Here is a 70895-nt window from a genome sequence, read left to right as displayed (position 1 = left end):
TTCAAACTATACTTCTGTCAAATCATATAGGTAACTTAATATCAGAATATCACGGTGCTCTTAATACAGTGGATCACCCAACTGTCCACAGACACTATTGAGTAAAGGTGCTTTAGACACTAACTCGCGAATGCAATTATAGTAGTAAAGATTGGCTTGCTTTCACTTTCACATTACTAAATTAAAGATGGCCTTACTGCTCTACAGATAGATAAAAAAACAGGAAAACAATTCTTTATTTTTGTGTTTCCGAACTAAACTAATTGTGGTTATCAAAAAATTTTGAATTTACTATTTTTAGTAGTTATTTTAGACATACGAGTTGTTCAGATAAATTTAATTATGGACAACAATCTGTACCTTCTAATCGTATACTCCATAGAAACATACCATATTATGTTAGTTTGATTACTCCGTTTGTATATACAAACGTCAGACGTACATGATTACGTCAATACAGTTCCTTCAATAGTTCGGTTTTATTTGGTTTCACATATTTAGAGATATATTTCCTAATTATTCATTGTGTCAAGATATGCTATAAATAGTAGCATTTATTTAACGAAACCTTTATCAAAGCCAAGAACTGAAATTAACATTATACTCGTAATATAAATAGAAACCAACTAGAGGTTGGAGAATGTATCTGATCGTTTCATTTTAAAAAGGCACTAAATCAATTAAAAAATTTTATAAAAATTAAAAACATATTTGATCTATTCTAGTTTTAACATAGAAACTCAATTTCAATTCAGCATTGAAAAACCGACATGTGTTCAATGGCAATACAAATTAAATTCATCAAAATAATATTTATTAAAATTTTATGATTTCCGATCGTTTGAACAACAAGTGATAGGTAAATTTTTATCTTGAGTAATTGTGTCTGAACCTGTAAATTGAAAAGTTCAATTTATTTAAATGACAGAGTATAAAAAACACATTTTTATTATATTTATAATCCGCGAAATCAGGAATCCGTGCTATAATTTTTTCAAGTAATTTTTATATGATTCACATTATTATATTCACATAAAAGATATATTAACTTTATCAAGATCTGATATCAAGATATCAAACCGCACTCCTAAAAAAACATTATTAATTTCTCAAAATGTAATTTAAGGATGATAACAGCTTTCATTGCAGGACAATGTGATCTAAAATATCACCTTCATAAGCTACGATTAGCTGCTAATTCGGAATGCAGATCATGCTTCGAAGATGAGGAAACTACTATGCGCATTCTTCGTGACTGTTCAGCTTTAACAACGCACAGAAGAAATATATTTCATATAGAAGTACTGTAACCAGAACAGATTAAGAACTCTTCTCTAGATCTGGTTCTGGGCCCTTTTGGTCGCAGTATCGGGTGTTGGACGATTTCACGTCGATAATTTGAATAATAATAATAATTATATTAATATGTATACAATAAAGAGAAAGATGTGATGAAGACTACATAAATTAATCAGTTCAACCAGACAGATAAAGCAAGCAGTGTTCATTTAACCATCTGTCTGTTTGTGATTGATAATCAGACAGTTCATGTTTAAAGAAAATGTAAAGCAAATTCTTGAGTTAAAAGATCTCCAAACATGATCATGAAATTGTCACTCAATCCAGTTTGTGATACGCTATGGACATATCAAAGTCTTTGTGCAAATTGATGTCACATACCATATCATATATCTAAATCTTTCACTCTCCGATTACTCAAAAGAAATCTCCGATATGCTATCAAATTGAACTTTGATTTATTTCATCGTCAAACGTCAGGCAACTTATACGAGTATGTAAATATCGAAAGCCAAGCACAAAATCGGCAATAATTTTGAAAGTTCAGGAAATAGTTTTTCAAATGTTTAATGTTAATGTATATTTTGTATATGTCTCTGGGCATCTATACATCTGTTGTCGGTCTAATACGCCACCTTTCTCAATGTGAAATACAACTTAGGACACACTCTGCCCATGTAAACCTTTTTTATTTTTCTACGAACCAAGTGAAAAATAATTTTAACCTATGTTTAACCTACTTAACCTAAGCTGTTAAAAACTACGCCTTCATTTTTTTAATTATTTATCGCACTCTATTTTATACGGGACCATTAAAAAAAATTATTTTAAATGTAGTACTAATTAATCTATGTAGACTCAAGAATCTACCGGAGTAGGAAGAGTTAACATAATGACTTTAAAATAACTTTAAAATAAGCCAATACTTTTCAGTAAATAAGAATAAAACTTTTATAGCAATATAGTTTTATATGTATTATATATATACTATTATTAATATAATAATATTAATAAGTAAATACTTGTACCCTAAGGAACAAGGAACAACTTAATTCTACGATTCGTTGAGACCACGGATAAACCGTCTGGTTTCTGTAACAAACCTTAAAAATTTGAATATTTCCTCAAGAAAGAAATATCCCTAGTAGTTAACTCTTTGTCTGAAGAAAATCGAGCAGTCACATAATATATATTCGATCGTTTTCTCAGTTAAAAAACATTAATCTTGACAAAGTCTTCTTGATAAAGGCTTCTAATCTAATAGCAAACCTATCAAACCTATCAAACAATGACCTGTAATACCTTTATAATCTCGGTATTTTATTTTTGTTGCATAAATAATCTTAATAAATATTAGAACAAAATTTATTCCTGGAGATTTGGGCATTATTGTTTCACAAAAGATCTAGCTGTTATTATTAGCTTTTAAAAATCTGCCAACAACAATCAAAGACTGTGTTCCGAAATTGCCTTAATAATTTAAGTCGTAAACAGTAATATTAGATATGGTCTACGTTCTCTAAATTCTTTATGTAGAATCTAGAGTAAAACCAAGAAAAAAATGGGGTGGTATTGTGTGACAAGGTCTCAAAAGTGACTTTCAATAACTGAATAGCAAAGCCAAAAAAGCTTAAGTTCTAAATAAGCTGTACTATAGCTATGCTAATGGTAATTTTGATATGTTTATGGAAGATTTCAGTTCGGATAATACTTTCATTTAACTATTTCTTTATTGTTATTATTCAGCTATCGTGACTTATTTTGCACTAGAACATATTCCCTGATTCTCTTATTCCCTTAGTCTTATTCACTAAGTTACTTGCTCGCAATTTAATACATAGGAACCTTCACATTCGATTATGTATTCTATCCATTGTACTTGTAGTATATATCTGAATATTAAAATTTGGACCGAAAGGTTTATATTTTTAGAAGCCGGTTATCGTAATATATTGTCATGATTTGATAAACTATTAAAAAAACAAAAACGGATCATTTTTTTTATTCTAATTTGCCTTACTATAAACTTAAGGCCCTTTGTTACTAATGCCGGTTGTGTTTTTTAAATCTTGCATTTCGTTTCACAGTAAGTCTTGCAATATACATACAGTGGCTCTCAGCTTATTTCATCCAACACCAATTTTAAAACTCTTTCCGCTATTACTGAAAAACTATGTCATCGATTGAAAATATTTAAATGCCATTTTTAAGGAAAAATATTTATTATTTAATTTCGAAACTTAAAAAATACCGAAAATATTGTTTTAATAAATATAATGAACATAAACTATGACTATAAACTATAACTATTTTAATGCCTCAGCTCATTTCATCCACAAAAAGAAATTTGATTTGGTCCCAAAGTTAATACTTCGTATATGATACCTTTTCGCTTTTATCACTTCGTCAAGCAATTTTCATCCACTCTTGTAAAATAGCCTCTTTTAAGTCTTCTTTGTTGGAAATAGTATATTACTGAATGTTTTGTTCCAATATTGGCCATAAATTGTCAATGACATTCATATCTGGACTCTGCGCCGACGGTGTTATCAGATATGGGCAGTTCCAAGATATGGGCAGTAGAAGCGAAATGTTTCAGAAATTCCAAGTTTCATGGCACTCTGAAATAAATTTTTTTTTAAACATTGAGGTACATTGTTTTGTCCATGTTACTATTAATAAACTCTAGATTCCAATGCCGGCGGCTGACATACAGGCCCAAACCATAAAACTTCCACCGCCATGCTTTACTGTAGCTTTTTAATTTTCTGTTCTGAGCTCAGTATTAAGTTTCTGCCACACATAAGTCATGTCATCTGAGCTAGAAAATTTGAATTTAGACTCGTCTGAGATTATGATGTTGTTCCAGAAGTTTAATTTTTTGTGGGCGTGCTCCTTAGCATAAGCAAAGCCGATTGCTCTGATTTTTTTTGCTTATGAAAGGTTTTTTTAAGCTACTCTACCATTAAAGTGGGAGTGTCAAAGCACTTGGCGGACAGTTTCCGCAATGTACGTCTTGTCTAGTTCTATCCGTACCTTCCTGACTATACCAAGAGCATTTAATTTTGGAGTTTACTTGATTTTTCTAACGATATAACATATCTCTCGTCAGATGAGTTGAAGACTGTATTTGCTGCAATTCTTCCATTATTTTGAGCCCTATTCTCAAGAACAAAGCGGTTAAAGATGCACTGCACAGTGGAGCGACTCAAAATGCAAAAGATAATTTGGATGAAATAAGCTGTGAACTATTATTCTGTTAAGAGATCGGGTTTTTCCCCTGTGAGTGAAAGAAAAACATGTACTTTATGTACTTTATTTCGTTTCATTTTTAAGATACAGTGTTTTAAAAATCTAAAACATTGTTTGATGAAATAAGCTGAGAGCCACTGTACCTATATGACTAAATAAAGTTATTAATTCACCAATTTGTGATTTCAATGCTTATATACTTTTTTGAAGGTTGTTTACTCTACGTATTTAAAGAAAAAAAATTAAACCAATCCTTTTAATTATGCACTTAAAAAGTGTGTAATAATTTACGTTAGCAATTATATATCAGCAGTTATTAAATAAAATGATTTATTTTATTATTTTGACTTTTATGATCGTCTCATCGGCGAAAAACCTTTTTATGAAGACGTTGGTACTGAGGTCACAGATTTTAACTAATAGTTCGAAAATAAAAACCCAAAAAGAAAGAGATTTTGGATTTTTTGTATAATGTGTCTATTTTAACTGGCAAAAAAATATTAAAAATACTTGAACAAGATCAAACATTACTGAAATACATTTCTCAGAAAATTATTGAGACTCCATTAAAAGGAGGTTTTTATAAAAGACCATTTTGGTTTCATTTAAATATTGCCTATCAAGCAATATGGTATTTTATTATTATTATTAATAATAGGGGATGTGGCACTGCGACCATCGGGTCTATTGTGCCCCTTCTGGGGTTAGAGTAAGTCTTTAAGGCCTGTTGCGTTAGTAAAAAGTAGTATAGAACCTACTTTTCAAAGTTTTAATGTCTCTTCTGTAAGGAATGAATATTCCCAAGAATCTATTTCGTGTGTGCATTAGCGCAGTCCGTATATATCCCCAGTCTACGATATTTAGGTATGGTATTATAAATCGAAAAAAACTTTCTTTTAATCATTAGCTTACATGCCTATCAATTTGAAATCTGCAACGATCAGTTTTAAAATTTCAACTAAATCGTTTTAGAGTTAATGAAAAAAATTGATTTACGGTTGTTTAGTTTATATGCCTATATATGCTCTATCGTATGTATAACTTGTAGTTAACGGGTGGTTAGACACATACCTATTTTAAAAACATTCACAAGATCTTAACAAGCGGACAAATAGCTACATAGAGCTACATCTTGCCAAGTTGTTGGAGATGAAGACTATATATACAAGTACTGCAAATGGTTTATAAAGATATTGGAAAATGTAATGTACTGAAAAGGGCATATGTGAGAATTATATAATAATAATAGTAATACTCAATATTCAATAGAACGTACTCAATATTTAATAGAACTATGTATGTTCTACACGTTATGACGCAAGTTTGCCACAGATAGCGGTAGTAGATTTATCAAAAATGCTACTGTCATACATATATCGGTCATTACTTCCGTAAAGAAAAAATACCTCTGAAAAGTTTGGAAAAATTTGCGGTGGTAATACACAACAATGTATTGTCACTAAAAGATTCAACCATGATTTAAAAATTATAAATCCCAATAACACACTTCGCTCAAAGAACCTTATCAACGTCGATATCAACAAAATAAAGGATTTATTGGATGCAAACCCATGTTACTTGATACGAGATATTGCAAAAACATTTAACATCCGTCATTCAAGCATTCACAACCATCTGAAAAAACTAGGATATGTAAGCAATCTCGGTATTTAATTTCCTAATAAACTCTAAGATCAGTGGTAAAACATGTGCAACATGCTCATTACGCCTAAAGAAAAGAATCCTTTTCAAAAGAAACTGATATACGGTGATGAATAATGTTTTGTTTGAAATTGTGTGGTTCGCAAATGAGTTTAGTTGAGACATAATGTTTAATCTTGGACGATATCGAAAACGAACTTTCATCAAATCAAAATTTTGCTCTCACGGTGGTGAATTTTTTAAGGTGTCCTGTTTTCGAACTCCTACCAGCAAACTGAACAATCAATTCGGATGTGCGCTGTCGAGAATTGATTAGTTCAAAAGAATCCATTATTCATAATTTATATTGATCTGACACCGAACTTGGTCCATTAGACTTTTAGTCTCTTGCTTGATAAAACATTCAATTCAGATGAGACTTTTTCTTATTGCCTAATTCTCTTTTTTAGCAATAAAAAGAGATTCTTCTAAAGGAATCATTGACTTAGATTTACATTCTCTTTACATATAACGAAAAATAATTGTATTTCATTATATATAGAATTTTTTATTGGAAGTAATTAAATTAGTTATTTTACTATACTAAAAAACCATTTAACAACTTGAATTATACAAATTTTCATTTAAGTTTCATTTGTAAATTGACATGATACATAAAGACATTAACTTCTTTTAACTTTTTATATAAATTTAAATTTTAATAACTATTCGAATAAGAAGTGATGCATTTACAAAATTTGGCTATAATTTTTATCCACAAATGCAAACAAATTTTTTGACATATGGAACAATAAATATATTTTTAATACCTTAATGTTACTAATATGCACCATCGTCTGGACATAAATACAATATGGAATTTATTTACATTGCACTCTGCATTAAGCTGCTCAGGAATTAGTCTTAACAATTTTTTAACAATTTCATTTTAACTTTATATATAGAAACATTAAAACTATTGAATTTAAAATTATTGTATTCGTAAACTTATTTTTTTGTAATGTTTTCTAATTTTCTGGCACTCTGGATTTGTGTTGCTCATCTTAAAACACGAGATTCTTAATTTATTTGATAATGGAAAACAGTAATTATCTGTCAGGAAATAGTTCGTCGTAACTTGGAGGTAAGTCTTTTGGTGGTTGCTCATATCGCGGATTTTGTTGCTGATCATAAGCATTTTGTGATATGGGTTCTTCAAGATTTACCACGTTTGGCGAATTATTTGTAGGTATATCCTGTAAAATTTTTATTAAATATTAAAATTTTCTTAAATTTATTTTAAACAAAAACTATGAGTATAATGTCTATGCGTAAACATTTCATATACAAACTATTATCTATGATAGCGATGGTAATATTGTAGAATCGCTTAATCTCAAGCGGTACATCCAAACTATACTCATTAGTACAGCAATGGCATGAATCATATGGAAGGTCAGAAATGTAATTTTTTTTATTTTTATCGTTTTTTAAAAGAAGCTTTATTGATACCAAGATCTAGATACGCCAAAAACTCAACAGCAAAATAAAAAATCCGCCACCTATTCGCCTGGTCTATGATGCAATCTTATGTGACAATGCTTTATTTAGGTATAATACTATACAATGGTTTTATTTTAAAAGGCATTAACGTTCGGAGTTAGAATGTATTGCTAATAGACATTCTAAAGACACGAAAAAACCTCCATTAAGAATAACAATTTTGACTTAAAGATTTATCGGGGTTCATTTTTTTTGTTTTTTGTAGTGTATTTTTTTTCGTTTCTGAAAGTAAGAAATCACCTCCTTCAGTTTTTTTCCAACTTATCTCTCAGAGGTAACCACGGGTCAACTGGCATATTGTTCTTACTCGATTGATTTATTTATCAATATAGAGGTAGTGTTAAGATAGATAATATAGATAGAGTTAAGATAGATAATACATTTTAAAGTTTAAAGATATTTAAATTAGAATATAACAAAGTCTCTAAATTGAAATTAATCAGAACAAGTTAATTTAATAAAATTTTAAAAGTATTTGATTTAAAATATGAAATATTTCTGTTGGTAATTCAGGTAAGCGCTTTCAAATAAATGAAAAATCATCAAAAGATGTGATTCATATTGAATACACACTAGTTCCATATTGTGTTCCGACGCAATAAAACCAGGAATAGTCATACAGCAGTTGATATATGGTCTACATTCATCTCAATTTATTATTGTGAAGCATTGTAAATACCGGTTAAAATGCACTTACTGACTATGATTAAAATGTTTATAATTTGAAATGAATTTCAATGAAATTTTAAAATCTTCTTAATAAAGTTTGATTCTTCAGATGTTTTGTTTTTTTGCCACACTACAAGCGTCTCAAAAGATATTTGACCCTTGACATAACTTATTGGAATCTCAGAATATACCAACTCAGCCTTTTTATTTGCCGCACTTTTTGTATATTAATGTTAGCACTCATTGTCCTTAACACCGACGTGAAATTTAGACCGAAAGAACTCGTCAAAGATTATGCAAACGTCGATAAATGGATTCATAGTAATGATTGAAATTCCTACGATCCTATATAGATTCGAAACAAAATCCCGCGGTTAACATTTTTAGAAATCACAAATCTTATATATAGTAAAACTTATTACGCATAAGTATAATATTTCGGTCTCTACTTTTGATATTTAATAGTTTTACCGAAAAATATAGTAAATATTGCTAAACGCTTATAACTTTAAAGGGTAGTTTAGCATTTTTATCCATTGATTTTTTATCAATTGAGCTGAGAACATGAATATATATATATGAAATGTTTTTATGCATTCTAAAATTCGTACATTAAACTCAATAAGTTGCAAAAAGTAAAAATAAATAAAAAGTATTTACCATTCGACGCCGCTGTGCTGCTGTTTCCCGAGCTTGTTGTTGGACTGTAATACAATTCCAATATTTCCAACAAACCCACACAAAAAAGACAACACCCAACATAGTAAATATCAGAGCTGTTAAAGCTGTGAATGCCACAGTTATTATGTCTGTTTCCTTAACAGCGACAGGTTCAATGAAACATGATACCTCATCTCGGCAGGGATACATGCAGTTAACTACATCGTCACGTTCGAAATAACGCCAAATACATGAGTCCGTTTGATTAGGGTTGCATTTGAAATCGCTCGGATGTAAACACTCTGAATGTGCTGTTAAGACCATTTGCAGTTCCAAAGGCTCAGATATCATACGATGATTATCAATGTGAATATGCACATTAACCTCACGGCTACGTTGATCCCAAAAATAACGACTACTAGATCCTTTTGGTGATATGTCGCTACATATTTTTTTACTAGGTGAGCGATTACCACCCGAAAATTGTATGTAATCTAAACAGGAGTTGTTTTTTTCTGGATCTGTACGAAATTTCAGACGTGTTATGATTGTGTAAATTCCTCTTAATGGCTTTTCATTTGTTTGTACACTAAATGTGCAGTCATATTTTAATTTGTTAGAGGTGTAAAAACCTGGTAAGGTGGTGTTCCACGTCTGTGTTATAATTGCGGCCGAGTGTCTTTCATCTGTAAGAGTTACTTTTGGATTTCCCCGAAACGGTTTTTGTAATGTAATAAAAAACTTATCCGCACAAAGATAATCCTGTAAACGAACTAAACATGAAAAAGTATTAATGAGGAAAGTGCATTGTAAATTTTAGTCATGTATTACCATATTTGTAGCCCTGACTGGTGTTCACATTACCTATAATAAATAAGCAAACACACATACAAAATCCGGAATTAAACATTTAAGGCTTTGGCAACATAAAGAAAAACTAAAAAGTACAAATAATACAAGACTTTTAATCACACTCAAATTAATAGTTTTGAATTCATAGAAATCTCTACTATTTAATATTTATGTTTTGTTTGCACAGCACTTAATCATCAGACTCTGCTGTCAATCTACGACTTGTTTATTCCACTGTTCTGACTGACTTTACGATGCTGAACTAGATGACACACTTTTTCTAATTTTTTTTAAAGTTTAAAAAACTCTATTAATCAATTAATGACGCAACGGAAAATACGTGAAAACGAAAAAAATTGTTTTAATGATAAAATCTTCCTGTATACGAAATATATGAATAATTTATAGATATACATAGTTGAATTAGAGGAATATTTTTCAGAGTTAAATTTTGTATGAAGAACTCCAGGCGTGATGTTCTTTAGTTGATCCATTGTTCTTGCATTTAATTGCGAAAATGTTTCAACAAATGTATAGAAAAAACAACACTAATAAAAACAATTGTATAATTGTTGAGCCTTATATTTACTTTTCAGTTTACAAAGGGCTTTGGGGTAGCGAATCATTGTTTAACCTGGCGAACGACCTAACTCTACAGCCAACCTCTAATCTTCAGCCTTTATTTTGAGCCCCTAAGCTCTAATGGGAGATTCAGGAATTGATGCTGATGATGATGATAATTATTTTTCGTAATCCTGATTTTTTATTTATATATATTTGAAGTCAAATTTTTGATAAACGGAACTAGTAAAACAAAAAAAAACATGAAATGCAGTATTCAGGAATGCATTTATGAAAAATGCAAACAGCAATAAAACACCATTTCATGAATTATCCTTCAGATATATGTACAGAGTTCAAACAGAACAAATATTTTTACGAACATATTCATAAAATAAAGGTATAACGAAAATTTTTACATTATTCTTTATAAATTCAATTATGTAAATTTTTACATATATAGTACTTTAAAACACATTCTTAATATTTATTCTCAAAAACTTTAAATTTTTAACAAAAACGTATATGAAAAAAATTAATGAGAGATGGAGAATGAAAATATTTATCATATTTACAATGAAAATTTTATATACAGAAAACTTTGTATGGATTTTGCTTCGCAGGCGATTAAACGATCACCGCAATCCGTAAATATTGCTTTCTTGGGCAATAGGTTTAAAATGAAATATTTTTTCATAAGAATGAAAAGAATGCAAAATATTTTTCATTCTTTTCAAAATTTTTCATTCATAATAAAGTTCTTGTGTTAACCAATTTATGCGATACAGGTTATAATAATATTTATTGTTTATTATCTTCGCTTGTATCGCTAGAAACCTACACACATAGCAAATAGTAATTTTTTTTTCTCGTGACTATTTCTCAAATTTGTTTTTATAAATGCTTTCACAAATTTCGGACGTTGACACACTATATTGTTTCATACCGAATTATTCAAAAAATTGCCACACAATTCTACAATTGTGAATTATCAGTTTAACTTTAACTGCAACTTGCATAAATTATAGTTCAATTGTGACTTTGGTTGTTTGATTATTTTATGGTATCGAACTATATATTCAATATGATTTCGTATAAAAAAGGAGTCGAAAAGGAAATTTACAACAAAATTAATATTATTGAATAAATAGTTTCTTACAGCACAAGTATTCATAAAATTAATTTCAATTTTGCTAACTTATCGCGTACGTTTTGCTGCGTTGAGATATATTCCTTAGAAAAAATTGTTTTGAACCTATTGCGAATAGCCCTTACATTATTGTGAATTATAAAAGAAGCTGAACAGCTGTCAAGATTTTGTTTACGTTGTTATTGTGAATTTGCTACATTATTAAAGTAAAAAGTCTTTCGGTAATTGTTGCAGTATATTTAATAAAAATATATTAAGATTATAAAAATAATAAAGTAGAAGTAATAAATATTGTAATGTAAATTTAAAGTAATGTAAAAAAATTGAATTAAAGTATTGAAGTAATTTTGCACTGGGTAGCCACACCTTTATCCTCCGCTTCAAAGGACCAGTTGAGTATAGTTTAAAAACTGTAACCAGAGCTATTTATACAATAGCAAAAAGATATAACTAGAATGACTGAAGCGAAAAAAAGTCGCATAACTGCGGCGTATCGAAAACACAGGTCGCTGCAATTGGAAGTACGGGACTTCGAGGAAGATAATGCAACATTCGCAGCGCACTTAGCCGATCAACTACGTCGCTTGCCAACGGACACACGTGCAAATGCCATGGTGGAGATCCTGTCAATTCTAAATCGTTTCGTGAGGGTGCAAGGTGAGAATTGAATGTTAGGAGTGAAGAAAACTAACTGAAATTATTTAATTAAATGAATATTTGTAATTGCTATCTGGAATATGCTTTAAGCTATTCCCAACTGTTCCTAAACCAAAATTGTTTTTCAATATTTGCAATTTTGTATGCACTGCGGATAAAAGTCTGTGTTTCAATACTCGTTTATATATCTTGTAATTTGTGTCGAAGGAAATGGGGTGCTCGCACTCCGTTGTCTGTAGTTCCCAACTGAGTCAATGAATCAACGATAAAAGCTAAAACGCAAGTATACGAATAAGGAATTTGTGATTTATATTTTATAATTATGTAAAAATTAAAATTAAATGTACTCCAAATCTGTTAATGTGTAAGTGCTAAACCGATTTGAAATAGTTGTAACAATTGATAATATTTAAAATGTTTAAAATTACGTTTTTTTAACTTTATTTAAAATCGATTCATAATAAAAATGTTGATAAAGTAATATTTGGCGTTGTATTTATTACGCAAAAATCTATGTTCATGTTCATGTTGAGTCCTTTTCGAATGAGTGGATCTGAATGAGTGCATTTACTCTTTGATAGCTGGGGGCTAGAGGTTTCTGCAGAGTCCCACGGACTAATTTATGTATTCCTCAAAAACTTCGTGATTATTCGATGACTGATCTAAGATCTATGTACTGCCTCGTGCGGCTAGAGATTATTCTGAGATTATATAGTGCTTAGTAGTAGTGCTTTCTAATCTTATTTGGAATATTGTCGATAAAGAAGCCACCTAATCTGAGGTCCTTTACTAAGAGTCCGTTCATTTAGGAAATTTTGTAAAGACCAAAATTATTTAAACACAATTGTGGCGTTATTTTCCAACACACAGTAATAATTCTTCATTCGATTCTGTATAATTAATTATAAATTTTAGCTATTACTATATTTTAACCATGTTAACTATATTTTAATTTTAAATGCATGTCAACATGTAGTGGATGATAGTGCCAACTCATCTCATAGGAAGACCAAGCTCACTTCGTCTGAACTGAAGTGAACTGAAGAAAATGTGGACCCATTGTGGTACTACATTTTTGATTAAAGGTGCAATGTCCTTAATTTCTATATCTGTGATATCGATCAAACTCTTGAAAGAAAACCAAAAGTGAAAAAACATTTTCTGGCAAATGCGGTGTAGTGAGATAACAAATAAGTGTTGCTTTCCTCTTCCTAAAACCTATAGGTATGTTTAGAATACGATTACTAAAGTATCATAATTGAGAACATTAATTATTGTTGTTAACGGGAGAGAAAACTTCCAAACATTGACAGAACAGACAATTGACAGTTTCCTCAACCTCTCTTCGTCTGAGCCACAGTTAAATGTGAATTTTGAAATATTGCATTTGAGTTGGTTCATTAATGTTGCTGTTGGGTGAGACACAAAAAAATCCTCAAGTGAATAAAAACTTTCTGGTGTATGCGGAGCTTCGACAAAACTGTTGACAAAGAGGTAAAGGATCCCTCTTCCTCTGAGCCACAGTTAAATGTGAATTTTGAAATATTGCACTTAAGATCGTTTGTAATGCTTATCACTTTACTGGGAACTCTAAAAACATACCAGTGTTTTTTTGAGTTTTTCTCGAGAGGTGTTAGCGGCAATAGATTCCAGGCCATTTGTATTCGGTTTCTTGCTTTTCATATTTATTTTATTCGTAATAAGTTTCACAAAAGAAATGCTAATTAGATTTCTAAACCCATAATTCCCATTAACCATTCCATAATGCCATATTTGATCTGTTACTCCTAACAACTTATTGGGAGTTTATAGCTACTTACTACACGATTTTCTGTAACTCATTTACGGGAATTAATCATTAATTAATTAGAATTAGTTTTATAAGTAAATACTTCACCTTCATGAATGCTCTTTACTTTTTGAATAGTAATTCATTTTTAATAAAGAAAAAACCTACAAAAATTTATTAATTATTTTTCGACGTGTTTATTAAAATGTTACAATATAGACGAAAGACCAAAGAGGATGACGTATCGTAATCCTGACGATGACTCTCAAGGAGTCCAAATATAAAGTATAATAAAAAATATTATTTAACAAAAAGGGATCTATAGCAGTTAAAAAATATATAAAAAACCACTAAAGAAAAGATCTTGATAGAAAACTTTTGTGCTCAATATGCTTTTTATTTATGAATCCTTATCGAAGGATATAATAAAACATTTTATTATAGTTTTGTTTCAATAAATTTTGAATTATTGTCCTGACATCGACAATTATTTCAAATCAAAAAAGTTCCGTTTAAAGCGCAATCAATTTTGATTATTAAATTTTTTTATAACGTTTAGGACTAACACTGTAATCGTAACTCTAAAAGCTTGGAGCCTGTTGTAACACACATTAAAATGAAACCATTTGCATGATTAAGCATGATGATAACTAAAGCAGCTGAAGTAATGTCTCGGGTGTTGATAAAAAATTTTTATCTAAAAGTTTTATATGTATATTTACTATTAGCAAATATCGTGTATTGTGTTATGTTATTATGTCCTGCTTTAATTTGTTTCGATATCTATTTCTAATAGCAATGAGTTCATCGAAGAAAAGCAAGACTAAAGTTGAATGTGGCGCTAGTCTAAGATAATTAGCCCAGAATCCTTTGTATAGACCATATAAACCCTCGGCGCGTGATATTTTTACAAAACAATCGAGCCATCCTCTGTAGTACAAGCCACGTCCGTGCTCATCCACGCCTTGATTATACAGACGAGTGGTAATGACATCGGGAGGCGTGATTGCAAGTGACATTATGGAACCAGCAATGAGACCTGCAGAGAAGGAGTTCAATGTTGGTTGCGTTACGAGATTGTATTCAACCAGCAGGGCTTTTGTTTTGCCAAAAGTGGCAATTTGCGCGCCCGATCCGATCGCAGCACGTGGTATAGCTGCAACCGAACCACGCCATAAGCCGAAGAACCCGCCTTTGCTGTAAATCTGCTTCAGTGCATCCATCATGCCATTGTGCGTGTGCTGATAACCCACAGCGATTTGCTTAGCAGCCTGCGACTGTAGTTGTGTTTTTATCTACAAAAAAACATTTCGTCAATAAAAACACTAATAAAAACTTAAGAAATAAATAAAAATAAAATATTTAGTTATTAAAAGCGCTTCACACTATCTGCTTTATATAAACGTTATCAATTATTTCCCTCTATAACTCTGTGATGATGATGAGATGAGGAGACGTACACATGTTTATTGTATATCTTATCATAATTCGGATGATTTTATTGGTACCTCAAATAAATTTTATGAAATGAAAATACGCGTACATCACTCGCATGTGGACTCAATGCCATGATTTTACCTGCTTTTACGCTTTTATGCTTTTATGGTTAACTTGCATCGTAACTACAAGTTTAGTCAAATAATATATAAATTTATTAAAATTGTTCGTAATTCTGATGTTATAAAATATTTATAGGTGGAGGCCAAAGGCAGAGAAGAGGAACGATAGTTGAAACGTGTCTAATATCTAACGCAAAATCTCGCTACTCACCATGAAAAACGGACTGGAAAAGTAAGACCCAATCACACCACCAGCTGCTCCCCAAAACAAGCCACGACCAAACGAAACATCACCGTTCGCTTTGTGCATCCACCCATTGTCCATAGCTGTTGTGTAAATGCTCAACCTAAGCGGAGAGATTCGAAGGAAGTTCATTCTATGGGGGAGATTCTTTGAGATATTCTACGAGTATTTCGCTTACCGAAATGAATTAATAATAAATTGAAAGTATAATGCGGGCACGAGACCTTTTTGTAGGCCCAGCAAGCCATCATTTTTCGCTACCGTGTAGAAGGCGTGCAGCACACCCTTGTATGGCACAACATAGGTTCCCCGCGCCGCCAACTCGCCTTGAAGTTGTATGCGCGTCTTGATGACCTGTAGACGTGTGTGGGCGATAATTGAAATGCAATATTAGTAAGCGTTTAAATATAGCGAGCAAGTCACTAACTAAATATACATAATTGCTTTATAACCTCAATTGGATTTGTGAAAAATGTTGCGGCCATTGAGGCGATTCCGCCCAACACGAAGTCCGAGTCCATTTCACTCAACCGCTCAATCGCTCAACCGCGTTTTCTATTTAAAACCTAACACCGCTTTCTAGTCTATTAATTATAAATATTTTATTCAATAGTTTTCCACTGCTCTACATCACTTTGCACTGTGTTTTTTTATGCACATTTCTACGTGCAAATTATTTTTGGATTTTTTTGGTATTCAAAGTTCAACGTTTCCATTAAGACTTTCCATTACGACATCTAAAATTAGATTTCCGCACTGCTCCGCTTAAACGCCGTTTGGCGATTGTTTACATTCTCGTGAAAAGCACGGATTTTATTATTTTTCACAAATGTGCTCTTGTGTAATTCGCGTTGATTTTCGCGTGCAATGCCCCGCCGATCACCGCATTATCTTTCAACGAAAACCAAAAACTATTCTTGCTTGTTTTGTTTTGCTTGTTTATTATGTTTTTTGCTCGCAGTGAACAGCTGATTTTTATTTTGATTACCACAGCTGCTGACGTTTCTCAACAATACCGCATTTCCGAGTTGAACACGAGGTGACATAGTATTAGGACATTGTTGATCTATGGTGAATTCAAAGTGTCAACAACAAGGGAAATATGTGTTGGCACAAACTCTTCCCATTATTAACAAATCAGAACGATTTGGTTTAGGTGTTCGCTTATTGTTATTTTCGTTTTCAAACGCAGGCATAGACCGACCGTATTTTTGCAAAGAAATCTGAACAAAAACAAGTCACGAAACCTGCAAAGCTTTTCATAGTCTTCGGGCGAATTTCAATGAGCTCAAGAAAGCGCAACAAAGACCGTATTATTATTATAAAAATATCGAAATTGATTAGATTTCATTCAAAACTTTCTGTAACTTTCTGATTTGAAGGACTTACAGGATTCTTATCATTTAAGCTTATTAAATTCTCATGAATTGATATTTGTTAATTTGTATTGTAGTTAGAAAGACTGTGATGCATGGAGCAACCTAAGAGTGGGCTGTAAGCTGTAGTGAATGATTAAACAAAATGTTTTGTTTTTGTGTGTTTTCAATAGATATGCATTTATGTTTTTTGAAAGAAAACAATTTATTCTTGTAAATATAACCACCTGTAGAATAGCTAGGATTATATACGAGGAAAAGTACACCAAGAATGTTATATCGTCTAGCCGAAGGAACTGTAGAACATTAGTTGTTGTGTTGACAGGTCACTGTCTGGTCGCATCACATGCCCGCAAACTAAACCTAATTCACAGCGATGCTTTTTGGAAATGCAATGAGCTAGATGCAAAGGAAACTTTAGAGCATCTGCTGTGTAATTACTCAGCTCTCTCGAAAATTAGACAAAAATAATTGGGGGCTGTCAGTTCTACCGGTGAAGTGGCCACAGTGAAGGATTAGACGAATAGACTACGATACGACTTGGGTCCTTTTTCGTCTTTCGATTCTTCGATGTCACTATTGAGTTAAAGCTAGAGAAGCTTCCATTTGCATGATTACATCTCTTGTTATTGCAAGCAGCTCATTTGCCTTGAGGTTGTGTGCATTTCATAACCAACCCAATGGTGTCCCAACACAGTCATACTCCTGCCTCCTGCATCGCTGTCTCCTATTCTTCTAGGCATAGTCTGCAAGTGCCTTTCTCAATAAGAGTTATCTTTTTGTGGTTATACTTGAAGTTTTCATGTCCATACAGTAATCAATGAGGTAATCAATATACACAGCCAGCTTAGGGTGCTCCGCGGATAGCTAAGCACTTTTATCGCTTCCCTGGCCAACAGTTTTGGCATCATGAGTTTAATCTGCCTACAAGTGTTCATCTCTTTCCATCTGTTAAAATGAAGTGAAGTTATGTTGTAGCCCAAAGGTATTCTCTGAGCTCTGGGTCGCAGAAATTATGGCTTCATTCTTGCTTTGTAAATTCATAAGCCTTTTCGTTTTGCTAAATACCGATATGTCATTTAACCCACATGACTGTCACCTCATTTCCATGAGCTTCGTGACACATTCTTGTACTAAGCTATCCTTTAACAACATTAATAATACAATTAAATATATATACTCGCAACTATTCCATTTTAAAATATTATATTGTGATAGAATTACAACACATTCTATTTTTTGATACACAATTTTTTTTAAATACTTCAATGAGATTGTATAAGTACTTATATAATTTGTTCGGTTAGCTGCAAATATTTACAAGAAAACAAAATGTTGGTTTGAAAATATTTTCTTTTTTATAGCATTGTTCTATGCAATGCTTATATTTGATATAAAAAATACTTGTGTATTGGTATATAATAAAATCTAATTTTAAAAGGAAGAGTAGTTCCCCACAGGGAGAACTACCTAAATTGTAAATTATTAAGACTTCATTCTTGTTTATTAAAAAATTGTAAAATGTTACAATACTATTTGACAGAATACATATTGAATTAAAATTAAATAATAAAAAATATGTATATATTGGTGTAGCTTGCTTGTTCTAGACATCTGGCCTTAATACTCTAAATTTTTACATTGTTTACCCAAATAACTAGACACACCACCTAGTGGCAATTTGCTCATGTATTATTAATACTCTAAATTTTTACATTGTGTACCCAAATAACTAGACACACCACCTAGCGGCAATTTGCTTATGTATTATATTACTTATACAAACGACGACTAACTGTAATGGCTTCATTACTAACTGTAATGACTTGTTGGCGTAACAGTTTTCTATTCAAAATTTGCAGCTGAAGCCTTCTATATAGAAACATAATTATTTTTTAATGAAAATATGCGTACATACACAAAATATACAAACATACATAAATAACTACAGTCAAACTTCATTAACTCGAACTTCTAATACTCGAATTTCTCTATTTCTCTATAAGAAATATGGAAAACGGCATTCTATAAGTCGAATTTTTGTTTTAAGTATAAATGCATTTTGCTGTTAGGGGTAGTCCCTTTTTCCGAACCAAATGTTTAATTTTTTCTTTCTTAAGTTGCTTCTTTGTGCTAGTCGCTAGCAGCGTGGTTTAAAGTAAATAAAATAACCTCCAATGCTACTCTTAACGGTTATAATGAGCTTGACAATGAAATTTGTACATCAAGCTTTTCTACAGATGACGATTGAGTAGCTCTAAATTACTGGATCCCATTTAAGCGCAACGGAAAGTGATGATGAGGATTCCGTGTGTGTAATTGTTTATCAGCCTTTCAAGAATAAAGTAGAAGACTCATTCAATTTTCTGTGTTTATATTTGCAAACCAATGATACTACAACTGATGATCACTATAAGGCTTTAAATAGAATGGAATGTCTTTTTACTGAAAATAACAAAAAAAAATTAAAATCCCATAACTAATTTCTAATTATTTTACTTCACTATAACTTCTGTGCTGTGTTTGATTTTAAATAAATAAATAAGTATCTTAAAACGTAGTTCTAGTTTCTTTCAAAAATAAAAAAAAAATAAAACAGTTCTCTAACTCAAACTCTCCATAAGTCGAACCTTTTCTTTGCAAAATTGGACTTCGAGTTACGGAAGTTTGACTGCATTTGTAAAAAATGATGAGAGTTATATCAGAGTAAATAAACAAAAAAAATATTTTATGGTCAGTGGTCGGTACACATATTGCTTAAAAACTTAGAAATAATAAATAATTAATTATTTTAATTAACTATTTAATTACATGACATTTGTGTTGAGACAAATCACGAAAGCTCCACAGCGTTTCGCAATTTTTGGGCTAATTTTCACGATCTTATAAAATTACTGCCATTTTTAATAATACGTTCTTTGTTTGTATTATTACGGTCTTCATATTAAACAAAAAGCATCTAAAATCTGGTTTAAGTATTCGCTAAACTCTTTAATAAGGTTATCACTATAATAAAAAATACCCACTTTTTAAATTCCCGGTAATAATGAGGACGCGTAATAAAACGCTTGGAAAATACAAAACGTGAATATATTTTGATTGTTTTAAACCAACATTTGAACTGATCTGATTTGATGAGCATATGTATTTTTATCGTGATAAACCCACCGGCTTATTATCGTTAATATAAAAAATTGTGCAGTTGTTACTTTGCCAAGCAGTATCAATGAAGTTTAAATAGAATATTTTCTACAAATGTTCTGCTATTACTAAGTAGGCAATTGCAATGATATATTTCTTTATAAATAATTTCTAATTATTCCGCTATATCTCCACGTTTGTGTTATACCCAACTCAAGGCCCCATTTAATTTAATATGCCTCTTGCGATAAACATACATAAACAATGCTATGAAGCCAAAACTGTTCCTAGGGAGGTGTTTTTAACCTGATATGTGATATAAATATATACAGCTATGACCCATTTTTATATCGTGTTCAAGAAAAATAATGTTTTCCATATTTACTGTAAATACTGGTACATATTCCTTTTATTTCTTTTCTTATCTTCCAATTTATTTGCTTGTTCCGCTGCGTCTATGTTGCCTAGGATTCTTTAAATACATGATTTCCATAAATTATTCGTTTCTGTATCTACACTTATCTTGGAGAGTTTCTATTCACATTTGGGAGTGGGTTTTGCATTAGCCTGCATAAAGCCTGTACCCATTAACAGGTATTACTTTTTTATTTATAGACGATATATTTTCCATGTTGAAGAAGCAGCGAAGAGATTACCTTATGCATTTCCTGGCATGGCTGTATTGACTCATTTTCTTTTCTTATGCATATGCAGTATTTTCGGCTTTCTTGTGGTCTCTGGAATACTAGTGGTACTCTGCATATTGTAAGACACAACAATCAAATATCGATTAATAAAAAAGGGCAAAAAAATGATTGAAAGTGGGATTTAATATATAATATCTGAAGCTTCCAAATACAATTGGGGTTTATTGCTTTATAATGTCTCCAATAGTTATTATATTATAATTTCACTGAAGGTTTTGGAGTTTAGTTTTGGTGTTCAGTTTTCTGATGATGACTTTAGAAATTATTGTAAACCAAATCATGATTTCTTTTCTTAATTTTTATTTTTTAACAACAATATAAATTTTGACTAATAAGCCTGTAAAAAAAAACTATTAAAATCGTTTGGTCACAAAATAATAAATATTTATAAATGCTTTTTACATTTTTCAGAAAGTCAAGAACAAAATGTTTGTCGAGTGTACATATTTCCTTTCCTAATGTAAGGAACTGAAATTAAGAGTATATATTGTGACACTAACACAATATACTCACAGGATATTGTTCATATTGTTATTTAAATGGAATACACACTGTAAATGGAGCTATCTTTAACTAAATCCAACTAGCTTAACTTAACTTAGAGATCAGAATTTCACGCCACATACATTACGAAAGAATCAGCAAAATCTTGGAAATTCAGCCCATGCTTGGAACCCCAAACATGGGCAGCAAAATCGGCCCGTAAACTAAGATACCTGGCTAAAGGTAAATTAAATTGAAAACATCTAACAGATAGGCTAAGTTCTCATTCTTAAGATCTATGATTGTATACTTTAGTACACTTTAGTATGGCAAAGTGTTTCGTGTGTTAAATAATAACAGTTCTCATAGGCTTTTGATTTCGATTACATAGAGAATTAGAACAAAAAATATTCATTTATAAACGATGACATACTTTATATAAATAATAAGCAATTACAGATAGCTCAAAACCTGGCTTTAAGAAGACTGTTTAAGATTCCATGGTATATTAGATCAACAGACATACATAGAGATCTTAGGATTGACTCAATGAAAAAATATATCAGAGACAGAGCTCTAAAATTATTCACTAAAGTTGATACGCTACTTAACCCCACTCTAACAATCCTCAAGTCCACTTCTGGATTCTCAGTAAGATATGCTGATTTAAGGTCCTTCATCAACTAAAAGACAAAGAAATGATATGACTTCTTAGCCTAGTTAAAGCCTAGTGTGGGGTAGTGTTAAGCCCCCCAGGCCTTTATAGAGTAAAAGTGTGTAATAGGCACTAACTCAAGAACAAGAAGAAGAAGAAGAATGTTTACATAATATACTCCCTTGTTTGTAAAAAACTATTTTCATATGTTTATACTATATAGTAAAGAAGTTATACTGCATTAAAAATCCAATAAATACAATGAAAATATTTATCTATGAAATTCGTGATATATTAATACAGAAGCCAAAATTTAGCTTCATATGGGTTAAGAAGTCTGTTTAAAATTTTTTAGAGAAATATTTAAACTGAGGTGAATTATATTTACCTATCTATTGAGAATCGCAAGGCGCCACTTTTAACTATAATATATGTATTTTAAAATAAATATTATATTTTAGACGTTTTGCAGGATTTAAATTTCCCTTATAATACATAAAGGATACTCCTTTATCGTTAGTATCTTCAAAAAAGATATCTTCTAAGTATCTTCCTTCTAAAATATCTATCTTAGTAAACAGGTTATCTGACTTCAGGAAGGTTCCTAACCATTTATACTGATGGCTCTAACATAAGTAAAAAGGTTAGTAATATATAATAGGTTATCTTTTAACTGCAGCCACTTTCAAGTTGTGATTTCTATTTCTATAACTGTAGTTTTTCTTGACGTGACACATACTTTGAATTTAGGATGGTCTTTTTAGGATAGTCGTTTTTTTAATACCATGGAGCCTACAACAGATTTCACTGCAATATATCTCTAAACATTACATCTTATTGGAACGGTGACTATGTACTAGAATTATAGCTCACAGGGTCTGGATCCTACAAATCCTACTAAGGTCTTGTCTAAAAACACACTTTAAATATGCTTCGTGACATTGTCTAAGGAACGGAATTTCAATAACTTTTTTTGCAAAAATGTTTACTACTTAACTTATCTTAAATCGAGATATAAATGTGGTTCATTATTACTCTTCTTTGGACTCTCAGTCATTAAGATATCATAAGTCATTGCAAAGCGAAAGAACTAGCCTAACAATATGTCCTAGAAACACATTGAGAACATCTTGGTACATCCCTAGCATCACGAAAACATTTACTGAAAAAATTTTGTTTTAAATAATTTAATTCAATATGGCAAGGACAAAAGGAGTACGGAGACATCTGTGAGCCAGTTGGCTTTTAGTAAATGGAAAAAATGTGAAATCTCATAAAGATGCTCTGTCAAGACATAAGTTTTACAGTGGACTCACTGTCGGGACTAATAGAAATATGTAGATATCTGCGAACCAGTTATTTTTTAATAAAAAGAAAAAATATAGTCATCTCATAAATATGTTTCTGTAACGCATATGTTTTACAATCGATCTTCTGATGGGTCATTGTCGATTAGGCAACCATATAACGAAATTGAATATATCTTTAATGACATTTCCTGCAGCTATTAAGAAGGCGATGAAAGTGCTTGACTTTATCATTATTAGGGCTTTAAATATTTTATAATCCTCTTCGTTTTGAGCGTTTATATAATGATCCAAGATGCAGAAGTAGATCTCTAGCATTATCATAATAAAGCGGATTGAAAATGGTAATATAATGTTTTCAAAGGATTTTAGTCTTTTGTAAGACTTTCTCCCCAAATCTATTGACTTTTTTACGACAACACAATGGGTCATTGTGCTCCTTATATCATTCGGATCACCGTTTCGACTTAACCGAACCTTGGGAAGAGATATGGTGTAAGGGTGAACATTTAAAGTTTTATAACAAATTTATTCAATAATTGCAAATATTTCTTACAAAATAATTACATATAAATATTGTATTAATGTTATTTGCTTGTTATATTAAATATTCCAAAATATTAGGGTTAATGAGTTTGTTAAATGTAACAATGTAACAATGAAACAATTCAGTTAATTTTTTACATATTTTTATGTCGCTGGTTGTGTCTTAAAGGCCACAATTGCGCACAAATTGGCCTGGATTTTAAATTTCTATTTACTTTTTTATTTAGTAATAATTTGCTTAAATCTTTATAATTGTTTTTATTTAAACTAACATAACAACAAAGGTTATGTGCAAAATTCTTTGTGGACTTAAGTGCTAGAATTGTAACATAAGTATTATTGTTATTTTTATTTTTTTCTTTAAGATGAGTTCTCTTAATTATTCGTTGAGAACTGCATTGGCAATAGTTTGTTCTTTGGCAATAACTTTAGGAGAGTGGCACTTCTTCCATGGCGCGAAGTTTGTTGTTGGGCTTTTCTTCGGGTGCTTCACGTCTGAAGACAATTTTAAAAGAATATGCAGCGATTGCTGAGCCTATCAATGGACCAACCCAGTAAACCCAATGATCTGTAAAATCAAAGTTCCACAATGCAGGAGCAAATGATCTGGCGGGGTTCATGCTGGCACCGGTGAATGGTCCCTGCAATCAAAAATATTTTTAAATACATAAGTACAATGCTATTTAGCAATTTTTTATATAAAAAAACAAATAAATTACCCCTGAGCAAGCCAAGCAGGCAACTGCCAAACCGAAACGAATTGGAACGGAATCATGGAATTTGGCATTACGTGGATCCCAAACGCCACAGCAAACTAAAACCAAAATTCCAGTGATTATGGCTTCAATAGCGCAACCTTGTGCACCACTAAGATCGTCATGTACCACTGTTACACAGAGGCCATGTTCTGCTCCTTTTACATTAATTGCATTGTCCGGCAACACAAGTTTCAGTAAACCATACCCAATGAAACCGCCTAGCATTTGTCCTACTACGTAGACAGCTGCCATTGGTAACGAAATCATTTTATATATAAAAGCGGCCAATGTGACTGCGGGATTTAAATGAGAACCAGAGACACAGGCAAAGCACTGTACTGCAATCATAATGACCAAACCGAAATTTAGTACCATTTGCAAATGATTATTGGGAAAAGAATCATTTTTCACACAACCCATACAGCCCAAAAATACGAGTATGGCCGTGCCGACCAATTCACCCAAGAAAGAGGAGATCTTGTCTATAACGGCACCCTTCATTTTCAAGCGTTCCAAACAACTGTAAAAAAAAATAAAAATAGTTTTTAATAAAAAGTAGATAATTAAGGTAATTAACTATTTTAATAGAGTTATTAAATATAATATAAATATAATATAAACTGCACTTGATTTTGTAAGCTTTTATTAACATCGAATATTTTGTTAAGTGCAGTTGCATTTGTTTGAAGACGTACTAAAATGTACTAAAAATCAATAATAGAATATTTCTATCCTTCAAATATTTATATAATTCTTCATCAAGACCTATACGAGGTATTCAGAAATTGTTTAGAGTATTTCGAGGAATTTTGTATATTCAACATATCTATGTTATATGTTTTATATATCATATATAATATATCGTATATATTATCTGTATGTAAAATTACAATATCAACTTTAGTGAATTACTTAGTTCAAAGGCCACAGAGTAGCTTAAAATTTTTTTTAGTTCCAATCATATGTATCAGATTTGAATTCAACAAAACTCGTTGCTGTAAAAAGTCCCGTCAATTAACATGGAACGCAACCGCAATTAACTAAGTAAAGTACAGGAAATAATAATAGCAGTTCGTTCAATATCGAATTCACCCTACGTTTATGCAATGAATCAGAAACACAGAATTTTCCCAATCGAAGTTTCAATAAAACTGAACAGATCGCTTCATAAAAATATTATATTTAATATAACTTCGAAAAATTCATATTTCATTCTATATATTATATATGATATACTTTCTGTCGCAATTCGCTAAGTAAAGTACAGGAAATGATAATAGCAGTTAGTTCAATATCGAATTCACCTTACGTTTATGCAATGAATCCATCCACGCATATTGGAAAGGTCTTTCAGAAACACAGAATTTTCCCAATCGAAGTTTCAATAAAACTGAACAGATCGCTTCATAAAAAAATTATATTTAATATAACTTCGGAAAATACATATATCAATCGATATATTATATATGATATTTGAAATTTTTAGTGACTTATTAAATTTTAAGACCCAATGTAAGAGTAAACATAACAATTTAGTCTTCTCTATATATAACATCGAAAATTTAAAATACAACGCTTATAAATATATAATTAAATTTATTATATTATATATTTAATATGTTTAATGTATCGAAAAATTTACCACAAAATTTTTGAACCATGTACAATTTAAAATTTGCATAAGTTTTAAGAATAATAGGCGTTTTACAAATAATAAAAAGCCCTTAACAGATCTCTTATTACTACGGAAAGATATGATAGTGCACTTTGATGACTACATAACCTCTAAAAAAAACATCATAAGTAAGATGTAGAATACGTGGTTCTTTTAAGTTTTTAATAAGGGACCCATTGTGATACCATAGTTATGAATAAACATCAGTAAAACAATTTGAAACAAACGGGCATTGTTCTTAATATCTTCACTAGGATTAACGTAGAAACAATTGAGAAAAATGACCCTTTGTATACCATATACACACTTTCTACCAAGTGCTGGATATTAACAGAATAGACTAATGATATTTTTCTTTTATTTCTCTGACCCATAGTCACAGTAGCAGTCGTTGGAAATAGTCTTATAGCAGGCTCTTACCGCCACATGCTTGCACATAAGATAGTGTCTTATCAGTACAGTACTTAAATTGAACAGTAACAATTGGAGCACTCTTGGGCTAAATATTTAAATACTTCTAAAGAACGTTTGAAAAAGCATATTAACCACAATTATGACAATATCACTTTGCAGAGAGACATGCAAGGAAAAGTGTAGAGAGACAGATATAGGAAAGTTCATTTCGTGATGTAAAGCTTATGACAAATATGACAAAAAATGAATGACCTTAAAAAATTAATATAGAATATATAAAAATATATATAACATATACAAGTGAATTCGACCGCTCTGAAGTGTGACAAAAAACAACAAATCGCTTGCTTAAAATCGCTAATTTGTGCGCAAAACAACAACACTACTTTCTCTATCTAAGCGACTAGTTATGAAATGGCTGAACATCTTAGCGACTTTAGAGAAAAATGTTACCAAAGCGATTAGTGATCTTCATTGGAAATTTCAATGAATATTCCAATCATATGTCAAAAGTTTATAAAGAAAAACTCAAACAAAATAACAAAGTTTCACAAATTTGAAAACTGTGGAAATGGAAATTTTTTAACATATTAGTTGCTAACAAATTAATACTCATTCAGTCTTAGATAAATTAAACTATTATTAATTTTGTTGTAAAAGGAAATTTCAAAGCTTCCTACGTTTCATGATTGCTTTTAGTTAATTATTAATTTTAATTTTTAATTTTATATTAATTAATTATTTTTATATAATTTGCTTGCATTATATCAGATTTACTCCAATATTTGACAGTTTGCAGCTGTGATGCTAATATGTCACTTAGCGACCTTAAGCAAGCGACTTGCTGTTTTTTTGCCACATATCAGAGAGTCAAATACAGTTAATAATGCTATTAATGAAGAAATAATAGGTATGTTAGAATATAAAAATAAGTATAAGTGCGAGTTGTTGCCTTTTATTGAGATAAATAAAACCTATATCCTTGACAGATACGGACAACTATGAAATCAAAATGGCAACTGATGCAATGATTTAAGCAAATTGAAGGTGTTTGCTTTATCGTATTCATATATATGATAGAAAGCATACTTGTCGTTTTAAAACTGTTGGGATATGATTTCTTCAGAACTGTAGGTGGAAATTTTATGATATGGACTTGTAAATACTTTGACTAGATAGATTTCAATTTAACCAATTTTTTCCACTGTTATAATTGTTGTAAGAAGCAATGGTATAGAATCCATCATACTCTTGTTGTCTTCCTACTAAAACGATACTTTGATGATAACTGATTTGGAGCTCTGACTTTGTAAGTGTATGCAGATATCATTAAGAAAGTGACAATTATTTAAAATGAAGGTATTGGGTACACAGCTTACTTGTACTGGCTTCATCTTGAAACTAATTCACTTATAGAATGAAACTTAAACCAAACGATATTGTAGAGATTACTTTGACATACTTGTACTGTGTATGAGTTCGAAACTTCATCTTGTGAGTTGTAAAGTGTTTCGCAGCCGTTACCGGATTATGATTATTGTTTATTTCGAAACTTGTTCAATTAAATTTTATTAAATGTTTTTGTATTCGATAAGAAAAGCACACAATTTTTTATAACTAAGTATCATTAAATTGGTTAAAAGTCATGTAAGGTTGTGATAATGTGAACACACATTTGTCAAGATACCTAGTCATGTCATTAGCCATCAGTTGATTGATAGCAGTTTTTTTTCCAAGCTAGAAAAATATTTTCCTCTCCAAGAGTTTTCTTTGTTAGTACTGAGACTGGCTAATTCCGAAGTTAAAGCCAGGCTGAAGCCAGGCTGAAAAAGCAGTTAACTAACTAAAATTTTGGTATGTTAATGAATTGTAATGGTTTTCATAAAAAGTATACGAGTATGTAGAGAGATTTCAAGTGTGATATTTTCAAGTTGTCACTGTTCTCTGTTCAATGCTCTGGCACAAAAACCGGCTTCCATGCATTGGAGTCGCATTCTAATTTGAAATGCAACTAACGCCAAATATAAAATCGGCTGAATTCCGAGATATTTTTATTTTTTCGAAGCTTTTTCATGTAACTAAACTGTGATTTTGAACTTAAAAATATTTCGTAGCAGTGCACGTACCTTGTTGTGGATTTGTTGCCCGGCTCCATTAAAATTGTTCTTTTGATTAATGTTAATTATATATTTATTTTCGGTTTTATTGCCAAAAGTGTTTGAATAAATCAAAATCGAAAACGAAAACGAATTCGAATTCTCTGTTCGCTCACTCAAACTTAGTTCCGTTCAACTCAACTCAACTTAGCTCAACTCGATTTAATTCAAATTAATTTAATTTAATTTAATTTAATTAATTAAATTTAATTTAACATTTATTTTATTAACAATATTAATAATTTATTATGGTTTCTTGAATGAAAGCTTGCTTCCGTCTTTTCGATTTGAAGTCAAAATTTAAACTGCAAATGATTTTACCAATCTTGCCGGCAAAACTTTTAACCCTCTTTCGGAGATCTATCAACCAGTTCTGCTCATATCAGTCACTCTGGTTTCGTTTTTTGGTTTTGATTTTGATTTTGATTTTCCGTTCAAATATTGTTTGTTTTGAGCTTTTGCTTTGTTTTGTTATTGTTTTTGTTATTGTTGTTGTTGTTATTGTTATTGTTATTATTATTATTAAAAATTGTTCGTTGATTATGAAAATAATTCTTTTTAACTTCTTTAAATTTTTAACATAGAGAGAAGTCTTATCGATATCAGAACGCCTGGTTGGTTGGCTATCTTTAAATCACAGCAGATAAATGTCAACAATCCGAAGTATTGGGCAATACTGCTGGAGAATTGCGAATTTCCCGACACAAAAATTTTTGAAGTTACGATTGTATCTAAAGTGGCTATAAGTGCTCGAATATAATCCTTTATGCTAGACGATAATTGTCTAATCTAATCGTCACATTAAAATGCATGATTTTGTCAATAACCTTTGCAGTTAGTCCGCGCGATTGCTAATGGTTCTGTCAAAGAATGTCAATTTATTAAAAGACAATTATACTGGTTAAGTCGCGTTCTTTATCAATTTTTATTAGGTTATTTTTATTATAACTTGTAGCTTACAATTTTTTATCTCATATGTATATATACTGTGATAGTGGCACGTTGTTCTGTAATCATGGCACTTTTCAATTACAATAAGCCACCATGAACACATGCGTAAGTAGGCTTTGGAATATCTCTAAAATATATTTAAACATACTAATACTATATATTATTATGTATGACACTTCAACTCCAATCTGATACGTTTAAATAAATCAAATAAATATAAATACATGTCGTTTGAAAATAGATTAGTCTTAAGTGGGACAATTGACAAGTATTATTATGCCGAAGTGGTCTGCTAGACTGGGTTACTGGGTGATAGGCATCGAACCCTGACACTGGCTATACTTAGAAGCTAATAAACTCGAATGCTTCATATATGTTACATAAAAAACACAAAATATTAATAGTACGTATTAAAAACAGTTCCAAAATAAAGAATCCCGCTAACTAAATATAGTAACTAAATAAGGTGTGAATTGAACCAGCTTTAATCAACTGACTACTTTATATGCGACAACTATATATAGCTGACTACTTCAAGTAAATTGTGTAAATGTGAAAATTAAGACTCATGTGAAATAAATCAGTAAAGCTTTTTTAGAGATCGAATTCAGAAAACATTCATAATGACTTATAACATATCTTAAAATGAATGAAAAACCCGAAAACTCAATCCTTTTTGACGGTTCTAGTGATACCGGTGTCTGTTTTCGTGAAGACTGTTAAGAACTATCTCCACTTTCTCCAGCTAATAAGTAACAAGTAGAAATAACTTACAACATGTAAGACATCTCGGTCGATCTGGTATTTGTACAATAAGATCAGGTTTAAGAAACTTATTAACAGAGACCGAGTACAATGAGCTCTGTTTCTGTTTATTTTTTGGGTAATTCTTTATTGATACCTTGTCAGACTGCAGATCAGTAAAAACAAAAGTTCTGTTAAACTACATTAACTAATTTAGATAGATATAGTTAACAACATGGATTTTTTCTTGGGTTTCTATAGGTAAAGATAACATCATTTGACTTGTTATCGTCATTAAATTAAAAATCAGTTCATGATTTCTAAAAGATAATGTCTGAATAGACACATTATATTACTTCACGCGATATGCACTGCAAATAATATAAATAATTAATATTTTCTCTCAATATAAAGCACACTGCGTTAGAGTCTTACAGTCAACTAGTTATGAGTGGTTAGGGTATATAAACTATAAAAGTTATATGAACGGTTGATTGGGGCTCAGGTCGAAATGATAATTGATATAAAAAAATTTAAAAAACATATAGCGAGGTACCATTAATCAGTATTCACAGCATCATGTCATATTTATCGTATACGAATATAGTAAGAAAGTATATAAAAAACGAGATATCTGAATAAATATGTTTTTTAACTTTCTGTTAATTTTAATACTTCGTTAAAATGATTACGACATACGAGTTATATCAGTAAAATTCAATACTTAACCACTTAACATTCAAAAACAGACAAGTGAAGATATTGTGGAATGATGCTATGGACATCTTTAAAGTCACTAACCCCTATGAACCCAATATACCTCGGCAGGCAAACACATTTTTGAAAACTCGTTCGTTTCTCGCTCGTGTTAAAAGTTAAATTGATTCAAAAATCAGTGAAATATCTCAGAAAATACGCCTTTTGATTCTATATGTTGCTGCAAAAATATTACAGGATGCTGTGATCCAGTATCCAGAACCTAGGAGTAGTTTGTTTGGAAAGTACAAGTTTTGAACTACTTCAAAACTATGCCGACAATATTTTCGGTGCGGATGCTGCAATCCAGTAGACATTAGAATTTTGCTCGTTTCTGTTCCAAAAACTTTGATATATAAGGTATAAACAACCGTTCGAAAGAAACAGCCAGGGAAAATATACCAGAATTGGTCAATAGAAAAGAAATTATGTTTTTTCATTACAATACCTGGCGTTGAAAGGTTTAACCTCAATTGTTGAGGCCCCTACAAATCTCTCTTAATAGTAAATAATTGAACCCCTGTAGAACCGTTGAAAATCTCTTTATCAAGTTTTTAATCGATAAATAATAGAAGTTCTACATAGATGGAATTATGCGGCTATCCGAAAAATAGCATTTGATTATAAATAATAATGGACAGTAAAATTTTTATTAAAATTATTTTTCAATGTAAACAATTTCAAAATTGGAATGGTTCGAATAGAAATGAAACGACAACAAAAATTTCAATAAATTAACTAAAATTTTTGTTATTGTCTTTCCATTTCTGTTCGAACCTTTCTAACTTTTAAATAGTTTCTTTTCGTCATAAGAAGCGTCACTTTTGGCAAGAAAAAATTAACATTAAAACAATTTTTGTTTAAAAATGTAAACGTGGATACTTATATATTATCATATATATATATATTATATATCGTCGTAATTACAGTAGCATAGTATTTTTCAACTATAGAAACAAAACGATTGGGTGACAAGCATGGGTTAGAGTCAGTGTATTAATTTTTACTTTAAAACTGTTTGAAAAGAGACTTCAAGGTTAAACATATACAACACAATGTTGTGGATTTACAATAATTGTGATTCCCATTACATCTATTAAATGTTTTTTTAAACTGAATAATATTTTTTTTGGAAAAACAATACACATTTTAGAAGTTTTGGCCACAATTGTATATCAAATGTAGAGGGTAATAGGTAACTCTAAGTGAAGATGTCTAAAAAGATTGCACTGTGAATGATTTTCTTTTTAATCGTATTTTTTTTTAGTGCCTTTTAAGTAAAGCAACGCCATGTTTTATTCAGTTTTTCAAAATATATATATATATATATATTCTCTCTACTCTAGTGTATATTCTATATACACTATATACTAAACACTATGGAATTACATTGACGTTTGATTACATTCCAAGAGAAAAGAGCAGGCGAAGAGAATTAAACACAAATAATATAAAATATGTGAATTTTATCAGATATTCTATTATCCATTATAATTTGTATATATATTAAATTTAGAATTGTAAACAATAACTAAAAATAGCTTTCCAGGCGCATATGTTGCCCTCACAATTTGTCGAAATTTGTCGAAATGTTTGCATTTAAATGTCAAGCAATTTTTCAAATTATAATTTGACACACGATGTACTCGCATTTTGGCACAGGTTCACGAATTATGTTTCGAAATAATACTAGAAAGTTGGAGTAGTAGAAAATATCGCTGCCATGTGCTTGTGAATATTGAATGACACCATACGAACCGTTTCAACGACTTTGCAATTAAATCAACTTTTTGATTCATGGTTTTGAAAGCGAGAGCACTGTTTTTGATTTCTAATAATTATATACTTATGGGATCTATTTCATAGATCCTCAAATTCATATTATTTTCATTGTGCAACTACAAGTATTAAGTGGTTTTAAATAACAAAAAACTGTCCGCGTTAACCGTTGACCGAAATCATTTTATTAATGGTACGATTGTCAAATAACACTAAATTTCCAAAGCGATAAGCAATCATTTAGCCCGTGAGTATTAAATTTGTATCAAAATTCTTAATTCCAGTGGTCTTTTTGGCCTTAATAAATCATGTCACTAGAATAACAAGAGTCTCCCACCTCTGCTGATCGTATCGGTTTAATTGTTTAGCAAGATTATAAAATTTCCCCGATAACTGTCGGCAGTTATGGTTAGCTCATAAAGTCATAAATAATTGCTTCTACTGTACTGGGTAGGGGTATTGAGCAATAACTTATTGATTGGTGGCTGAAACTTATTGATGGTAGACTTATTAGAAGAACTCATCACATGTTGAAACACAAAGAGTGACGACGCGGTTTCCTAGGCTAGGCTAGTTTGGCATAATCCGATTTGTTTGCGATATATAAAATTTATTAAAATAATATTTGCAGCGTTAGTTCTACGCCTACAAGACTATGGCGCGTATTTGAAATTCCTTCCACATAAGCGACATACTCGTACGTCGCGACAAGATAAGTTGACATTCCGACGAACTTGGCTTGTTTTTGAATGTTAAGGTAAAAGGCAGGCATATTTCCCTATCCCCACTTACGCTTTATTGAAACAAGTCAGAATTTTTCACAAGACACATAAATAATTTTCAAGTTATTTGCTTTCCTTGAGTTTCAAATAATTCTGTTTGTGTGTTTTAGAATTTCTATTTAATCTGCAACTACAAATTTGATTCTGAACTTCAAACGACAGTAAGTTATTTGATTTTTTAAACACTTGACACATATCAAACCAAATTTGACTGACAGTCTACAGGAACTTCTTACCAAATACTGAAGATGTGTATGGAAACGTATCTACTCTGTGCTTGGAGGAAAGATAAAATAAATTTTCAAATCTACAAAAAAAGCCTCTTAGTTTACTTTGCTAATATCATATTATTTTTGATTGCCCAAAGTAAAGAGCATCTAATTTATAAAACTGTCGGATTCCTGAAGATTTATAAACAAGCTTAACTCAAAATTTATTAAATAATTCAGCATCTCACCTTATCAGCTTTTAAACATTTTTGTTTCTGCAAGATAAATATTTACTTTAAATAAACAGGCGCCCGTTGTATTCGTATATTTATCTACAATATATATATATATATATATATATATATATATTTATAAAAATGTAGTAACTCAAATTGTAAAAAACTGTAAACAGCTCTATTTAAAAATATATTTCTTCTGAATTTGCTTTTCCAGCTAATGCAAAATATTCACGTTTTTTTGTAGATATTTAGATATATGTAATGCAGTAAATACGACATGAAACCCTATAAAGCACAAATAATTTTGATTAGCTCAACAAGACAAACTGATGTACTTATCTCTGACTCTCTATCTATTGACTAAATATATATTTCTACTTTGCAGTTCTTGAGATAGACAAATAAAATTTTCCACACGGATTTTATCTGACGACCCTGAACTTTGTTTATATTTACCAGAATCGGTGAGCTAAATATCTCTTATAACAGTTATCTAAACTGAGAAACTTGCTTAGAGATTGATTCTATAAGTATTTAATTGCAATTATCTATGTATAGATTGAGGTTTATTGTTCATTGTTTTCAGGGAAACTTTCATACTAACATATTGATACAAAATTTTTTAAATATTTATTATTAAACTGCAATTTGCTACTGGAAATCGAATCTGTGGCTTAGGATATTGACATATATACACTTTCATATATATGTATAAATACCATAAAGTATGTGAGGTTGTCCAATTAGTTCAGGGAATGGAAATGTAGAAACTAATTTTTAGTTTTAAAAGTGATTTTATCATTCAATATAATCAATCATATCCTAATAAATAATATATAATTTTTGAACATCATCTCTGTAGTATCTTTTCGGAAGGTTTGCAAAATGTCCGTTTAAGGCAACTATTATTTCTTTTTTCGTTATAAATCGTTTTCCATAATTTTATTTGAGGTACGCGTAGAGCTACTTAATGTAGAGAATAGACTGGTACTTGCAGCAATTCCAAGTTTAATTCTAATTTTTTAATCTGTAAATATAGCTTTTCTTCGAAAAATCTCATTCACAATTTCTGGGTCTACATAAGTTTATTATTATTTAAGTTTTTTGAAAATTTCTTTTGCGAAAACATTAACACTAATATTATTTTGGTCGGTTTGTAAATACGAAGTCATTCTGAATTTGTAACGTTGGGTCTAAAGCTTTGTTTGACCTCTTGTTTTGATTCAAAATTATGGCGATAGACCAAAGTCTCATCCATAATGATGAAACAGCGCATAAAATTTTTTTATCCTTTCGAAATTATTCCAGATGTCACTGAAAAAATTATTTTGGAATGTGTTTTTGTTGCATTGCAAGCATAATCGGAGACCATTGTGGGCAGTTTCTTAAAACACAAGACTTTACAAAGAATATTTCTCAATCTGGCTAATTAAATGTGAAGAGTTTCACTAAATTTCTTTAGATAAGTTCATAATCTTTCATATTTACTTTCTATATATTTGCAATGCAAACGTCCTTTATGCGAATCTTCTTCAAGGCTTATGAGACCTATTTTGAATAAAGCAGACAGATTAACCTGAGACATTTACCAAATATCATTTGGATATAATTTTGGTCTTAAACCTTAAACCTCAAAGTACGATTTTGACGGTAACTTCAAATAATTTGTAGATAAAGAATGATTTGAAATAAGTTATGACGTATTGCTTATATTCTAGTTTCTGAATGTGTTTTCTTTCTTCAGGAATAAAAACATTTTTACACTTAATAATAAATTAAAACGGTATCGAAGTTTTAATTATATTTTTAATGAATAGATGGCGCTTTAGTTGAGTAACTTAGTGTGTAGTTAAACATTAAGATTGTTTTAAAAAAGGTTTTGTCACCTACAACGAATTTTATCTCATTACGTTGGTTATGACTGTGGTTTTATGGGAAAAGTCAAATGAATCAATGAAGATGTATTCTCATTTCAATATTTATAGCTTCCTAAATTATCATTGTACTTATAATTACCGTGCATTTTCAGAAATTGAATTGCATGCATATAGATACTTTGCTCTATTTTTGTATACTTTTTATAAATCCTAAAGTCATTCTAGTACTACACTTAAGTTACCCTTTTTTATTTATCTATATTCGACATAAAGAGTTTTATGTTACGATTATTTATTACGACTATTTGAATGTTTTAAAAAATTATATACAGTAAGAATGAATGAAACTTAATCGAGACAAAAATATATATATATATCTAACGAAAGTAATTCACATCTTACAACTATACTATTATATATATTAATATACTAATATAATTAACAAGTCCGTATTTATGTAAACAAATAAAATATGTTAATTTTATTAATAAGAGTTAATCGTTAAATAATATTAATAACAAAAAAAAAAAGTATAATGTGTAAATAATTGGTTTTACCGATGTTTCACACAGAGTTCACTCTTCACACAGAGCTATTAAACGAATTTACATTTGTAACTTAAGTGTTAATAATGACTTAAGTGATGTTTACGTCAACTTTTCTGACTTATGATTCATGCTTAAATCAGTCTTGAGTCTTAGTAATATTCTGTAATAAATAATTTTTTATAATACATCAATTTATGTAGTTGCTGCATTAAAAAAAATTAATTCTTACCTAACAACTAAATTTTATATATTATTTTATATTACTTTTTATATGCATACATTTATTTATTATATTTCACAATGAGACTAAGTATAAGTCCTAACTCTAAGTACATGACATTACAATATTTCAACTATATAGTAAAATTGTATCATATAAAAAATATAAGTAAATCTTATTTAAATTACTTGGGTTAAGTTACATTGGGATATATCATATATGGTATGATATACGAAGAAAACTTTGCTATTCCCTAAGGAAAAAGTAGTGTTTGTTCTTCTATTTGCTTTATTTTGATTAATAACTGAATGGTAAGTTGTTTTTAAACGAAATATTAGATATAATTGACAGATTTCTAGCTAAGTGGTCAACATGTTCTGTTAGCATTTTATTATAATTGTTCCTAATATCATCAAACTCAGTAATTATGTATCTAAGTTGTCACTTTATGTGGAAGCTATATCTGAAACTGAATTGGTAAAAATAATATTTAATATTCTGTAAATGAAGTAAACCCTGAAGAATCAAATTTAGTTAACCATTTTCCTTCACCTTCGCCGCTTTACATATATAGTGGTAAACTTATCATACGCTTTCCTATATCTAGTATATCCTATCCACACTACAGCTGCAATGCCAGGTCAACCCGTGACAGAGATGAAGCAAGCTTCTAAACACGCCGTCTCTTTCCAAAAATAGTTTAACATTTATTGTCCACCAATGTTGGATCTATAAGATGTTAAGCTGAAGAGAACAGATACTACACTTTGATCTTAGCTATAAGGCCGAGAACCGGCCTTCTCTCCCCTTCTCATCTCTCTTCCCTAATTACTGAAATGAAGTTTCCTCAATACTGCAGCTTAAAAGTGAATAATATGGTATATAAAACTGATATAAAAATTAATTATACTGGTAGTATAATGGCAAGTATTACGCGGTTTTTGGTAATACAAAAAACTTGGCTTCGACTTTGCCGAAATTTCGATATCTTTCACATAAGAACGTCTTCAATTGCATCAAGAACTTGTACCCATCAACTTCTAAATTACCATCAACCTTTCACAAATTGAAAGACAAATTGAAAGTTACCACAGATCGATAGTCTACACTTCGTTTTCAACTTCAATTAAATCAATTTGAAATTCTTATAAAAACTCATATTTTTAGAAGTTCTTATGCCCAAAGTATTTACGCTATTTTTATTCAAGAAGTTTTGATTGAAAATGTGGAAAATTTCCAATCAAGCGACACTTGATTGGGTTTGGTCAACGATCACTTTTTGGGTCGTTACTTGCGTACTTTCTTGTTTACTGATTAATAATTCTTCGGAGGCGCTTTCATTTGCAATTGATACGTTTCGCTTTGCAGTTTAAATTTAATTGAGGAATTTTGATTGCAAATAAATGAACAAATATTATCTACAACGACCAATAAATACTTAAGTACTTGATAATGCTATTCTCTTTGACTTAAACGAAAAGATTTATGAATGTAATTTTCTGATCAAAACCAAATCCAAGTGAATTAAAATCAAATTATGCGATTTCTTATGAATCAAGTGAATAAATTTCAAAATAATAATATCTTTGAATTTAATTACAAAATTTATTCGAAATTAAAATGAAAACTTGGCAAAGATTTCAAAATTATAAATTTCCATTATTATCCTCTCATCCTAATTATTAGATATTTAGAACATGTATTTTTCGAATGTAAATACCACTATTCGAAGTGAAACCTAGAGATCCTAAATGTTTCTTACCCTTAATTAGCATAATTTATAATTCATTATTATTAGATTGATTATTAGATTAGATTGATTCTTATCGTCCATTTTGATGAAAGAAACTGTATTCTTAATATAAACTATTGTTTTTAATAGAGAGTTTTTTATCGAGCAGTAATAAAATTGCAACAACAAAATTTATTTATTATTTTTAATTAATTGAATTTTTGGCTAACCATACAGCTGTTCCGAATATGGCCAAATACACATCATCAGTGGTCTAGAAATTACTTCTTATATTTAATCATTCGTAAATAATTTTTTGAGACTGCAAGTACTAAGTATCTAATTTCTGTTCTGTTACATAAGAACTCATGAGCAACCTAGTTGCACAAATGGTCTTCAACTTCAAGATGGTCTACGAAACGTCTACAGATAATATATGCAATATATTGCAAAACAATGCTACGAGTAATATAATTTAAGAAAAAAATTTACGAAAGAGAGATTAAAAAAAATTAAAAATATCAAAGAGCGCACAGTTTCATTCGAATACGGACACTCTGTTAATAACATTTTACATATTTGTCGAATATGTCTTCAATGACCCTCATACATTTGGTTCGATTAGTTGTTATATATGTTTCCACATCAATGACAGATCGATGCGTTTGCAGCTGGAAATAAAAGTGTAGTTGGAGAGAACATAGGTGTACATATGTGTATTCGAATACGGATACTATGCAAGACAGTGTAAGCAATCGGTCGTTAATAACATTTTACATATTCGTCGAATATGTCTACAATGACTCTCATACATTTGGTTCGATTGCTTGTTATATATGTCTCCACATCAATGACAGATCGATGCGATTCCAACTGGAAATAAAACCGTAGTTGGAAAGAACATAGGTGTACATATGTGTATTCGAATACGAACACTCTGCAAGACAGTGCATGCAATCGGTCGTTAATAACATTTTACAAATTTGTCGAATATGTCTACAATGACTCTCATACATTTGGTTCGATTAGTTGTTATATATGTCTCCACATCAATGACAGATCGATGCGTTTGCAGCTGGAAATAAAAGTGTACTTGGAGAGAACATAGGTGTACATATGTGTATTCGAATACGGATACTCTGCAAGACAGTGTATGCAATCGGTCGTTAATAACATTTTACAAATTTGTCGAATATGTCTTCAATGACCCTCATACATTTGGTTCGATTAGTTGTTATATATGTCTCCGCATCAATGACAGATCGATTCGTTTCCAACTGGAAATAAAACCGTAGTTGGAAAGAACATAGGTGTACATATGTGTATTCGAATACGGATACTATGGAAGACAGTGTAAGCAATCGGTCGTTAATAACATTTTACAAATTTGTCGAATATGTCTTCAATGACCCTCATACATTTGGTTCGATTAGTTGTTATATATGTCTCCGCATCAATGACAGATCGATTCGTTTCCAACTGGAAATAAAACCGTAGTTGGAAAGAACATAGGTGTACATATGTGTATTCGAATACGAACACTCTGCAAGACAGTGTAAGCAATCGGTCGTTAATAACATTTTACAAATTTGTCGAATATGTCTTCAATGACCCTCATACATTTGGTTCGATTGCTTGTTATATAAGTCTCCACATCAATGACAGATCGATGCGTTTGCAGTTGGAAATAAAAGTGTAGTTGGAGAGAACATAGGCGTACATATGTGTATTCGAATACGGATACTATGGAAGACAGTGTAAGCAATCGGTCGTTAATAACATTTTACAAATTTGTCGAATATGTCTTCAATGACCCTCATACATTTGGTTCGATTAGTTGTTATATATGTCTCCGCATCAATGACAGATCGATTCGTTTCCAACTGGAAATAAAACCGTAGTTGGAGAGAACATAGGTGTACATATGTGTATTCGAATACGGATACTCTGCAAGACAGTGTATGCAATCGGTCGTTAATAACATTTTACATATTTGTCGAATATAACTTCAATGACCCTCATACATTTGGTTCGATTGGTTGTTATATATGTCTCCACATCAATGACAGATCGATTCGTTTCCAACTAGAAACACAACTGTAGTTGGGGAAAACATATGTGTATTACCAGTAGAAGAGTGTGTATGTGCTAAGTAAGTTATCAGCTCGTGGCTATATTCTAAATTAAATGGAGGCAGTATAACTTTTACTACACGTAGAGGTTACTTTTAATCTCAGAGAGATTAGATGCAAATCCGTCAGTACAAACTTGGTCTTACGAAAAAAACACTGACTCGTTAAGGAGACTATTATCAATATCCGGCTCCCGTCTCAATTTTTTCAAGATTAACTACGCTGTTATATAGTTAGTTAAAATATTTAAGTAATAAAAATTTTTAAGTAACATTTTTTATCTGTAAGAGAACTTCGAAAAACTTCGAACTAAATAGTTCTAAAGATTTCATATAAACTACTATTCACTTAACTGATCAATGAAAGTATTTAGTGATGAATATCAATAATTGTTCTAAAAATATCCATTATCTGCAATCGTGAATTAAAGAATACCATTATTAGGTGCATTGTTAGCTTAGCACGATTACGATTAAAAACAAAACTGATTAAAAGCGAATTTATAATTAAGACCGAATACTTTTTTTATAAAATTTACCTTTTGGTCGATAACAATGAAAAAAATTAACGTTTTTAGTAAAGTATTTTACTAAATGTAGTTTTTTAACTTCTATTATTATGTTGAGGCTAGTTGAGTCAGTGCACTTAAGCACTTTTACTCTCTACTAACTGCGAGGTTCCTTCATAACCCCTCTTTACGTCTTAACATGATTATTGTTCATCACTTTATCAGATTAAGCAATAATTGACATCCGATCTGCATAACTTCCCGAGGAGTCTGTAACCATTCTGAGATTCGATAACGAAGTGTTGGTAAGCCTGTCAGTTTACATAATTATTTTCAGGGCTCTATCCTTTATGTATTTTTTGATCGGATTAATCTTGAGATCCCTGAGGATGTCATTCGTTCTAATGTACCTAATGTAGGTCTCATTGCAAATATTATCAACCATTAACCAACGAGAGGAAACTTTTGATAAATGTAACTGATATCAGAGAGGATGCTTCTGTAATTTATTTAACTATAAATTGTTATTCCATACAAAAGTCATTTACAAAAAAGTGGAAAACTAAGTCACTAACAACTGATTAACGAGATATCACACAACAGTATGAACCCAAGTTTTTTAAATGCAAATGCATTTCGCTCTTTGCAGAAAGTCCTTATTTTATATGTAGAAATAAAAATAAATTACAATTATAATTTATGTGTAAAAATGTACCCATCTGAAGTGCTAATTTGGGTGATATAAGAGCCTAAATATTTGCCCATTACTACTTTTAATAAGCAAATAAATTTAAACGTCTCTGAAATACTTTCTCGTGTGCTTCGCAGATACATGCATCGCACAATTTGCGGTACTTTGCATACAAATTATCTGAGATCCATAGAGTAGAACTCATTAGTATTTCATATATTAAAAGCAAAACATGTGTAAATGCGATTCTGTTAAATAATATATACTAATATGTCAATATTTATGCAGCATTTAAATTCAGTTTGTTTGCATATCGGCAGGTAAAAGCTGCATATATTCTATTTTTATTACAGACTGCACCTTGCGTTTTATTGACTGAGTTTCGTAGTAAGTTTGAAATAACAGCTTTGAAAGAATGTCGTTTGTAAAGCCAATATTGCTTAATATAAATGTTTAAAAAATTATATATATAAGTGTATATACCATATATAAGTGGCTGTACAAGTATATAAAGAGTACTGAATTGTTAGTACTTGAACAGGTAGTGCTAATAGTAAGGAAGCTGAGAGCCTTGATATATGTGGCTTTTATGTACATTAATTAATTTATATCATATAACATAAATTTTTATAAATTAAATTTAAATAAATTAATTTAAAAATATGTTATATTTATATCTTATTTTAAGTAGTATTACATACCAATAATTTTAATATTGTGCGTTAAAAGGTCTCTGTAGTAGAGGAAGTGATTTATTTTAATTCCAACAATTCTTATATTTTTTAATTCAAACTATTTTTCTTTATTTTTATTTTTCTATTCTTTTTGTTTGTATTTTTTAATTAAATCTATGTATATCTATCGGCTTGAAAAATGTATAAAAATAGAAAGTATTACTCTTATACACCCTATCTCATTAAAATTTAATTAATGAAAAATAGTTTCTTCGAACCAAGATACTAGCAATTGATTTAGTAGCTAATTTAAAAGCTGATTAAATAGTAGAAAAGTAGTTGATGAGTTAACTTTTAATATGAGAAATGATAGTTATTGGTAAGAAAATATTTTATATTCTTTATATTCTTTATATACCTTTTTATAAAATATTAAAGGTACTCATCTAAACTGATAAATGTCTTATAAACCTTATAAACGTATAAATTAATATTCTTTGTAAGAAAAGTGAATCTTGTATGAAAAATCGTTTACACAAACTTAATAAATTCACACGAAAATTTTATCGAATAAATTTATCGTATAAATTTATCTATTGTCTCTACATGGTTGCATTCATTTATCTGAAACGAATGCCACTATATAGTGAACACAGCTGATTGAAAACCCATTACTTGTTCTTTGTAAATACTAGTTTGGACTTTACACTCAATTTTATTTTTTTATTTTATAATTTAAGAATGCCGGATTTGAGGATACCGCTTAAGATTTATGAGAACGAAGTAGGAACTAGCAGAAGAGGAGAGCGAGCAAGAAAGCTATGGAAAGACAGTGTGCAGCAGGACTTACAAGAAATGAACATAAGATTGGAATTGGAAAGTAAAAGCAGAAAGCAGAGAAGAATGGAAGACTATTGTTAAACAGACTTAGGTCCTACATGGACTGTATAGCCACGGATGATGATGACGATGATTTTATAATTTATTGTTAGCGACACAGCTGTTGGGTAAAGTTTACACAAATATTTAATATTGCAACGATATTGGTTAAACGTTAAGTTGAAAAAAATGCGTATTGGATCTTATGCTGTCTATATTCATAACAACGAACGTCTGATTGACAAATTTTGACAATTATATCATTAAAAGCGTTTTTATAATAATGTATGTAAACGTATAAAAATATATATTTGATAAATTTATGTGCTTTGATGAGAACCCTTATTCTTAATTATATATATATCAAGTTAAAACTTAAAAAACAAAAAAATAAATATTTAAAAAATATATATTCATTTTCTGCTCTTCATTATTAAAATTATGAAACTATGACATTAATTTTTGTCAATATTGTTGTACTTTATTTCAACATCGTCACTTACTTGATAAGCACTATTTTTGAAATCTATGTATAGTATATTGTATATTTCCTATGAAAAACAGGAATTGAAAATTCTTGTTATTACCTTTAAATTTTAGTTAATTTATAAAATATTTGTGAGGGGTTTGAACTTAACTGAGAAGTAGAAAAAAACCGAGAAATATAAGAATAACATAAGAACAACCTTAGTTCGGCTTTTAATCTGAAATGATATCCAATGAACCACACAATTAATCCTATCAAACAATTACCATAAAACAGGGTTGTCCAAAGCACGGCTCATAAGCCTCATGCGGTCTGCGATAAGTTTCTAATCTAACACAATAAGGCCAATTTTCCTTTATTACATTTTTGTAAAATTATATAAATAAATTCTAATAAATTCTAATATAAGTAAATTAGAATATTTTAAATAATTTATTACACTTGACGTTAATTTACTTAATTGATTTAAATAATTTATTACATTTGACGTTAATTCACTTAATTGAAGAATTAATAAAACTAAATTTAATATTATAGCAGTATTTTTATTTTATGATAAATAAAATTATAAACGTATGTATTTATTTTCGTGGCGCTCCAACCTATTCAGTGATTTAAATTATCGCGCCATTTTATCTGGTTTGGACAACCCTGTATTAGAATATGAATGACCGCTCAAACATAGATTTTTAATGATAACTAATAAAGAAGTCCAGAAGTAACTTTAATTTTCTGTATTATTGAAATTGTTGATAAAACGATTAATCACAAATATTTATTTATATGTATATGTATGTATGATTAAATAATCTTTAACTAAATAATTTTTAAATAAAAAATATTTAAAATTAAGCAAAATTATATTAGCTTAATAAAATTAACTTAATTATAATCATAGAAGCACTATAAACTCTAATTTTATCTGATTTAATATGGGACCCTATGTAATTATTCTTAATGAGACCAATTTTTTTTGTTTTTGTTTTTGGTTTATATTTGCAACTTCACCAAGATGCATTTTTTGCTGATAACATTAGCCAAGGGTTATAATTTTGTTTACATCACCCAAGTAATCTTGCGTTTCCATTAATAATACATATTTTATTAAATTTAAACAATAAAAGATTTAATTCCATAACATCTCGTCAGCGAATATGGTTTTCAGGAAATGTTAGGTCAATAATATTTATGTTATGCTTCTCCCTATAATATTATAAATTTGTAAATATGAATTTTATAAATTCATTATGTCGAAACCATTACTTAAATCAATTAGTAAAATCTATTACTTTCAAATTAGTAATATTCGATTAAAAAAGCGACCCCGTCAAAAAAGCTTAACATTATTAATCGAACTACTTGGTCTACAAAACTAATTGGCAGAAATATATTTTAAATAATAAGCTTTTCAATCCAAATAAGTAAGGATTTATATATCAGAAATAAAAAATTGTGAACATTGAAAAATTTATACATTATTATATTGAAGCTAGTTGAGTCAGTGCATCTGAGCACTTTTACTCTCTATTAACTGCGAGGTTTCTTCAAAACCCCTCTTTACGCCTTGACTAAATTATTATTTATCACTTCATCAGACTAAGCAATAATCGATCTCAGATCTGAATAAATCCCCGAGGAGCTTGTAACCATTCTGAGATTTGATAACGCGGTGTTGGTAAGTCTGTCAGATTTCGCAAATAATTTCAGGGCTCTCTCCTTTATGTATTTTTTGATGGGATCAATCTTGATGTCCCTGAGGATGTCATTCGTCCTAATGTGCACTAATGTGAACTTTGAAAAGTCTTCGCGGAGAGTGAATAGTAGTGTTTGAAGCTTTGCTAAACACTGCACAACCATATAGAAGTGACGGACGAATTATTTGGTTATATATCAGTTTCCTGTTCTTAGCATTGAGATATTTATTTCTAAATAGCGGTTGGAGATAATGAAGAATTTTGGCACATAATCTAGATATTTTAACTTCTTTATAAATGAAAATATAAGAAACACAGTGGAAGGAAGACTGTATGATAGTAACTAATTCCATCATAAAATACTATTCCAAACAGAATAGTATTGACATTAAACAATTAAAAATAAATAAAAATATGATTAATTAATTCAATTATTCTACAGCTGGTTTATAATTTCGTTCTAATATAAACATAGCAAGTGAATTTGTTAATAAAATTTTCACAGCAAATTAAGAAAACTCCAGAAAAATGTGTGAGTATAAAAGTTAACGGCTTTGAGTCAGTTGGTTAAGCTGCGCTGACTCTGAGCTTCAAATTTGGCAGGACAGCCAAAAATTGAATTAATTAAAATAACGTGAAATGATTTTTTGTTGTTGTAGTTCACTACTGTTCAAAAAAGCCTCATCATGAAATAATGTTATTCATTATGAAATGTTATTAAAGTATCGAAATCATATCACAGTGTTTATTGTATACGAGTATAATTCTCAAATTTTTGCTTCAGATTTTACTTAATTCTTTTGTTGTCAAAGCAGGAGGATTCCTGAAAATGTGAAGATATCACTGAGTGCCAGAAGAAATGTTGCTTTAATACTGTTTGCTCCATTTATATTTCTAGTTTCGTTTTTGTGATAGAAAAATATTTGCTGTTTTATACAATTTCTTATTGAAATTATCTTGAGCTAAACTAATTAAATACTTATAGCCCTAGGTTAGGTTAGGTTAGGTTACTGGGGCCGTCCGAAGACACACTTAGACCATGAGGTCCATTGTGATACCCTAAGAATTTGACACCTGTCCCTATAACCACTTGGTATTGGCTACAAAGCCATTGACACGAGCTATGGAAATAGAATCTAGCTCTCTTAATGAATAGAAAAAGTGCGACCCTAAGTAGGATAGTCTATGTCTTGCGAAGGCAGGACACTGTAGCAGAAGGTGTGTTGGTGATTCCTCTTCATCATCCTCCATGCAATGTCTACAATGTAAGGAGGTCCTGATGTTGAGTCTCACGGCATGTCCTCCCAACGGGCAGTGTCCCGTAATAATTCCCACTATCCTGGATAAATTTGCTCGGGATAGATTGATTAATTCCCCCGATCTTTTCTTACTTATTTTTGGCCAAAATTCTTTGGTTTTTATGCAGTTGGTTACTGTTGACCATCTTCTTTCAAACATTTGGTATGTCCATAATTTTATTCGGTGCCGACAAGAAGCAACTGGTATACCCACACTTTCTTTTTCCAGAAGAATTTGTGCTGTCGTACCATGTCTTGCTAATTCATCTGCTATACAGTTGCCTTGGATGTCCCTATGTCCAGGGACCCAAATAATTCGTATTCGAAAATATTCAGCCATCACCATAAGTGATGTAAGACAATTCAGTACTAACCTCGAGTTGAAGGTCGACGAGTTTAAGGATTTTATAGCTGCCTGGCTGTCAGTAAATATGTTTGAAAATGTGAAGATATCACTGAGTGCCAGAAGAAATGTTGCTTTAATACTGTTTGCTCCATTTATATTTCTAGTTTCGTTTTTGTGATAGAAAAATATTTGCTGTTTTATACAATTTCTTATTGAAATTATCTTGAGCTAAACTAATTAAATACTTATAGCCCTAAATACTCTTCAAATATATTGTCTCCCATTTGTCAGTGTAGTTACAATTTAATAAAGTGTTAATTTCACTCCAGATACATTGCTGCTAAGGCAATTTAAAAAACAGTATCAAAAAAAAAAGAAATTCGACTGTTTTACGTAAATAAAAACATGAACTATATGAACTATTTATCATTGAATACTTTCACGTCACGTTATGTGTGATTTCAGTTTTGCAGTTAAATACAGTACATACAATACAATAGTGGATCTACAAAAAAGTGGATCTGAACGATAACATTAATCCAAGCTTCAATAAATATACACGTATTAGTTCAACATATATATGGCTGTCTCTCTTTTCTCTTTTTGTACTCTTTAAATGTTTATTCTTTTAACTTATCAAAATGCAAATGTCTCATATCATTAGTCAATAAGACGCGATCGTGTGAACATGGGTATCAACAAAGCTCATTTACGATATTGTACGAATATATAGTAATATACGAGTTATAGTAATGAACAAATGCCTCAGGAGTATACTGAAATTCAGTGAAAGTTTTTTAATTGAAAAACCGTTTCGGACACAATATACAATAGATGTTTCCAGTAATTTAGAACAGGAGATTTCAGCATTTATAATAAACCAAACTCTAAAGGACATTCTTGGATAAAGATCAATTGTTAAGATCAAGTTATATTGAGATCGTTTTTTGAGGTTCACTAAGAGACTCCTATATATGTAGGGGAAAGTTTAATCGCTAATATATAACGTACCTTTGAAAAAGGGATAAAGATGTTTAAAAGATTACACACAATACTACATGAATCCTTAGAATTGAATGAAAAGTTCAATTTATAGAAATGCAAAAATAAATATCAGAATACATAGTAGTTTAGTAACTCATTATAAAATCGTAGATCTGAACTGGAACTTTTTGCAGCATTATTGAAGAAGAGAATATTTAAAACTAAAGAAGCACTTAATCACATACTACTTGGGCTCGTGTCTTGGTAATTCAATGAAGCTATTCCTTCAGTTCGAATATTTCTACAATAGAAAATATTTTCTTGTTTGTTACAAGGAATCACTTAGGACACAGTTGACGTGAAGCCATCTGTCTTATTATGGTAATTCAATGTACCTATTTCTTCGGTCGGAATATTTCTGGTATACAGAATATTCCTTTTGTGAAATTACTTCGGACACAGTTGACGTGAAAACACCTGTCATCAGCTACGAAGATATCTTATTTTACAGAAAACCTGGTTTCATAAGAAAAAATGGATACTTAATTTTACAATAAATATTGATAAAAATACATATTAAAAATATAATGTATTATTTTCTTGAGTTCCAAAAAATATAGAGCTTAATGGTTATTTTAAAATCTTATTATTGAAATATAGAGTCACCACACTGCCACATACAGTCTTCACTCTAACAGATAAAAACCATATACTAGAGTAAGAAACTCCCTTGCATCTTCGCACCATTCTAAAGACTAAATCAAAGCCAAGTAAGACGACTCAACATGCATAAAAAGCAATCAACCTCGGAAGTATCAGAAGAAAGGAAAGAGTAATATCCTACTATTCATGTGACATGTTGTGTGACATGTCATATTTAAGTTCTTTCCATTATTTAAAAGTTAAGCATACTGTTTGAGGTGACTGATGAATAGGTACTAAAATGCGTACGACTTAGGCCGAAGATGAACTGATCTCCTAATTTACTTAAGTTCTAATCAAATTAGAATGATTTTAACTAAATCATTCATGACATGGTTTTTTGCAGAAAAATTTGTTTCAAATTATCAAAAATTTATTTGAAAAAAATTATGAGAATATTTTTCACAAAAGCAGTGGTAATCAAATCGAAATTTTACTTCATCAATCAAAATCACTGCAGTTTTTTTCCCAATAGTATTTTATAATAAATCAGCTTAATATTTAAAAGTATCATTTTTAAATTATGATTTGCTTCGATATGTCTACTATTCAACATATATAAGTATAAGTTTAAAAAAAAAATTTATTTAAATATTTTAAAGTAATTTCGAAGTTTGATCATGTCGTATTTTAAATATTATTTTAAAATATTTTAGATTTTACCACTTAGGACCACATAATTTTTCCACTTGGGATATGAGTAAACCAAGAATAGTTAGTTGAAGTTTGCATTAAAAATATTAAATAAATTATATAAATAATTATATATTAATAATTATTAATAAAATATTATTAATTTATTCGTAATTGCAAATATGTCAATACATTGATTTTGTGTCTCATATGGCTTTAATTTATTAGATAATTATGATTAAATGAATCATGCGTAGTCGCTACCTTTGCACCATAATATGCCAGACATAAAATCAATCAAAAATTATCTCTTAAAATACCCAAAATTATAAATATACCAAAATGTGGCCAAAAAAATATATACTGAAGGCATGTGCTTGGTTATATACATATAAATTTAAATATAGAAGTAATAAAATTTTACTCTATTAAAAAGTATAAAATAAAAATGTATTACATTATTTAATTTGGATTTCATAATTTTTGAAAATCGAAAGATCATCTCAAATAATGACAAGAAATACAAAGATCATGCAAAATAATAGTTCCGCTAATCAAGTGGGCTTGACTCGTGCGTTTTCTGTGACTCCTTAATTTATTTAATTATCAGTTCAATTATAAGCTTGTGACAACGAAGTTGTAAATTAGGATATTACGTTATTTCAGTTTTGCTCAAGTCATCGTGTTAAATCAAGTCATCGTGGTTAGTATAAAAAAGAAAATTACCAAATCTACAAAAAATCAGCACATGGTTTTCTGCAATGTTGTGACAGATACATTAGTAAAATTTTTCTAAAAATTAAAAAAGTGATCTATCTAAGACAGAAAGCATAAGCTAGAAGTCAAGACCTGTTATCTATCTGGCCGTTTAATTAAAAAGTAAATACATACACATATTTGTGTGCCTAAAAATATCAGTCCTATGATAAGGTATGCTTTTAAACTAACAAATTAAAAAAAATTTAGATTCATGCATACTTCAGCTACACTCGCGAAAAAATATTTGAATCTGATATTATATTAATATTTATCAAATACTTTTATTTGAGAACTTTCAAGTGTCAGTCATGAGTTCGCATGACGAGCATACGACAATCGCGTATATCAACAGAGTTGACACGAGTTATGCTACGAACAGAAAATTCTTATCAATTAATACTCCACATACATCAAAACAAGTAATTACAGCAGTGTAATTACAGTAAAACTTTATGCGGTTATTTATTATTAATCCAGAGATAACAGTTTTGAAATCGATATCACTGACAATTTACTTTGAAAGTTTAAAATTTAATACAAATTAGCAAAATATATATAAATTGAAAAATTTAAAATATTAATTTCTATTAGGGTAGGTTATGTTAAAATATTTATGTAATTACTGAAGCTATCAAGCGCTAAATAGTTGGCTTTGGAAGCGGTATTTTTGCTCAATTGACAGCGCTAAATTTTTTCTCAATGTATATATTAAGTTGAGATCTTTAAGTTGTGAAATGGAAGAGGAATGACACTGTTGGCAAACAGTGCTATTTTATTAGCAAACAATATTATATTAACATTATATGTATAATCAATATAATTTTATTTATAAAATTCATAAAATTTTATTTTTTTATTTATACACATAATTTTATATATAAATTTTATATTAATGATTACTTTTTTTGGAATATAAAACAATTATACTAACAGTTAATTCCTTAAAGTAATTAAAACATTAAATGTATATAAAATATTTATTTTCTAAGTCTAAAATTTTATAATTTTCTCGTATATAAAATAATAAAGAGATAAGAGTGACACATGATACATCACATGATAAGCTTTAATGCCTTTTATTGAGTGATCCAGCTTCTACAGTTTCCTATACCGGTACGCTCGGCCACATGCGCCAAAGACATGATCGATTTTAAATGACGGAAGAGTTTAGAATTTGCATTTAGCATTTACTATTTGATATGATTGGATTGTTTATTTGATTGAGCAATAATCATATCTATTATCAAATAAATTATGAATTATATTTAGCCTTGTCATTATCAAATGCTGAATTACTTATCTAACCTTGAAAAAGAATTTTAGCCCTCCATTTATCTAGAACATTTTTATTGATACGAGCATTAGTAAAATTAATTTTTAATTTGATTATATGATTATATATTTTTATACTTAGATGCTTCTGAAATGGCAACCATTTGAGTAGTAAAATTGTTTAGCTTCACTTATACAATATAGGTAGTGACAATGAACGTATGAATTAAGATAGGCTAAAGTTTTATATGCCAACATTTCTATTACAAGTTTTATTAGCTTTAAATGTAACATAACTAACTAATAAATTATTGTATCTAATCGCAGCTAGATTAGCGTAATTTAGTCTGGACGTACTATATAAATAAAGTATGTTAACAAAAAGTAAGCATTTAGAAGTGCACAATAAATTTTAAATCTTTAATTTATGAACTTGGCACGTTTACGATTATGAGATTTCCTTAATTGAACTAGTATAGTAGTTAATCTGTAATTTAAAGAAAATTTTTAATACATCCAACTAAGTTTTTTAACCATTTAAAATATTGAATATGATTTATTTGTACGTATTTCATATGTATAATATGCCAAACGTTTAATTGTGTCATTGTTCTAATGTTACTTTTGTTGTTGTTTCTGTTAGTGCTGTGGTTCTTGAATCCATTTATGCTCAAATATGAATGTGAGTAAATGTGAAATTGGCTAAAAACAAGTGAAATAAATCACAAAAGCAGTTGTGTACTTATATTATTATTGTACTTATATATAGAGTACATGTTTGTCAAGTTCGCTGAAAAGTACATTTATTGTTAATTTCATCTAATAGAATATAATTTATTCGAATTTATTGTACTTTATACTACAAATTTCTGTAAACTAATCAATTTTTTTTGACAGTGTTCAATAAATTAAATATATTTTAATGTTAATTTTCTTCTTGTCTAGAGAGATGCGTCTTTATGACGAAAAGAAACTATTAAAAAGTTAGACGGATTCAAATAGCAAAGAAAGGACAATATATTTAAATATATTTAAATATATTTTATTTAAATTTAAACCCATTTCTAAACTCTGATCATTACTGATGCCAAGGATTTTGAATGATCTTAAATCAAACACAGATAGGTTTATTGTAATATTTTAGCAACGATATCGCCCATTAAAGGTATATACATATTTATTCTATAATAAAGTATACATACAAATTAATTGTTAGAAACGCTTTATACATTAAGCTTTTTTAAGAAACCTATTGATTCTCCAAAACATATATCTGGAGAAAATTTTGCTTCTATAAACAAACATACAGAGGTAATTTCGGAAGTTAGCAGCAATGTTAAGGTTCTGTTAATTAACAGAAAAATATTTTAAAAAATTTTCTAAACATTATTTCTATTTTAATAAATAATATGTGGACAATAACATCAGATTACACAATAATTCAAGTATTTTTTTTTTGAAATGATTTTAGTTATTTTTAAAAAATTGAAAACTTTGCAAGCAGTAATTAAAATAAGAAACAATAATCCGTCAAGTGTTCAATAATATACGAATTATTATGTTTTGATGTACACTTATTTTAATGATTCAAAAATAATTACCGTATATATATATTAACTTACTAACTATATTATTAAAACATATATTTCAAGATGTATTCATTGTGTTTTTTATAGCTGTAGAGGCTTCTGAGAGATAACCTATGTTGAAAATACCCTCGAATGGTAAAATTATATATTATTATTTTTGCTAAAGTTTATCTTTAAATAATTTTGTTTCAATTAAATGAATATTTATTTAAATATAAAACAAATATGTGATGTGTATGTGTATATCATTCATAAACTCGCATATAAAAATATGTAAAAGATTAAAAAAACTTTTGGCACAAAGCCAATATTTTTATTAATTTATTATAATATTAGTTTTATAAGCATAAGCATGACTGCAAATTATATTCTCTTGATAACATTCTGTGATTTCTTAAAGATCATAGCCAAGTGTTGTTATTGAAAATAAACGTTTAAACATCAGCTAAACAAATATAGATGATATTAGCTACATCCCAACAGCTTTTGAAACAAAATAAGCTCACGAGTAAGATGCAGTGATTACTCTTTCAATTATTTGTTAAAGGAAGGGTTTTGAAAGATTAAGGACAGCTGAATAAAGTAATTGTATAAATACGTATGAAATGTAAAAAATTAGCTTTATTAATATTGCAGCAACCGACTGGACGTTTATCTATATCAGTTGCACACTTTAAAAATTAAAAAAATTTTTTGTTATCTTATCAAAAACCAATGTTCAAGTTTAAATATCAAAGCCCTACACTTAACATATGTACGTGGCATAGGAATTGCAATCGAACCTATACTAAAACACATATAGACAAGTATTTTACTCGTTTTTACTGAACATGGGCCAATGCTGTAATATTTGGTCAATATACGTACATCAATAAAACTGTAATGTTTTTAAAATAACTATCTGTGTATATTTATATTCAATTTAAATTCTTGAATAAATATAATTTACGTGGAATTTGGATGAAACCAGTTAATTGACATTCCATATAGCTTTGCAAAACGTCAATTAAGCGATTAAAACCATAATACTTATACTGATAATAGAAATTATTTAATTATCATTTAATCAATACACATTTTTCTATAATAAATAAAATACTACTTTCTAAATAAATACAGATATATATTTGATATACATATGTATATAAAAATATAAAATAAAAAATCGTTTTTTCGACTGAATCAAACAATTGGGAAATATATAAGTTTTTGTCTTAAACAGTTCCCTTTATGAATTGTTGTTTTTCCAACAAAGTTCCAGATGTTTTATAATAAAAATAAAACATGTATATAAAGGGTTTAGTTTAAGTGTCATATGAATGTCAGGGCACTAGCCAGAAAAGAGGCGGCCTCAATTATATTGCGCCAAAACCATTCTGCGGTCCTTCATGAAACTTTTTCAGACTTAATATTAATGAGTGGCTGGAAAGAGCAGCTCAGACTGATTGAGATAATATAATTGCCAGCAAACAAGCCAAAGAATCCATGTTGAATCGATCAAAAGCCAGAACTAGGGAGCTACTTATGCTGAAAGGAAGTAGCACCCGACTTGTCACAGTGTTTCTCACTGAGCATCGCGGATTCAAAAAGCATCTATCGAACCTAGGTATTACTAGAGACAATAGCTAGACAACAGTTTTTAACTGAGATTTCAAAAATTGGTATAAGTATAAATAATACAAATCGAAATTAATTAATTATTTCATTGAGACTGAAATTTGTCACTGAAAAAAGAACTCATTTTTTTTTTTGAAATTATTTATAAGCTATTAGTATTAAAATTTTTAGTATTTGAGCGTAAGCGGATAGATACATGACGATAATAATATAATAACGTCAAGAGCAGTAGCAATGAAATAGAAGTAATAAAAAGTACCCGCAGTGAAAGAATAAACACCGCAGAAGGAAAAAATCAAACAAAAGACGCAAAATACACATATAGGTACTTAAAATATATTTATTTTCCTTTTTTTTTTGTGCTCCAGGAAGGAGGACGATGGAGACAATCTGGACCCCACCTAGAGATCTTAGCTTATTTCTACGTTAGTATTAAGGTCCCTATAATAGTCATTTAAGACTTTCATCGGTGTGACCGCCGTATAGGGTATTTAAGATAATTAAAGGATAGGAAAGATACTATCAAATTAAGTTAAGGATTTTAAGAAACTCTTATCACTATATTAATAATTAATAAATTATATATTAATTACTATATTTCTAGCGAAAATGAATTTAATTTAAAATATGAAAAATATTTGCTAAACTAATAACATATATATTACTTCTCAGATATTAATTTGTTTACATTTTTAATGGAATTGCAGTACTACCACATAAATATTTATTTTCTATGCATAAAAATCTTAAGTAAAGAGTTCTATGAACTTTATTAAAGGCTTAAGAAATATATGCATTTCAAAATGTATCTCAAAAAATTGAGTTTATTGCTACGTAGCTCTTATTTCTTTGTTACCATTTGTATGTTGTCATTTGACTTATTTTATACTCTAGTGAGGTGTACACTCATCCAATGTTCCTCTAGGAAGTCCTAAATGAAAGTAGGTTGATTCATTAAACATATAATTTTCACAAAAAAAATTGCTGGGTACATGACACATGACAATTTTAGGTTTCATCACATCACAGCGAATTCTTATTTAAGCCGAATGATATAGCCAAATTTATTCTCTAAATGACTATATAATTCCTTAAAACTCATAAAAATAAAGTATATCGGAGAATTAATTTTTAACTGAAACTATTGTTTTTTTATGAGTTTGTTGGTTGTGTAGAAATAAAGTGATAGAATGGCGCAGGAAATGAATATATTATACCTGTGTATAATAATTATTAATTATAATGATTATATATAATTAATCTTATTTAAAATAATATCCGAATAAATAAATCAACTAAATGAAATGTAATAAAAATGAAAATAAGAGTTAATTACAAAATTGATTACTTGATATACTGCACTTTTGCAGACATCATAAATCGATGTATATCTTCTTAATATATACGATATTTTTGACGATCACGATTTCCCTTTGTTTGAAATTCACATAGAACAAAGCTCCTCATTAATTGATTAAATAAAATGTTGTTCGGTTGTTGTTGTGAATATTTAATATAAAACTGATTTACTGAAAGTTACTTTGCTATTCCAGCAGCGGTTTAAGCTTAAAACAACATTTATACTTAAGTCGAGTTAAAGTCGAGTTCTAGAACTGATTTCGTATAGAATACATTAAAGCGTACTTTTTCTATTCTTCGAAACTGCGTTGTGACTTTTACGGTTTCATTGTTCCACTGACTTCTTATAATTAGCAAATTCGTTTTATACTTAAAACTAATCCATCAATTATTTATGAGCAGGCAGTTGCGTGAAGAATGTTAATCAATTTTGGTACTTGTTTTATAACAAATTGAAAAACATTTATCATTACAGAGGTGAGCATTGTCGTTCTTCAATATGATTAGTTCCCATTATTATAATTAAATTTATGTGTGAATATTTGTGTGCTAGTATAGAACTATGAGATCCATAATATTACCCCACCATTTTTCTAGTATATTTTTATTTTTTTTATCTTAGATGCTTCTGAAATGCCAACTTTCTGAGTAATAAAAATGTTTATCTTCAATTACACAATATGGTTAGCAATTAAAGGTAGGCTAAAATTTCACGTCAACATTTTTATAACAAGTTTTATGTACATTGTCTTTTCTTCAAAAACAGAAAATTGTTTCATTGCTCGACTGACCTTTTATAATTAGCAAATTCATTTCATACTTAAAGCTAACCCATCAGTGCTCATTATTATTTATGACCAGGGGAATTGCGTGAAGAAGGTTAATAAATTTGTGCACTTCTTCTGTAACAAATTAGAAAACATTTATCATCACAGAGGTAAGCATTGCCGTTTTTATATATGATAGAACTCTTAGATCTATTATTGCCTTATGAATGCAAGCAAGGAGCTCATCCTTCACATCCTTCTATGTAATATAGAAAAATTAACATTTTTTTCTCAGACAAATGCAGATTATTATGTATTATTATGTTGAGGCTAGTTGAGTTAGTGCACTTAAGCACTTTTACTCTCTACTAACTGCGAGGTTTCTTCATAACCCCTCTCTACAGCTTAACTGGATTATTGTTTATCATCAGATTAAGCAATAACTGACCTCCGATCTGCATACCTCCTCGAGGAGCCTGTAACCATTCTGAGATTAGACGACGCGGTGTTGGTAAACCTGTCGATTTTCGTAAATAGTTTTAGGGCTCTAGCCTTTATGTATTTTTTAATCGCATCAATCTTGAAGTACCTGAGGATGTCATTCATCCTAATGTACTTAATGTAGGTGTCATTGCAAATATTATCAACCATTAACCAACGAGAGGAAACTTTTAGTAAATGTAACTAATATCAGAGAGGATAAGAGCAAATTGTGGGATAAAGATATTCACACCCTTCCAAAGAATAGCACTACAAGAATAACAACTAGTATATCGAATGTAGAATAGACTCTAAGAAATCAGGGAACATCTGAAGCCAAATGTACGGCTAAACTGATACTATAATTGCAGAAATGACTATAGTACGCTACAGACAATATAGTACGCTATAAAAACAGACTGGAATGGCCACTATCTGAATGCAAGTAAATAGTCGATGGTGTTAATAAATGCGTCATATGAATTCCACTTTAAAGTGGAATGTTATCTAAAACGTTCATATCTCTCTTATATTCAGATAATTGTTGTTGAATGCGTTATTGATTAGAATGAATACCTATATCTATATAAGCTATATATCGGCAAATTAAAAAGACTGTCAACTTCTTAGTATTTCGAAATATGCTAGCAAAATTATTTAGTTTTTATTTTAATAGATTTATGATACATTGAATGTCAAACCATTTATTAAATTAAATACTAGTTTTGACCATACCCTAAAATATACCAGTTTATTGAGATTTTTTTTAAACATAAATTAATGAGTTACAAATTTAATTTATAACCATAGAGTCATAATTTTTTTTTGTTTATGACTATAGATGTATCAAATTACTTATGTTTTTAAGTCTATTAGAATTAAAATTCTGTTGAAATTAATGAAATGCACTATAACAAACCTTTATGTCATATCAAATGTACTTCAAATATTTAATAAATATTTATTTTTCAAATACTTTTGATAATTTCATAATTACTTGAATTAATAATTTAAAAGTAAACTTCTAGATGAGCCTTAACCCAGTTACAGGAAATACTGCCTTTGTTACATGAGGTTTTAAATGTCTATTGTATATTTTCAAACATTCTGGTATCGAGTGCGTCCGTTCACAGTAACTTGAATTTATTGTAGCTAAATACCGAATAATTAAAACTGTTTTATAAAAAAAATTAATTAAACATATAATTAATTTAATTTAACAATACTTATTTATATATGCATTGAATTTTAAATTTTTAATTTACCATGTCAAAATGAAAACGGGTACAGTGGAATTTAAATTGTTTTTAACAGAATCTAATTAGTATTATTAAATGATATTATATTTACAAAAATATTCGAGTACTTCTATTGATATTGAATATGCTGGCTTTATTCAGTTTAAAAACAATTTTAAACCAAACAACCTCAAAGTAATTTAGTGTGAACACCAACATAATCCCCATGTCATAAATTAATTTCCTTTTCAAACAAAATTCCGCCATTTAGAAATTTGTAAAACATTTTTTAAAATATAAAAAAAATTAGTGAGTGAAAGTTTAGTTTAATGATTAAAAAAAAATTTTGATAATTCATATCTTTCTTATCTATAAAAATCTATCTATACCGAATGTCTGTTTTTTCAAACTTCTTTTTCTTTTTTAATTATGGTAAAGGATACTGAAGTTCGATTTCTATATTACTTGATGGACATAGGAAACTTTGATCAAGCCATTTTTAAAGTCTAATGTTCTAGAATAAATATATATAAGATTATCATAATAAATGTATATAAAAATTATGTAAAACATTATACCAGAAACAAATGGCGTATAAAATTGTTTTACTAATGTTTTCTCAGTGATAAAAAATCACATCATATTAATTGATCATTGTGATCACTTAAATAAAATCGTCTCTAGGGAAATTTATAAAATAAGTGAGGCATTAGATAAGTGTTTCCTAATCGCTTACTTCTCGTGCCTAATCAAAGAACTTTTTTAGCTCAGATTGAAACAATATTATAGCTGACAGAAAAATAGAAGTTATGAGTACCTTAGTTTTTCGTTAATCATAATCGCTTTCTTTGCCTTTTAGAGATAATTTGTCTCTAATGTAATAATTAATACAGGATCTCCAAATTTAAAGAAAATATTTATGAAATAGATAAAACAAATAAATAACTAGTGCGTTTGCCACCGGAATTAAGATTTGCCATCTTAATCACCTTCCCTGTGGGACATGAGGTCATGTTATAAACCACTATATCAATAAGTTGAAAGTAATCTTAATAATATTGTTTTAGAAATTGATTTAATACTTTTTTGGGAATATATGTATTTTAGTCCACAGTAAAGCACTCACATAAACTTAGCTATCTTAGCAATCTTTGGTATACTCACATGGGAATATAGTCCAAGGCATCTCTAGCTTTACTTTCTCGAAATAAACATATAAACGTTACCACCTATTTTGAGACTTAGAAGCTTTGAAGATTTCAGATTTGTATGCAAACAGCAATAACCTGTTAATCTATTAAGAAAATAATAACATGTGTTCTATAATAATGAATTATAGCTTAACACTATGTATGCAATCCGACTCTTTCGTACATTTTTGTATTTAACATCAACACAATTCTAGACTATTAAAAAATCTAACTACTTATGTTGGCGCGCTTTTAAATAATTCCCTGAAATTTTGAAATTTTTATTCCCTGACCTTTGATATTGGATTCAATGTCTAGGTACAGCAGTACAGGTACATAGTATGTGCCCTGCTATTTCCTGTTTTAAATGCTATAGCATTTTCTTTTCTAAAGTGCTAAAGTTCAAATTTTATCTAAAGCTTGTAGTTCACATTTAAATTTATTTAGAATTGATTAGACTGATTTCTAAAATTCAGTATAGCGAATTAGGTTATTTTTGAAATCATTGTTATCTCCGCAGAATAATATGATTAATTACCGTAGAATCCAATTATTTGCAAGAAGTTATTGAAAACTTGTTTAAAGGATAACCGTCACCTCAGGGACCCAGAAATGTTATACGGTGGAAAGTTTATGTGTAACTATACCTCGAATGATGTACCGAATCGTTGTCGTAATGATGTAAGTTATATAAAAAAATAAAATTAGATTTTTATGTTGTCATATTGGTCCAAGAAAGAATATACAAGAGAAGTAGAAAGAAGTATTCATATTAATAAGTAACTATTTTTGAATTATTTATACTATTATACGAAGTGTAGAAATAAAAATATTTTTGAAGTTTATTTTATATTAAAAAATGTGGTTACTCTTGCGCCGGTACGATTAAAACAAAATGATACAAAATATAAAGCCGTTATCAGAAATATAAGGCTCAATATATCGGAAGTTGTGGATTAGAATTTAGCCGGTAGCATACATATTTTAATTTTTTGGTTCTTTAATGAAACAATAAATAAAATTGTAGTAAATTCTTCCGGTATTTATATTGTACCATGTATAACCAAAGTAACCAAAGTTCACTTCTACCTGTTCCTTAATTATACATGCTACGGTATGTATCGACAACTAAGTCCACAAAAGTAAAGTAGAAGTCAAATATTGATGATGAAGAGCTTTCATTAATATTAGCGAAGGTCACTAAAGTAATTTATAGATAAACATTAAAATCACGTTTTTAGCTTATGAGAAAGAACAAGTTCACGTAAAAATAAACATTCAGTTTGCCAAAGAAAATTTTTTTTATAAACGTTGATAAGATATCTATGACAAGATCTTGAAATGTTCTATCTAGACGAAATTTTAAAGATATGTTTATAAAAATAATAATTAAAATTGTATTAAAGCATTATTGATTATTAGAATGTTTTTACTCAGCCAGTTTTATTTGAAAATAATATTATTATTTTATCCAGCGAAGTAAAGCAATAAATCTGCTCGATATTCGTTTGGGCTATTTAGTTTTTTATTTAATTTTTTATTTTGTTTTATTTATACGCAAAAACAATATGTATTTTAAAATGTTTATATTTAGCATTCGAAGAGGCATATGAATGACAAAAATGACACGACCGCACTAGCTATACGGCTATGAAATCAGACAATTTTTGGATTGCGTAAAAGTCACTTTCAACTCTTCGCAGAGATATTACACACAACATAGTAAGCACATAGTAAGCATATAGTAGGCACATAGTAGGCACTGCACCCTTTAACTTACCTCTTTCAAAGCAATATTTTATATATTGATAAAATATATTCTGAATAATATTCAGATATTTAGTTCAATATAGAAGTCACTTGTCACTTGTTCAAAACAACCGATTTTCAAATGCAAAAGCTTCCACAAAACTCGCGCCTTCTCCGGGTACTGCGAGCTCGCTACTTTCCACACTGTTAACACACTCACAGTAAAAAACCAAAGAAAACTTGTGCGACTGAAAAATTGGAATATGTTGAAATGTACTGAAACTGAAACTGAGCACTGCTAAAACTGCTAAATATTAAAAACGTACATATATGTACGTGTATATCTCTATAAAGTTGTACAAAAATGTTAAAGAACAATGAAGAAGAACATATATAATTCACTAGCACGCCACCTTGATCTCAAAAAAAAACAAAAAAAAAATAAAAAATAAAAAACGAAAAAAACGAAAAATTAAAAAAAAATAAAACCAAAAGCGAAAAAATTAATTGCTCAAACAAAAATAAATAAATTGATAAGAGCGCAATTGGGATTTGATTTAAATCGTGTGGAACAAAACAATTCGCACTATAAGCTCAAGATAAGAAATTTAAAAAATATACACAAAACGTACGAAATATTAAACATTTCAGAGACTTACTTTTTATTTTAATCAAATTGACTTATCAAATTTTGTTCCTTTTTCCTAGTGATTTCTTTATATTGCAGTTTTTATAAATTCTTCCTGTATTCTTCTTCCTGAAATCTTAATTTCGTCCGTTTGTTCTTCTTTGCCGCAACGCGGGTATTCATTCACAAACTTGGCACCTTACTCAATCACTTCAACATTGAATCAATAGTCTAAACATCACCAAACTTTTATTAAATACTTTATATAGAAAAATCAAAGATAATTCACAGAGACTATTATCAATTGTGCAAATAAAATAATAACGATAAAAAAACGAATTAACAAGTCATTAAAGTACAAAAACAAAAACAAAAACAAAAAAAACAACGAGAATAAAAAACTATATTCCAACACACTCTATGTGTAAATAATATATTATTTGCCTATAATTGACAAAACCGCGCGTATCCGTTGATTGTTTGCTTTGTATTGACAGCAAAAGTAGCAGTAATGCTTTTATTCATATTTATTGACATAACATTAGAGTACGATCATCACAGTGCAATAGCTGTCGATAAAACTCCAAGAATCTATAGCACATTCCCTGTTATAGCATGACAACACAGCACTACTGCTATATAACATGACTACCACTAACACCACTAACACCAGTATTGACACAAGACCGCTGTTAACAACAGTGCGAAAGTAACAGTGCTGCGAACAATACCTCAGTTCTTATCAATTCGTCGTTATTACTGCATGGTTTGCCGAACAGCGAACTGATGAACTGATGAATGTACGAGTATATGTGTTAAAAAAAATAACAATAAATAAACGTGCTGACAAGCAGCAGTGTGCGCTCGATATATTAAGCGAGTAACAGGTTGTTTATAAAAGCGAGTAAAATTTTTGTGAATAGTTTGGAGAAGCAGTGAGAACAATATATATCAGAATAATATTCACAAATCCACATAGCAATAACATTTTGTTAACATTTTATTGTTTTATCATAATCACACTCGCCATTCCTACCCACGATCGTCGTATAAAGGAATTAATAATTTTTTAAATAGTATTGAAATTTAAGAATTAAAAATAAAAATATAATTAATTAATTCAATTATTCTACAGTTGGTTTAGGATTTCGTTCTAATATAAACACAGCAAGTGAATTTGTTATAACAAAACTCCAGAAAAATGTGCGAACATAAAAGTCAAGTACGGCTTTGAGTCAGTTGGTTAAGGTGCACTGACTCTAAGCTTCAAATTTGGCAGGACACGAGTTCATTTTCTGGTACTTGCAGTCAAAAAAAAAAAATTATTTAAAAATAATTAAACAGAAGTATTATTTCCAAGACCACTGATGATGGGTATTTGCCAATACTCAAAACAGCTGTATGATCAAACTGAAATTCAATTAATTAAAATTAAGAATAGATAGTAGATAGTAGATGCTAGATGGTACATGAGAAGCGACGATAATCACAAAGACCTGAATATCCCTACTATATGCAAAACAATTCAAAAAAGCAGTGCTAACCACTTATCTAAACTGCTGCAGCAGATAAACTTAGAAATGAGAAGACTTCCTGCCTTGGAACTAGGGTACAAAAAAACCTCTAAAACGTAAACTTCCAACCTATTTAAGTATTAAGTATTAAATTAAGTTGAATTCATTATTTCACAAAAAAAAAATTATTTATGTTTATTAATTTATTATTATTATTTATTTATTAATTTATTTATTTATGAAATGTATTGAAATTTGTATGAAATGTATCATTATCATTAACATGTTACCTAAAATGATGATTTAAGATAACTCAAACTTCCAAAACAAAACAAATAAATATGATATGTAAATATGATATAAAAAATTTTATAATAATGGTTTAAAAAAATGAGTAACAAATTTGCTATATTCAAACAACTTAATCACCACTTACAATATCTGCAATATCGGCAATAACGAACTAAGTTTATTTTCAAAGGCAACACAAGTTGTTAAAAATAAGAATAAGAAAAAGTATATTTTGGCGAATTCCAATAATTTTCTTGAAAAATGTTATCTTTTGACTTAGTACATTCATTTGTATGGATGCTTTTACCTGTCGAATGATTATCACTGGTCGGAGTACCGATACAACCTTATTGACTAGACTAGCTTATACATCCACAAATCCTTTTCCTTTCAACAGCTAATTCTTTTTTCCGAAAATGTATGACTCGCACGGTATTCAATGCGTTGAATACAGATTTTGGTGACCTTACTGATGTGTATAATTACATACAACTGAAGCATATTATATAGAACTGATTACCTACTAAAAATACCGATCCTGTTTACTTTAGAACGATTCTTGTATATCGATCATAACTATTTCAAAATGTTGGATCAAAAATCAATATATTATGTTCAACTCCTATTCCATGAATTTTATTGTAGACTTTAGCTGTTCTAAGAGAATTTTATATAGAATCTTGAGAGAATCTGGGAGTTCGGTTGGCCAACAAGTTGCTCATTATCTGTGATCATACAACTATTTTAAATCACTCATATAATTCATGAACTCAGTCACAGAATAAACAATCTTCTACTTAAACAACATGAAAGCAAAACATAGCTTTTTTTTCGATGTTTACATATAACATAACATAAATCCTACTTAATCTACCTTATCGATCTATGTCACTAGTAATAGATGATCTCACAGAAAAAAAATGAAAAATGCATTGCTTTAATTGTATGTATATTATTATTATAATTTCTTGTTCGAAAATTTTATAAATTTAATAAAAGAAATTTTTGTTTCGCGGTAAAAGATACATTGGATCAGATTCTTTTCTATCTCATTCCTTAAATATGAATTTTTAACAAAATTTTATTTCGTGTGTTTTAAACTGCTTGTTCATTTATATTTAAAAGCTCAGTTAAAGTTTAAAAGTTAAATTAAAAAATGATGTTCATCGGGATTTAGTTAATTATATTACAAATGTAAAATAGTTATATGAGTATTAGTTTTATATTCATCCTTTATTCGTAAATTCAAAGGTTGGATATTAGAATTTAGTTTTGAGTGGATGATCCTCTTGATTTTGATTCCCTTGAAATTGAGGATCATTTAACTTTTGCATAATGTTTATAATGTACATACATATAAATTATAATATGTTGAAGTCCAAACTTGTACCTCTTGCACAAAGTCTCTCTAAGTGTATCTAGCAAGTACGGCTGAGAAGAATTGCATTTATATTTTCCAGAAAACAGGAGAACACGTGTGAAGCGTGGCAAAACGCATACCTAACTATCTAGGCAGTGTAGTTTTGAGCCTCAAACAGCTAGCTAAAATATGGCCCACAATTGTGACAAAATTCGTCATAAGTTTGGATTTGAACTAGTTGGGCAACGGGCTGCACATAAGATCTTTAAGGTCACAGTGTATGCACAGACTATCCACAATAATAATAATAAATAATAAGTAGTATAACATGTATATTCAAAGAGTAATTATTAATGTTGTGCATATTAAAACATAAAAATCAAGCAAATGAATGGGTTTCGAATGAGTGCATGCTTGCCCAGTAGGCCAGTGTTGATTAGTGTGGGAGAAATCTGAAACAAATGAAATGAACAATATTAATCAAATGAATAATCAAGTGACTTATAAGGTAAAAACTTCTAATAAAAACCTTCCAACCTGTACTTACTTTTTCTTTTGAATTATGTGTCTGTAACATCCCACAGATAGTGAAATTTTGCGAAACCATAAATATATGGTGTTTATACCAGTTTCATAAAGTAATTGTCTCAATATCCATCAATATAAATTAATACAATGTGTTTAAAGTGTTAAATAGAGTAAAGTGTTAAATATAGTCCGCAAATGTTGATCTATCTCGCATATCTTATATGTTCCACATACTATATGTTTTAGGAAAGCCTAATAAATTTGATTTTTAGATCAACATTTGCTGACTATATTATTAGTTTGCTTATTTTTTTGGATATAGAAAGTAATGTTTCTTTCATATAGTTCATTTACTGCGGCACTCGATTTCTAAGATTTCGCTTTATCGGAATATCGAACTTAGGAAAGAAAAAATTAGAATGAATAATCTTGAATATAGGCGGATATTAACGTTGTAATTAGTAAGAATTTGTAGACAACAAATAAGTTTAACATAATTAAATTCGTAGAGAGCAACTTGCAGTTCCTACTAAATTATAGGAACCAATATGCGAGATATACCGCGTTTGAAATTGATATGTAAGCATTTGACAGTACTGCCGGAAATAAATACTCGTATATGCTATCGATGTCAAAAAAGAGTAAAATGTTTTAACTGTTGCTATGTTTTATATATGACAACTTCGAAAATTATTTAGACATAATATACATTTTTAATGTATTATATAAATATCTGAAAACACTGACAGTAAATACATTTGGATTTAGCACTTCAACACAGACATTTACACAAATACTAAAAAATTCTAAGTCCTAAGTCCATCAAATGAAAAACCTTCCATTGATAAAGTTTTTTATATCATCTATCGTATGATGTATAAAACATGCAGAATGTCCGGTGCACTTTAAATTACCGATGTGGTCAGAACTGCTCTCTAAACAAAGTGCAACTAAAATTAATTCTCTTGTGCGGAGCTACGAAGTGTAAAAATAGGTAATATTTCCTTGCAGTAGTGAGGTGACAAAAAAATAAAATATAAGTTAATATTGATAAATGGTTAACGACTGTAAACAATATTTAATTAATCAACCATTTAAATAAATGTTAGCCCGTGAAGTTTATAATTAAATGTAGTATGTGTCAGTGTGTCAGTTATTTACGTGAATACGGAACGCCAAAAACTGCGATAATCTTAAAGCCGGTTTCAGTCGATATGAAGTCGATGATGAAGATAAAAGCCAGAGAGAAATAACTTGAACTTCGTCGAGGCCAGAAAGTCCACAAAAAAATAATAAAAAAAGTAAATCGAAAGCATAAAAAATTACGATGGGAGTAAAAAGTAAATTATTTATGGTTTTATGAAGCACATTTGATGTTTTGAAACTTTGATTTGATGATGTACATTTATGTCAACATTTTGAATATTAATTATTTAACAATTTAACTATTAAACCATTTGCAACAGGAAAGTTTTATTAAAATTACCGCAAAATATTTATGCAAATGAACGCAGTCTTTATTATTCGTAGCTCAGCATTTTTGATTTCAGACAATAGTTTTGATAAAAATGTCCGAAATTAATGCAAAGCGTGTGAAATCCAGTTTCTAACAAAAATACTAGCAAATTACATTATCGTCTGATACGCTAGTCATGTGATATCGATGAATTTTAGTATTATAAGATAACGATTTATTTTACTTACAACAACTAAATCCGAAATGAATATACAAAGTTAATCAGTTATCATATTTTAAATATATAATAAACGAATACCGCTTGATCTGTGAGGTGTACTTCCATATATATATATATATATATACAAAAATATAATTTTTTATATTACACTAATAAACTTTACCAAGTAGAATTATATGATATTACTAATAATATCAATAATAACTTTACCCATAATGTAAATTTATTTTTCAAGCACATGAAATGTATTTAGCTATAATTGCATTAAAAGTATTCCAGTGCACTTGAAGGCACTCAAATGTCTTAGCTTACACTATTCTTTATACATATTCCTTTTACTTTGGCTAAAGTACAGTAAGTATTGTCTAAATATATATCTGTTGTTGTTGTTGTGGTTTGAGTTAGTACTATTGTGCACTTATACTCTTTTATGGCCGGGAGGCTTATCCCTGCCCCACACTAAGCTTTAACTATACTAGAATTATTATCGTTTATATCTGTGTCGGTTGTTTTATACGGATTTGCTTCTTCTTGATTCTTAATTCTTCTTCTTGAGTTAGTGCTATTACACACTTTTACGCTATAATGGCTGGGGGCTTATCTCTACCCCACACTAGGCTTTAACTAGGCTAAGAAAGCATATCATTTATTTGTCTTTTGGTTGCTTCCATATGGAATAAACGTACAAACCATTTGTTATTTAGATTAGTATACAATTTTTCAACTCAGTGTTAGATTCTGGAAAATAAATTCAAAAAATAAATATCATATACAATAATACAATGTCATTTTAAATGACAAAACAATTGTCATAGTTGACTGGTGTGTCAAATGCGTTTTCATTACATGCCGTAATATGACACAAACTCGATAAAGAAGTATCTGTCAAAAAATCACATTGAATTTTGACTTTATTTTATGGACATATTGTTTTCATAACAGATGACAAATGAAAATTAAAATATTTAGTTAAGTAAATTCAGCAAATTGTGAAGAAAATCTACTTTTAAGAATGTGTACCAAACGACTGTCATATTCAAACAAATTGCCAACCTGTTGGTAATTTATTTTCTCTGTCATATCAGTTGAAAAACATATCAGTTATTTTCACTTGAAAATTATTTAACAAATATACCACTTGTCAAAAATAACAAGAATGCATATGATATCATATAACTACCCGATTTCATTAAACTGACAATATTTGACACAATGAAAACGAGGCATGAGAAATATTTTCTTCTGAATGTGTTTTAAATTGTAACTTAATTGTAATCGAAAACCACATATGTAAAATTTATTAATTGATTTAATTGATGATTTTTTAAAACAAAAGTAACCCTTTTATCAAAGTTATTAAATGGTTATCCATTTCATGGTTATAATTTGACAGAACTGTGTCAGTGACATATGTTGAACACTACTGTCATCAAAGGCATAATATGACGTTAAAGCTTTCAATTTTATAATATAAATCGTTTCAGAACCATTGAATCTGTTAAAATTGTGAAAATTTATTACAAATATGGTTACAATTTTTCACATCGATTTTTCTTCAATGATAAAGCTCTTTTGTGGGTAGTGGAGCCAACGAAGAAAATTGGACAATGAAAACCCAAAAGTAAGAGTCAAAAGTTGATCCACAGAAATTGTAAGGCGTTCTTTTTGGTCTAGAGGTATGATAGGACCTCTATTATATTTAATTCGGAACTACAAAATAGATAATCCTATATTATATTTTATACGACAAATAAGAAAACTTATACTAGTAAATTACCTTTGTTAATAAACGCAAAGGATTGCTGAAAAACTGCCTATAGAATTTAGAACAAACGTTTTCCTATAACGCGGAATCAATCTACCACGTTATATTAAATTGCCTAAATTCAACGGAATGGACTTTGTTTTTTCTTTTTACCTTTCAAGGTTTCTTGCGAGGAGTGTGCTAATAAAATGGCGAAAAATCACTCTTTATGAACACCAAAAGGATATCTAAACCATATTATTGTTATACATAAACCTGACCTATTACTTCATTTTTAATAATATATAAAAATCTATGCTTGTTTTCAAAGCGATCTTAAGTTCTATACTTTCAAAACCAACATCCGTTAAGTTATAGCTTAACTATTGCTAGTTATGTTCAGACAAATCGTGGCAAATTTCTTCAAAAGAATTACGACCTGTGAGATGTCGCGTGAAAGACACTTAAATAATAATATGTTTTATACCTACTGACAAACTTTAAGCAATCCAATTGATCGAATCAGAAATTTTTTTTTATTTACTTTCGAAAACACAATATGGATATTCTGGTTTTTTTCCAAATTAATGATTTACAAAATTTTATTTACATATACAATATATATACAATAGATAATCTAGAAAACTAATTACTGATTACTCAATTCATATGAAAGGTAGTTATCTTATATTCAGGATCTTCCAGCAACAAATTTAGGAAACTACTTTACGTTGAAACAGACAAACAGACAGACATCGCTTTATCAATACATTTTGTGGAGTTAATCAACAATATATAATAAATAATATATTTATATATTTTATATGATATCCCCAGTGTGTCGCGCCACTGCGTTTTAAATATATCAGCTATATACCCCCTTTTAACACTTTGTATCTCAAGTATGTAATGATATAAGACAAGATTTGTCATATATACTCGTATAATATCAATCGAGAAACAACTGATCACATAATAGGTAACAAGTATGTGATAAGTATAAGCTATATATTTACCATATATACAAAAACGAGATAATTAATTGGTACACAAGTATTACCCAAGTGGACTCACTTGCTAAAATAACACTCCCAGCGGTCTTATTTACTTGCGGATCGTACAATCAGAACAAAC

The 70895-nt window shown here is 29.5% G+C and overlaps 3 protein-coding genes and 1 non-coding gene across 6 annotated transcripts; all 4 read right to left on the bottom strand.

Moving 5' to 3' along the window:
• Nucleotides 1-6950: 6950 nt before the first annotated feature.
• On the bottom strand, nucleotides 6951-10158 carry LOC119684342. The gene is made up of 3 exons (XM_038098369.1): nucleotides 9916-10158; nucleotides 9085-9857; nucleotides 6951-7448 (listed from the first exon to the last, which is right to left on the bottom strand). The coding sequence occupies exons 1-3, from the start codon at nucleotides 9992-9994 to the stop codon at nucleotides 7302-7304; spliced, it is 999 nt and encodes a 332-aa protein (XP_037954297.1). The 5' UTR covers nucleotides 9995-10158; the 3' UTR covers nucleotides 6951-7301.
• A 4415-nt stretch (nucleotides 10159-14573) lies between these two features.
• LOC119677373 (solute carrier family 25 member 35-like) lies at nucleotides 14574-16856 on the bottom strand. The gene is made up of 4 exons (XM_038088688.1): nucleotides 16349-16856; nucleotides 16075-16250; nucleotides 15864-15999; nucleotides 14574-15388 (listed from the first exon to the last, which is right to left on the bottom strand). The coding sequence occupies exons 1-4, from the start codon at nucleotides 16415-16417 to the stop codon at nucleotides 14840-14842; spliced, it is 930 nt and encodes a 309-aa protein (XP_037944616.1). The 5' UTR covers nucleotides 16418-16856; the 3' UTR covers nucleotides 14574-14839.
• Nucleotides 16857-24129: 7273 nt separating this feature from the next.
• LOC119677372 (aquaporin AQPAe.a-like) lies at nucleotides 24130-62925 on the bottom strand. 3 transcript variants are annotated; one of them, XM_038088686.1, is made up of 3 exons: nucleotides 62659-62925; nucleotides 24831-25389; nucleotides 24130-24752 (listed from the first exon to the last, which is right to left on the bottom strand). In XM_038088686.1, the coding sequence occupies exons 2-3, from the start codon at nucleotides 25368-25370 to the stop codon at nucleotides 24540-24542; spliced, it is 753 nt and encodes a 250-aa protein (XP_037944614.1). In that variant the 5' UTR covers nucleotides 25371-25389; nucleotides 62659-62925; the 3' UTR covers nucleotides 24130-24539. The 3 variants fall into 3 exon arrangements, with proteins under 3 accessions (XP_037944614.1, XP_037944615.1, XP_037944612.1); XM_038088687.1 differs by lacking the exon at nucleotides 62659-62925 and adding an exon at nucleotides 62031-62238; XM_038088684.1 differs by lacking the exon at nucleotides 62659-62925 and adding an exon at nucleotides 29085-29318.
• LOC119686553 lies at nucleotides 37823-38016 on the bottom strand. Its single transcript, XR_005252972.1, has one exon. It is a non-coding gene; the product is annotated as a U2 spliceosomal RNA (small nuclear RNA).
• Nucleotides 62926-70895: the final 7970 nt, after the last annotated feature.

Source organism: Teleopsis dalmanni, chromosome 2 (genome assembly GCF_002237135.1).
Source record: "Teleopsis dalmanni isolate 2A chromosome 2, ASM223713v2, whole genome shotgun sequence".
NCBI lineage: Eukaryota > Metazoa > Arthropoda > Insecta > Diptera > Diopsidae > Teleopsis > Teleopsis dalmanni.
Note: the sequence above shows the minus strand (reverse complement) of the source record. Positions and strands in the feature narration are given on the sequence as shown.

Bases quoted from the DNA above. Each gene is read 5' to 3' on its own strand.
- LOC119684342 (XM_038098369.1), bottom strand. From the start codon at position 9,994: ATGTTTAATTCCGGATTTTGTATGTGTGTTTGCTTATTTATTATAGGT. The intron at 9,858-9,915 runs GTAATACATGAC...TTTCATGTTTAG, and splicing joins CAGTCAGGGCTACAAATATG to TTCGTTTACAGGATTATCTT. The intron at 7,449-9,084 runs GTAAATACTTTT...AAAATTTTACAG, and splicing joins CAGCACAGCGGCGTCGAATG to GATATACCTACAAATAATTC.
- LOC119677373 (XM_038088688.1), bottom strand. From the start codon at position 16,417: ATGGACTCGGACTTCGTGTTGGGCGGAATCGCCTCAATGGCCGCAACA. The intron at 16,251-16,348 runs GTTATAAAGCAA...ACACGTCTACAG, and splicing joins TTTTCACAAATCCAATTGAG to GTCATCAAGACGCGCATACA. The intron at 16,000-16,074 runs GTAAGCGAAATA...CTCTCCGCTTAG, and splicing joins TTTATTATTAATTCATTTCG to GTTGAGCATTTACACAACAG.
- LOC119677372 (XM_038088684.1), bottom strand. From the start codon at position 29,113: ATGGAGCCGGGCAACAAATCCACAACAAG. The intron at 25,390-29,084 runs GTACGTGCACTG...TTTTTTTTACAG, and splicing joins GGCAACAAATCCACAACAAG to TTGTTTGGAACGCTTGAAAA. The intron at 24,753-24,830 runs GTAATTTATTTG...TTTTGATTGCAG, and splicing joins CCTGCTTGGCTTGCTCAGGG to GGACCATTCACCGGTGCCAG.